General features: G+C 34.4%; 4 protein-coding genes across 6 annotated transcripts in view; 2 read left to right on the top strand and 2 right to left on the bottom strand.

The window, feature by feature from the left end:
* Positions 1-1,740, top strand: part of LOC147401768 (amino acid permease 8-like) — a 4,329-nt gene extending 2,589 nt beyond the window's left edge. The window contains exons 4-6 of the mRNA XM_086443170.1: positions 1-255; positions 381-602; positions 1,149-1,740. The exon at positions 1-255 is cut by the window's left edge and continues 91 nt beyond it. Of these exons, the coding sequence (XP_086299296.1) occupies positions 1-255; positions 381-602; positions 1,149-1,580 (909 nt within the window). The 3' untranslated portion in view covers positions 1,581-1,740. The remainder of the gene's footprint in view (positions 256-380; positions 603-1,148) is intronic.
* A 16,902-nt stretch (positions 1,741-18,642) lies between these two features.
* LOC147401767 (SET domain-containing protein) lies at positions 18,643-25,457 on the top strand. Its single transcript, XM_086443167.1, is given in 7 exon segments — positions 18,643-18,725; positions 18,822-19,197; positions 22,029-22,225; positions 23,357-23,556; positions 23,559-23,632; positions 24,436-25,133; positions 25,223-25,457. Coding segments are annotated over 6 exon segments (1,512 nt in total). The 5' UTR covers positions 18,643-18,717; the 3' UTR covers positions 25,093-25,133; positions 25,223-25,457.
* Positions 25,458-26,973: 1,516 nt separating this feature from the next.
* On the bottom strand, positions 26,974-31,601 carry LOC147401766 (uncharacterized). 3 transcript variants are annotated; one of them, XR_015178682.1, is made up of 6 exons: positions 31,452-31,601; positions 29,776-30,053; positions 28,650-29,134; positions 28,345-28,576; positions 27,246-27,800; positions 26,974-27,158 (listed from the first exon to the last, which is right to left on the bottom strand). XR_015178682.1 is itself a non-coding variant. In XM_086443169.1 (6 exons), the coding sequence occupies exons 3-6, from the start codon at positions 29,999-30,001 to the stop codon at positions 27,328-27,330; spliced, it is 1,416 nt and encodes a 471-aa protein (XP_086299295.1). In that variant the 5' UTR covers positions 30,002-30,040; positions 30,071-30,136; positions 31,452-31,597; the 3' UTR covers positions 26,974-27,327. The 3 variants fall into 3 exon arrangements, 2 of the variants coding, with proteins under 2 accessions (XP_086299295.1, XP_086299294.1); XM_086443169.1 differs by adding an exon at positions 30,071-30,136 and having other exon boundaries at positions 26,974-27,800; positions 29,776-30,040; positions 31,452-31,597; XM_086443168.1 differs by having other exon boundaries at positions 26,974-27,800.
* Positions 31,602-32,759: 1,158 nt separating this feature from the next.
* Positions 32,760-70,016, bottom strand: LOC147401765 (ATP-dependent protease La (LON) domain protein; the record flags this gene model as incomplete). Its single annotated transcript, XM_086443166.1, has 7 exons — positions 32,760-33,332; positions 52,138-52,279; positions 53,515-53,649; positions 55,440-55,514; positions 55,598-55,717; positions 58,227-58,295; positions 69,867-70,016. Coding segments are annotated over 7 exons (852 nt in total), but the record flags the coding sequence as incomplete, so codon positions are not given.
* Positions 70,017-72,089: the final 2,073 nt, after the last annotated feature.

The raw sequence follows: 72,089 nt of genomic DNA, 5'->3' as shown, positions 1-72,089 counted from the left end.
ATAGAAATTATATTATCCCAATTTCCGAACTTGGAGAAAGTAACATTTCTTTCGTTAATTGCGGCCGTGATGTCATTTTGTTACTCATTTATCGCAACATTTCTATGTGTCGTAAAATTTGCTTCTGACCTCGAATTTAGAGGGAGTTTGATGGGAAAGGGTATAACTTCATCAACCAATATTTGGCATGCCTTCCAGGCTCTAGGAAATATTGCTTTTGCCTACACTTATACCATGCTTCTAATCGAAATCCAGGTAATGTGGATGTAAATTTTTCTTTTAGATGAACGGTAATTTTGGAGTAATAATCTCACACATTCATGTTGTGATTTTTCCTCATGTAAGATCGTTTTTTGTTTGTTTTTTTTTTTTTCATGAAGGACACATTAAAATCACCTCCACCGGAAAATAAAACGATGAAGAGGGCAAGCTTTTATAGCATTGGTTCAACATCATTATTTTACATATCTATCGGTTGCATTGGATATACAGCTTTTGGAAATGATGCTCCAGGCAATATTCTCACCGGATTCTATGAACCTTTTTGGCTTGTTGACATTGCAAATCTTGCCGTGATTATACATTTAATTGGAGCTTATCAGGTATCTATTTGTTTCCATTGTACGTATAGGATACTGATATAGCGGAACTCTTAATTTTTTGGCTTATGGATTTCGTAGAAGACAAGATTCATGAAGAGAAAAAAAAAAAAAACACCGAGAAGCGTTTGTAGCTAGGGTTAACCTCATTCAGTTGTTTAAGGGGCATTATGGTCAATCCAACACACAATCTAAAATGCAGTAGTTGCTTCACGAAATCCCTACAACTTCTGGAAGTGCTTCTAAATCTCAAAAAACACGTTCTAAGCCCTATCACCACCTAAAATAAAATAAAAAACAAATGATGATGTTATCATGATCCTTATTTAAGTGATTCAAAGACAAATGATTCCATAAAAGCACTTCTATTGAAACAAAATTTACCCCAAATGGGCCCCTCTACTTTAGAATATTTCCATACATCAAAACCTATCATTACATTGAAGATGATTAGTGTATCTCATGCATCATATTATATGGTATCATTTTCCAACTTTGAAGCAACTAAACATTAAATTGATAAATTTGTTTCCCATTTTAATGTCTCAGGTATTCGTGCAACCTATTTTCGCTTTCTACGAGAAGTGGTTAGCTTCGAAATGGCCTAATGCAAGGTTCTTTAACAAAGTTTACACCTTGAGAACACCAAGCACCAAATCATACAACTTCCAATTCACACTTTGTAAGCTTCTCTTGCGCCCAATTTTCGTTCTCTTTACGACTTTAGTGGCTATGATGTTTCCTTTCTTCAATGCAATTGTGGGATTGCTGGGTTCGGTCTCCTTCTGGCCATTGACTGTCTACTTTCCGACGAGCATGCATATGGTGCAAGCAAAGATCAAAAGAGGATCCAGCAAATGGATGGTCTTGCAATGTCTAAGCTTGGTTTGCTTGATTGTGTCCTTTCTTGGTATCATAGGTTCCATCGCGGATATAATTGGAAGTCTCAGGTATGCTAAATTTTTCAAAATTGCACTTTAAGTTGCAAACAGTATTACTTGTTTCCTTTGTAATTAGTTAATAATAACTATTTGTACTGGATTATGCCAATTATATCCATCGAGATAGTGTTCATCTTATTAAAGTATATGGTTTATTGTAATAAGGTGCATAGTAATGCACCAAATCATCTTCTCCTAAATATTAAGAATTGTATTAGATCAATTCTAAATTAATTCTTAATTAGGAATATTTTCATTACTTTTTATATAAACTCTAAAAGAGTTCTTGTAATTAGGTATCCAATACTGAAAAAATATACAGTCGGGCACTGATATACCCTGTTTAGAAACAACTCTGTGTAAATTACACTTTGAACCCTTGTAGTTTGTCATCATTGGATTTTGACCCCTTAATGTTTTGATAATTATGCGTATCTCCCCTATCATTAATGGGTTTAAAATTCAAATGTTATTTTACTATTTTATTAAAAAAATTATTTTTAAAACAAAAACTAAAAAGGATAATGCTGAAGATTAGACCTCACATCGCATACCCTTGACATGAAAGTGTATGAGAACTATAGATTTTTTTTTCTCGAGATACAAGTGAAAAAACAAGCATATATGTTTCCTATCCACTTTCACGTCAAGATGTGTGATATGATATGAGGTCCAATCTTAAGGTCACTCTAGCATGACTCTTCATTGAACCCATTTTTTCACAGGTATAATTTTATTTATAAAAAAGACAAAATAGTCTTTATAAAAGGAACTTTAAGTGAATCCCTTAAGTAATTATAAGGGAGTTAAGTGCAATTGTCAAAACATTAAGGGGTCAAAGTGTAATTTACCCAAAAGCCTTTTAATATTGGATCCCAAATTACAAGACTCTATAATAGGCTTTTTATATCAACAAGAATGGAAATAACTCTAATTAAAAATATTTTTAATTGCTCTAATCAAATCTTAATTTAATTCAAACAAAGGAGAATTGATAACTAAGCAAAAGCTCTACTTCATTTGTCACTCAAACAAGGAAGCTGCGATAGTCATGCAAATATGAAACGAATGTACTATGAATTGATGTCTAAGATACCCTACTTTTCTAAGGTGGTGTTTGTTTGCGCTATTTTTCAGTGCTTATTGCTGAAAAAAATTAAATTCAGCACTTTTGTCAAAATAGCGCGTTTGTTTACTCGTGCTTATTGCTGAAAATAAGTGAAAAAAATTCAGCACTATTTTGATGCTGAAAAAAAGTGCTGAAGCGGTAAGCACTTCGCTTTTTCAACACGGACAAGTATGCCCTTTGTTTTTTTGAGCATGGACAACTATGCCCTTATTCTTAAAAGGATATTACCTCTTATATCCCATGGATAAGTATATAGACACCCCACAAATTAATAAATCCACACCATAGCTAAATTATTTTGTCTTATATGGGTTAAAAATTTTGGAATGAGTTGATTTTTGGTGAGGATGATCTCTACAATGAGGAGATCATTCTCACAAAAAATCAGCACATCTTGAAACTTTTAACCCTATCAAAACAAGTTCAAGAATCGTAAATTGTCCATTTTTTTTTTTTTTGAAAACTATTTTTAACGAGTTAGAAGTTTCAAAATAAACTGATTTTTGGTGAGGATGATCTCTAGACCATATAAATTATCCTCACTAAAAATTTGGTCATTCCAAAAATTTTAATCCATATAAAACAAAACAAAAAATGGCTATAGTGTGGGTTGCCCTTATTAATTCATAGGGTGCTTTTATAATTACACATCCTTCATTTCCATCGAAAATTATTCATAAAAAATTAAGTTCTTTTTAAAGTTGATTTCAAATTTTGGTGACTTGTATGACATTATTATTTTTAATTTGAAATTTGTGGGCTTTTATAAATAGAAATTATTATTTATAAATTGAAGATTTGAGTATTATTTATTATTTAAAAATAAATTATATTTTAATTTTATAAAAAATAATATATTTTATTGTGTTTGATAATAAATAAGCATTTAAAACATGCAAACAATGTATAATATGATTGTAAGGGTAACAAAGACAATTTATCAGTTTCAGCAATGTGTAACAAACATGATTCAGCATCTAAACAAACAACTTTTTTAGCACTTAAATTCAGCGCTTATAAGTTTCAGCGCTTAATGCTATTCAGCACTTATTTTTTTCAGTTTAACAAACGGCACCTAAGGCAGTTACAAGTGGGTATCAAAATCAGACATGTTCTGTTGTGAGCTTTGTCACGTAGCAGATCTTTTCCTCCAATTAGTTAAAAAAAATTAAAAATTCGTTAAATTAACACAATCTCTCAATGGATTGGATCCAACCCGAAATTTTATCCTCTTCGATTCGATAACTTTGGATAGAACAGAAGATTTGGATTTCGATAAGGATTGGATCTGATCCACTCTTAAGAAGTTATTGGATCAACAGTATCCCAATCCAATAAGACCTGATCTGATAGAATGTGAGAAAGCATATAAACTATATTGTATATTTTGTTTTATAGATGAAGTTTATACATATTTTGAATTTCAAATTGGGTTTGATGATTGTTATTGGATTGTATTTGGATCTTGATACTGAAATCCAATAAAATCTAATATGTGGTTATGAGGAGTGAATGAGATGAAACCCTAAAATATGAGAGGCGTTTATCTATTATATGTGTGATAAATAAATAACTTGGGTTCAGACAAGGGTTGATTCGAAACCAATCCAAAAAAAAAACAAAAAAATTGGATCTCTAATTTTCAATCCAAATCCGATCCGAACATTCTAATATTCAATCCAAATTTTGGATCTCTAATTTTCAATCCAAACCTTGTTTTCTCGGATTGGATCAGGCCAGCCCTATTGGTCACTGCGTCTGATATTACTTTTGTAACTTTTGTAAAATCACTTTGGTGATAATAACTTCAATGATATTGCTTTTCAACAACAAAAGTTTGTTTGGTAATTTTGATTACGAAAGTACTTGATCAACTAAAAGCACTTAAAACTAAAACTAGAAGCTTGGCAATATTAAGTTAAAGAAAAAGTACCATTTTATGAGTCTAACGACGGATAACTAAAAAATGATGTAAGAGTGATAATAACGAATGGTGATAACATTTTACGAAATTTTTTATTTCGTAGATTGCAGTTCTTAGAACATGTCTGATTTTGATACGAGCATACCTACGAAATAAAAAATTTATTAGCAATTTCATCTCTAAGAATTGCAATCTCTGAAATTTGGTTCGAATGTACATTTTTATCACCAAATTCCCATTATCAACTATCATATCCTCATCTTCTCTCATACTCCCTAAAAATGATCTCTCTCGCATAGCTACTTTCCTTATAAAATTATGCAAGGTCATGGTAGAAGAAACGATAAAAATTTACTAATTGTCTTTCTTTCATTTGGCTTCGAGGTAGTGGTGGTTGTATTATTCATATTTCCTCTCTGAACTTCACGTGAGACTCAACCATCTGTCCGATGAATGACATTAGTTATGATATCCGATCAGTGGTTTGATCCAGAACTTGTCTCGTCTCTGTTGTGTTTCGGCCTCTGTCTCGTCTACTACTCTCGCTTATTTTTATCCGTAACAAGGCATGTATCAGAATAAGGTCAAAATCGCTCTTACGTAACTATGAATTACTATTGTAACCTGAAACTTAGTAATGGACTTCATTTCCATTACTAACATAACAAACCTAGAATCATATCCTGGACTTACTAGGCTCTATAGACTTTTAGACATGGAATAACTTGTAATTCCAATACAGAATTACTGATGAACTCGGATACCGAATTCATAATGACACTATGATTATCAGTCTAATATCTATGGTATCAGCCAATTTTCCAGAGCACAGCAGATCTGTATCCCATACGGATCAATGCTATGCTCTGATACCATCTGTGACGCCCCGCCAAACGCTAATACAAATCCCCATGTCAGATCCCGAGATACTAAGTGGCACCTCAAAATTTCGGCATAGTCTCCTTTGTTTATGTTAGCATTTCAAGGTATTCAACCTACACCTAATAAACGACATACAATCCTACATATATATATATGTATATATATATGGGAGCGGTTCGGCAGCCCCAAAGTTTGCCAAGTTTTGTGCCAAACATTTTTTGTAAATCACTTTTGATGGGGTTAGAAGTTTTGGAATAGGCTGATTTTTGTGAGGATGATCTCTACGGTGAAGAGATCATCCTCACAAAAAATCAGCTCATTTTGAAAATTCTAACCCTAGTTTACAAGTTGAAGAATCGTGGATCGTCCAATTTTTGTAAATCACTTTTGATGGGGTTAGAAGTTTTGGAATAGGCTAATTTTTGGTAAGGATGATCTCCTCATCATAAAGATCATCCTCACAAAAAATCAGCTCATTACAAAGCTTCTAACCCATATTTTGAAAAATGTTTGGCACCAAACTTGGCAAACTTTAAGGCTGCTGAACCGTCCCCTATATATATATATATATATATATATATATATATATATATATATATATATATATATATATATATATATATATATATATATACAAAATATAACAATAACGGAAGCCTACATACATCTAATAACGTACGATAGATCAGAGTGCGGAAGGATAAAAAAATACGTAATTATACAATTATTTCCTCACTCTAACAAAAGTCCTAACGCTCAATATAAAAAATTATAATACTTATAGACGAATCTGACACCATTAGGGGTATAGCCCCAATACTCACCAAGTGACGGACTTTGACTGTCTATCTGACCCACCAAATGATTCTCACTCGTTTTCTGCCTCACCAAGCTTTGGATCTGAATCTAAAAAATTAGAGAAGGAAAGAGTGAGTAACAACTGTTACCCAGTAAGGACGCAAACAATTTATGTCAATAACCTCTCCTAACATGAACGAATAAACATACTACATCATTTTAACATATGTAAAGTTTTACAGAAGAAACTACGATTAACTAGTACATATAGTTAGGGATGAGCAACTAAATATTTTAAAACTCACATTACATCGATCAGCAGTACTCACTATAATATTTTCTTTTTATACAAGACTAATTGATCAAGTGAAAATATTAAGCATGCATTTTATTTTATATATCAAAATAAAACAACAAATACATAATATACATGGTGGAGTAATGGAATTAGAGAGTTGGGATTCACGACTAGATCGCTTACAGTCGGGACATGATGTTACAATTCTTTACTGGCTTTTAGTTCCTGATTTTGTGGTCTGTCGCTGCATTTACCACGTTTGGTTGACCATTTATCCGGCTCAGGCTGGCCGTTTGACGTGACCGTAAGCAATGGATCTCTTTTTGATGTGTCAGAACATTCAACTACTATAGATTGTTAGTGATCACTGACTAATCATCTTCATCTATGCCTATCAGGCATACATGTGATTCTCAAATATACAAACCATTCGTATACGACCACATTTACATTACAAGTTCACTGGTAAATATAGAGAGGAATAAACCCAGATTCCAGTTGTGACTCCACTCTCATACGTGTCCCATACCACGTATGAGCTTGGTGGTCCCTACCGTACATCACAAGATAGTACACAACTCCGGATGATATAACGCACTATCCATTTAGACATTCACAAACTCTTTAACAACTCACAAAATAACTACATATATATATATATATATATATATATATATATATATATATATATATATATATATGTGTGTGTGTGTAGTTATTTTGTATATATATATTATTTTCATTTGAAAACAAAAGAGAAATTAACAATACAAGATTGAGAATGAATATCCAGTTTCCAACCATGCAAGTGTGGCCACACGGCCTAAAATAAATAACAGAACGGAAAAATAAATAGTGCCTCGTGCAAACAGTAAGAAAATAAACATGCAACTATTAACATTATCCCTGGATATCCGTTCACCAACCTACACACAACACAACAATGTAAAATGCAGACATCACCCCTCGGGTGTGACTCTGACATTTTACTGTCTCATACCCTTTTTCCCTTTTTTCAATTTTGTACTATTTTCAATCTTTCAAATTAAATATCCATTTTCTGATATTCATCAACTCAATTTGAGTTCATTGAATATTAAAACCATTTTTTTCAATTATGAAATTCATTTTCATCAATAATATTGAAAAGGTACAACACTTAGATCAAAATGGGGTCCGAACGGTGAACAGGATCTAACTGACAGAAATAGTCCGTTGAAATATCCTACCCACGTATAATTTGTTAAAAAATACAGTTATCAAACATGCAAGTTCTGATGTGAATTTAAAATAACCGATTAAATTCTATATTTTTGGAAACTCGCCAGAAATTTTTAATAAAAATCTAAATACAATTTCCACAATTTACGATTACTAATAGAAATTGAGAGTTCCTTACAATCTCTAGGAGACGGAATTGAAGTCCGTGCGCGAAAATCGAGATGGGTCGAATTTCGAGACGGATGATTTTCGATTCTAACCTGGTGATTTCGAAGATCTCGACGCGGTCGTCCTTTCTCCCTTCTGCGACAGAAGACAATTTAATCTCGAAACGGATGAAATCCGATGTTGAAGTTGTGAAATCCCCGTATATATACGGCTGATTTTTGACGATACGGGGTGCAAAAAACGAGAAAACGGAAGGAACTTGGGTGAGTTTTGTAGAGAACGAGGCTACGGACGTTTCTCCCTTCTGCGTCGGACGTCGACGGCAAACTGATTGTAATGAATCTGAGGTGAAATGTTGATTAAAAAATAAAATTTTCTTTTTTTTTTGTCGCAACTGTTTGGACAATTTGGGGAAGATGAGAGAAAAAAAAATAAAAAGATTTTATTTATATAACTTTTTGGACGAAATCGGTATTTTGCCTATTGTTTCGATCGACTATAACTTGACCATCCGGACTCCAAAACTAAAAAATGAATATTCTATTTTATCTAATTTTTCATTCCGGATCTAATGATATGATCAATTTATACAATTTTGTCTCTAACAAAAATTTATATTTTTGGCCTGAGGTGACCCCTAAAATTGACGTTATTTTCGTTTCTAATGATAATTCGACTTTTTGTGCTTCAAAAATGACAAATAAATAGTCCATATTCAATCATTTTTCGTTACGAACCCAATGGTATAATCAAATCTTAATAATTTTTGTTCTAACAAAAAGTTACTATTTTAACCTAATCCGACTGGGTAATCGAGGATTTTGTTATTTTTCTGTTCGAATTCGCATTTGAGCGTGCTTATAGGCTAAAATATATTTTTTGATAATTTTAAATCCAATGGTGAGATCAGATTTCATTAAAAATGATCAGAACAAGGTCCTACAGTTTTACCTTAAGTCCCACTTTCAAGATTTTCTCAAAATTTCACTATTTATTTTTCCTCGAGATACGAATTGAAAACTCGAGTTTTTACAATCTAATGTTCAATATAATGTTATTTTAGTTTATTTCATTTACTTACACTTAAAATTCCTAATTGTTGTATTTTATTTTAATGGCTTAAGAGTTATAGAGTAAACCTTTTATGAGGTAATCTTCTCTTTGTAAGTTTGTTCATGCATACACTACACTTCTAAAAGATTATGAACTAAGTTGTGGATCTTCATAGACACATATTTAAACTTCTAGGCTAACAAAAATAGCCCCAAAAAAGATACGAAGCTTGTATAAAAAGTCCTTAGTTTTATTATGATGGTGTTTAAACCATGGATGCTTCCTAATGACTAAACCAACAAAAAGAAGTTCCCAAATGAGCACATATTTGTCTAAAAGAGCTTTGGGACCCATTTCTAACTTAAACTTGCTCATCATTTCTTTTTCTTCATGGAAGTGAAATCCCTGTGAATTTTCACTCAAGTCCCAAGCTCATAAAAAAAAAAAAACCAACAAGCACGCATTTCTAACTTAAGTTTGCTCATCATTTCTTTTTATCAAATCAAAATTATAGTTTTTTTTTTTTTTTTTTTGTAAAATTTCTTTGTAATCCCCTTTATTTTCAAAACCTCAAAAATAGTTTTCATACTTCATATATGGCCAATTTATGGTAACCACCATATGATGGGTGGGACAAGGTGCTTAACACTTTCCTTGTCCCTTAACTGAACCCCCTTACCTACCTCTTTAAGTAGACCTTCCCCTTATTCTTTGGATATGTGAATTACCATAAGACAAAAAATAAAATTTTAAAAAATCCTTTTGTGGTGTCCATTCACACCTAAACTCTTTGAATAATAATAATTTATTAATTCATGTAGATGAGATCAAAACTCTGAAAAGTTTTGAACCTCACGTATGTACAACTTGAGTTTTTACATTTTCGAATGAGGCTAATCCTAATAAAATAACATTAGGATTTTTTCTCCACCCCCTACTCAAAAAAAAAAAAAGACTACAAATGTCATATATAATATGTGTTTTATCTTCTATCTCCTTCAAAAGTAACTTCTTTTTCTTACATTTTTTGTTATAAAAAATTAATTAAAAATATCAAAAAATAATTTTTTGTTAACAAATTAATGAAGACGTCTTTACCAATTGAGTCGGGATGACATTTTTATTGGACTTCAAGCACATCGAGTTGCATGCACGGTTGGATTAAGAGCCTTAGGTGTTTTAAACTCCTACAAAAACTTTCATTCATGACTCCTCAAGTATTTTTCATAATAAAATTTAATTAAAAATAATTTTTAAATAAAAAATAACACACTAAAACTATTTGCCCACGTATCTGTAATATTTTTATTACAGAATAACACACTAAATTTATTTGCATAATTATTTTTAATTAATTTTTGGTTTATTATTTGGATTTTTTAATTACGAAAAAACATAGTAATATTTTTATTATTTTCTGCTTACATAATTATAATTTTAGTGATAAATCAATATAATAACTAAAGAAAGTATTATTTGGATTATTAATAGGATTATTATTTTTAATTAATTTATGGCTTATTATTTGGATTTTTTATTACAAAAAATGTAGTAATATTTGTATTATTTTTGGCTTATATAATTATAGTTTTAGTGATAAAATAGTATAATGACAAAAGAAAGTATTGTTTTGATTGTTAATAGGATTATTATTTTTAATTAATTGCCGGCTTATTATTTAGATTTTTATGACGTAAAATGTAGTAATATTTTTATTATTTTTGGCTTACATAATTATAGTTTTAGTTATAAAATATTATATTGACAAAAGAAAGTATTAATATGATTATTAATAAAATAAGTATTATTTGGATTATTAATAAAATAGTATTATTGATAAACTATTATCAACTCCACAATTTTAAGAGTGCTCTAAGAGTAGATCTCCTTAAGTTAGTTGATCATTTTAAATAGAAAAAGCTCAAAATAAAAATTAGAGTTTGCGTATTTTTAAATATTACTAATAAATATTTGATTTTAAAGATATAACACATAAGTTGTGGGTCAGACTAGACTACCCGATGGGCCTACCGTGCAAGCACTAGCCAAGAGCTTTAAACATCAGTTGGGCCTAATCTAGCCCGACCTCATCTCTAAATACATTTAATTACACCACCAAAACCCGAGCCATTAAATCGTAGCGTGCAATCATACAAACTAGGACTGCAACTTGGGGGGGCTAACTCGAATTCAACCAGATTGATAGGTGAGCTTAGGCTGAGATTTATAAAAATGAGTTGAACCAGAGCTAGGAAATCTCAACCCCAATTAAATTCGTGTTGAGGCTCCGGGCAACCCAACTCAACCCGAGCCCGATGCTACATATTTACATATAGATATTTTTTTTATTTATAAAAAAAATTAGTTTTCTCTTCCTAAATATATTTATAAAATCCAGGAAAAAAAATTTATTGATTTTTTTTTTTTTACATTTAAATCTATTGTTATATATGTTTAAGCATAGTATTTTACAGTGGGTCGTCTAAATATTATTTAAATGATGGATTTGTAGGTTGTGTGCAAATTTATTATTTAGTGATTTTGTTTTTTGTTTTTTATTTTTTATTTTATTTTATGTTGTATTAATTTTTTAAGATATAAAATAAAATTTATGTGTTGATCAAAATGAAATTCGGCTTGCTCAACCCTCCCAAAATTACTTAACTTGGGTTAACACTAGATCAATCCGATTTTAGAAGCTCAAACTCGGGTTGAGCTTAGGTAAATGAGCTCTAACCTAATAGTCGGGTTGAGGATTCTACAACTTGGGTTGAGTTTGGATTGAACCTCCAACTCACCCAGGTTGCATCCCTAATACAAACCCATGGATTATAATTTGACATCCTCATAATTTTTGTCTAACCAGACAAGTTTTTGCTTAATCAATCTTTGTCATTGTCAAAAAGATGATTGTCTCCAAGTGGCCAAACTTCATATTCATCCACAAAGTCCACAACATAAGAGTACCATTCACCCAAACAATATCCTTACGCTTCACGCTTTCAAAATTGATCTCGAGATTGATTTTGATCATTTTTACGACGTTAATGTCAATGTTATTCTTATTCTTCAATGCTATAATGGGTTTGTTAGGTGCAGCAGCGTTCTGGCCATTGACAATATATTTTCCAATTAATATGTTCATGGTTTAGAGGAAGATAAAGAGAGGGACAAAGAAGTGGGTTGTGTTACAAGGGTTGTGCTTGGTTGGTTTAATTGTTTCAGTTGTTGCTACCATTGGTTCACTTGCAGGGATTTTAAACAGTCTCAAGAGTGCTAAACCATTCCACATTGAATAAGAGAGGTTATTTGTACTTATCTCATTTATAGGATTGTAAGGATGATAGTAAGAATAAATTTATTTAGGCTTATTAAGGACTTTTTCCTATCAAATATGGTATGTTTTTAATACAATTTTATATTCATATAACCACAAATTTAAATAAGACCATCCCATTAAATCAACTTTTAAAAGCATAGTTTTAGAACTTGACTTGAGTCAAATCAAGTTAAAAACTAGCATAGCGATATAACTTGGACATGTTAAGTAAAATATTAAAATATTCTAAATATATATCTTATAATATTTTTAAATGAAAAAAATATATTATTTTTTATGCAATTTTTGGTTGAATTGGTCATTTGACAAGTTGACTCAATGATTTTCCAAGTTGAAATCTTGTTGATTAAGTTTTGATAATTTTTAGAGTCAATTTCATGTGAATTTTAGTTTTGAATGTGTGCACGTCCTATACCCATTGCCACTATTTAGCATGGTAGTGTGTTGGCCACCAATAATTATTTAAAAAAATTACATAAATAATCTTCACGAAAGAACATCTTTCTAAATAATTTCTAAAGGCCCATGTAGATATGAGAGTCAGAAATACTTAAAACATAAGTAATATTAGAAGTACTATCAGAAGTACTTCTAATAAAGTTTTGTTTTCGAAAATTATTCTGGATTTTATTAAAATGTCAAAAATACCCTTATTATAACAATTATTGTTTTTAACATTCTAACATTCTAACTCAACAAATTATGCTCCAAAAAAGTAACAGTTACTATTTTTATTAAATAAAAACATTATAATATTATTTTAAACTCAAAATATACTTCTTCTTTTAAATAAAAAAAATCGATAGAACCTCCCCTAAATATTGGACATATGAAAAATAAAACTTGTATAAAAACATAACAGTTATCATATAATAAAACATGTATTATCATATATAAAATATATATATATATATATATATATATATAATAAATTTGCATTCATACTTGATCATTGCCTATTGTATTTCATAGTCAACTATATTCTAGTAAAAATAACATATTTTATAATACATATAATTACCTAATAAAAAATATTATATCAAAAATAACAAACTAATATCACTATAAACTATAATATATTGTATCATATTGATGCATATAAGACCTCGTCCCATGTCCAAAGATTTATTTTTGTCTTTTTCTTCGCATATTTATTATCGTCATGATCAATCTTCTCGACTTCATCAAATCATATGAAATCATTTTTATGATCCTATAAAATAAAAATATATATACATTTTATTTAAATATAAATGTCATATCATATTTATAACTGATACAAATTAATGCAAATTATTCAGTACCCTTCATATGGGCACTTATAGAATTGTCTACCTATGTTACTTTTTGTGTTGGAAGTATGTAATCACACCTCTCGTCCAAAAGAGCAATAAAAAACCATAATAAATTGTAATAATCACACTAACAAATATAAAATGAAAAGAAAACATTTATTAACAAAATATACATGTGATCGTCATACCAATAAATAAAGATGTTCATATAGTAGAAATATACTGTATTCACACAAATACAAAAATTATTCAGTTAATAGTAACTTCTAAATCATAAAATTATATAACTATATCACGTTGATCATAAAAATTTTAACCATGACTTCTCTCATACATTTCATTTCTCTATGTTCTTCCTTTTGTAAACGTCTCGATGGTCTAAGTTCATCCATACTCCTAGGGACAGCTTTATCTATGTAATCTACTTCGTTGTATAAGGCAAAATTAATATTTATCAAAACTTCTTTTCAAATGAAATTATGCAATTTCATATAAACAATGACGATGTCCCTCTATGTATCAATAGAGTATGTGTGTATGTCCCTAAGAATTGCCCATCTTACCTTTAACACTCCAAAACATCTCTCTATAACATTGCGTAATAAGGATTGAATTTGGTTAAATAACTCATTTTTCTTCTGCCATGTACTCCGTCGGAAGTCTTATAATAGTAACAAACATTCTTATATGGTGTCATATACCCATCAATAGATAGCAAAAGTCAATCAAGTACTATTTTTCTACAAATGAATATTATTTTTATTATTTTAAATACATAATGTATAATTGAATATACTTATAAGTAAAATTTTGAATACCAACCTAATGGAGGCTAAAGAAATCCCGAATTGGGATTATTTATAGTTTTCAAGAATACGTTTGTGTTATTTTCTTGTCCCTCCCAACCAACAACTACATATGTGAAGAACATGTCGAAAGAGTATACAATCATTACATTTTATGTTATATCCTTTCAACCTAAATATTAAAGTTGATCCGTTGTTGAAACACATGCCCCAATGTGAGTTCTATTAATCACTCCCACACAATCTTTCATATTGTGTAAATTTTTTGATGAAAAATTAAACATTATAAATTTTTATAAATTTAATTTTAAGATTATCTTAAAGAAATGTTAGAATATTTGATTTATGCCAATTTGATAAGGGATCTCATCCAAAGAATGAGATATAATAAGAGTTTTGCACAATTTAATGATAACTTTTAAGATTCTATGAAAGTGCTTACTTACGGTTTCTTCAGAACCTTGAAATCAATCATCAACATTTCTCATGCCCTCGTTTTGTCTCAATATCTTTAAGATTTCTAAAAATACTTTCAAAGAAATGTTCATTTTGCTTTCAAGACCCACCTTTTCATGTAGAGTTTTGTACAATTTCTCAAATACATATTTTTTCATACGATAATTATTTATGATATATTGCATTATTCTCAAACAAAACATAATTCATATAATTTTATCCAGTAAAATTACAATTAGTCTTGGGTTGTTGAACTAATTTATTTTTATAAGTAGTACGATAATGATTAGTTGCAGCAAGTACAGTCATACATATAATCTCATCATTTGAATTTGAATAATCCATATTATTTTTTGTTTACATTATTAATAAAAAAATATCATTCAATATTTTATATAAACAATCACATAAATATAATCAATCTATATATAATCACATAAAATATCAAAACAAATATTTTTAACAATGAAATCATAATCCATAATTCATAAGACATAATCGATAATTCACAAAGTACATGCAAATACAGACATAATCCATAGAATAAATCAAAATCATAATCTATGAAATAAATATTTTTTTACTAACCACATAGTTCACAAAAAAAGGTACATAAAATACCAATCCATAAAAAAACTACATCACCCTATACTGATTATCACGATAACGACGATATTCAAAATCAAGGTACGATATGTGAGCATCATTTGTTGGCATGTTATAGAAGACATTCCTAAAATCTATACTTTTTACGAATTTAGATATCATATGATAATATCTATCGCTACCTAAAGGAATTTCATCCACTAATTCATTAAGATGTATCATGCATTCATCAAGAATAAACTTTTTTTACTCGTTTGGAAGTTCATCTCGATGAATCTTTGATTAGAAAAGATCCACCAAACAACTGAATTCAACCTCGAAGAACTCAGATTTTCCTTCATTTTTGTGTTTTAATCTAGAATCATCACTTATTGATGATATTTTTGTGGTGGTCTTGAATTTAGTGACTTATCAATATCATTATCGGGATGAGTTGGGAGTATATTTTCTTATGTCGTTGGAATATATTTAGGGGTATCAACATTGATATCATCAACAATTGACTCATTTATCATGTATGTCATTGTAGAAGATCGAACACAAGATCTGATAGTTGTGGTACTACCAAATAACTTGTCCAACTCATCTCTATGTTTCAATACCTTATAACAAAACTTATTATCTCCAAGATATTGCTATAAAAAATAATGAATACTATTAATAAATATTTGTTGATATCTTTATAAATAAGTAAAATTAAATATATTAAAAAAATATTTATTACCATTTGTTGGTCAATCAATCATTCATTACTCATGATGATGGAATAGTTGTTCCAATCGATTCCAGTTATACTTATTAGATTGGACCAAACCTTCCAATCTAATTTTATTTTGTTCTAATGATTTTTGAATTATTTTTATTCGAATTGTAATTTTTTTTTCTTGAGAAATTTATTTCGAACAAACTTTCATCCTAACTTGTCTAAAGTTGACCTATTCCTATGACCTTGTGTGACTGCTTCGACACATACTTCAATAAAGGACTTATGTAAATACGGGCTCCAGCTTACTTTACCCTTGTCATTTTATGTTGTAACTTGTTTGCCCTTATTCATATTTGTTGTTTCATAAGACATATTGAAATGAAAAAAAAAATAAATAAAAAATGAAAATGTGAAAAAAAAAAACCTAAATAAATAAATAAGCACGTATTAATCACGTGTTAGAGAAAAATAAAAATATATCAATAAGAAACATATTACCAAATTTATAATTATGATTTTTGTAATCACTTTTTCTTGATGTTTTGTATTATGTGGCATCCCACATTCTTTTATAATAATAACCTCAAAAAAAAAAAAAAAAATTTACAAGTCCTACATAGAATCTATCTAAAATCTTTATATATGTTATCTAACCATGTATTATTGTCCATTAAAGTATAAGAACATCAAAAATCTATTTATTGGTACTACATGCTATACCCTTTTGAACCCACTGATCATCTGAATGTTTGATCCATCATGTACTAGACTTTCATGCCAAAAATCAATCCAATTGACAACACCACTATTGGATTTATGGGTAAAAACCATTTAGTTTATATTTCATAGTTTTGTTTATGTTGATGTTTATATGATTTAAAACATTTCTAATGTAAAAGATCTTATTTTGTTTGATTTGTGTAGGTTGCACATTGGAAATGGAAGGGAGAGGTTGATATTTGTCAGTGCCCGAGAGCAAAGCTTGGACAACAAAAATGATAAAAAAAGGTTTTCCTCTATGTTTAAAAAAAAACTCACAAAAGGCTTATTATAAAACTAAATACAACACCCATTAAGCATAAGAGAAAAATACAACAGTTCATATTTCCAACAATGAAGTTGTCTTATTAATTTTCCAATGATTAAAATACATTATAAGTAATAAGTTTACATTTACCTCTAACCCTTTTCCAACTAGGACGAAGATTGGACCCTATTTTTTTTTATTTTTTTTGGGATAATGACTTTGAATGATTCTTTATTGAGAGTATGTACTACATAGTCCCCTAGTAAAAAATACGGACCATTTGAGTCCCACTTAATAAAAACTAAGTTTATGAAAGATATTTTGAAGATTTTTTTAAGAAAAATACCTGAAATACCCTTTTAACAATTTTACAAAGAGTTTGATCTATAAATATAGTAAGTCAATTAAAAAACTTAATCAATTTATTTAGTTATTAATATTTCTGTGAAAAATAAAAAATAAATATTTTATTTCTTAAAAGTTAAATTCAATATAATTTTATTTGACACATTTGTGTCGACTTGCTAATTTTTGAGTTGAATCAATTTGATGAATATTTAAGTCGAGTTTTAAAATTATGTTTTAATTATTTAAAATTAATTATATATAAAATAAATCTAATATTCATAGACCAAATCAGTTTGATGATGATCATCCTCATTTCCATCATCATCATCGGTGTAGTCATCATCATCTATGTGTTTTAAAGATTATTAGTTTTGGTAAGAGAAACAATTTTTTTTTTGTTTGTTTAATTTATCTATAAGAGATGACAATAGTTAAAAGGCATGTCATCATTTATAAAACATAAGAGTAATTCAAATATTCTCAAATAAATATGTTTCTTTAAATTTCAAAAATCATTGAAAGGGTAATTATAGTATTTCGTTTCAAAAGTTCTTTTTAGACTAATATTTGATAAATTGGGTACTAAAGAGTCCATATTTTTTAAGAATGAACATAAGTCTTTGTGTAATTATCCCTTTTTTTTTTTTTTTCTTTTAATGAATTTTTTCGTACAACCCAAAACCTAGCGACGTCAATAGGTGGATTTGGACTGGGCTTAGTTGAACCTGATTACCTTGACTAGCCCTATAACATTATTGGGCCTCAGTCCAACCCTGATAGACTTAATGACGATTTGAACCAATTACAATGACTAAATTCAACATTTTCAATGAAAAATGTATTTTTTCGAATTATTTGTGTATTTGAATATTTTCAATTGAAATTATTGTCTTATTTCAAAAACCATGATCCGAGTACAACCTGATGACATTAGTGTCGGACTCGGGTTTTACAGACTTTGTTTAGGGCCGGGTTAGACTGCTTCCAAGCCCAACTTCAAAACCACATATTGAGATTTGAGAGCCCACCGTGTCCTCCTCTTCTATTCTATTTGCCCTAAACTAAACACTCTTCTTCTTCTTCTTCTTCTCCATAGCAAACAGAAAGAGTTTCTCAAAAAATGAGCAGGTACGTAAATATTATATAGCCGTTAGGTTTCCCGATTGCAGAAGTTCACCGCCATCACACTCTACTAATTCCTGCTAATTGCAAATTTTTGCGCAGGAGATTAAGAGCTTTCAACCGTTGGATGAGATCCCAAGGCATAGAATACAGCGATGGTCTCTTAATAACGGACGGTGGAGATGAAGAAGGGATTGCAGTGAAAGCCAAATACGATTTACATGTAGGAGATCTTGTGGCGAAGATACCTAAGCAAGCTTGCCTAACCATCAAGACTTGTGCAGCGCGGGAGATGATTGAAGGTGCAGGATTGGCGGGATCACTAGGGATTTCGGTGGCCCTGATGTACGAGAAAAGCTTAGGAGAGGCGTCAACGTGGGCTGGGTATCTACAGATCTTACCAGATAGAGAATGTGTGCCCTTGGTTTGGACTTTGGACGAAGTTGATTTGTTTCTAGCAGGGACTGAACTTCACAAGGTATTAAAACTTAAAAGTAATAACTTCACAAGGGTCTGTTTGGAATTTGGAATTTGGATGCACAACCCTACATGGAAACTGTTTTAATTTTAATTTCGTTTATATTTATATATGCTTATATTTCAGATAATTATAATTTTTTTCAAAAATCTCACACATTCAAAATTCGACATTTGAAAAAAAAAAGAAAGGGACACAGAATCTGAATCCCATGGTTTCAAAACTCGGTTTCTACTAAGTGGTCTCGAGTGAGTCAATTCGTCTCGGACGGGATAAACCCTATAACTTAGTTTAGAATGATTTATTCTTATATATTTAAATGAAAATAATTATAATTTTTCAAGAAAAGAAGGTGGATTGGAAGATGCTTATTAATAAAATCATGTTTTATTTATAGAATAATAAATATTTATGAAAACTTGACTAACTTTTGATGAATTTAAGATTCTGGTTCACTGTTCATTTTAATTATCAAAACGTGAATGGTAATAACGATATCGGAGGTTTTAAAGTGACAATTTGCAGGTTTAAAGTGACAATCTTGCAGGTTTCACTACTTTTAGTGAGATAATCACTATACAAACCAGCAAGATTGTCACTTTGAGGGGAAAAACGAGCGAGTTTGTCACTTTTAAACCTGTGATCTTGTCTATTGAAAAATCTGCGATTGCACACATTCACGTTTTGGTAATTAAAATGAACAATTAGCCGGAATCGTAAATTCGTCAAATTTGGATCACGAAATGGTAATTTATCCTATTTAAATTCTTAAAAAATTATTTAAAATATACAAAACCTGGTTGACTCGGCCAAGATTTTCAATATAGCGTCCGCGATATCTCGCAAGACATTGTGAAATACGAGATGCATTTCAAATCCGTCTCATTCCTTAATGATACCGAGATGACTTGGGCGACTCATCTCGGTCTCGGATTAGATTTAAAACCATGCTGAAGACATCCTAATCCCAACAATCAATGGACATCTAAGCTTTATGAAGACATCCCAATCCAACCCAATTTTCAGATTAAAATCATGGATTTTTCCCCTGTTGAGTCCATGAAAGTTGTCCACATGCTTTGAGATTGATTTTGCCAATATTTGAGAGATCTTAGAGCCTCAAATCCAATTTTTTGTTTCTAAACCACACAAATCTTTAAATCCAATTTTACCAGTATTTGTGAGATATTGTGAAGTCTGAGACACAATGTAAATTCGTGTCATTCATGTGCGATACCAAGGTGACTCAGGTGAGTCAACTCAGTCTCGGACGAGATTTGATACCATGGTTGGATTAGATTTGATGGCTTTAAAAATAAGTTAGATAGAAGATGCTCAGTGACAAGATCATATTTTTACTTTTATAATTATTTACAACATTAGGAATTAATTATTTATAAAAATACAAAAAACGTGCTCAGTGACAAGATCATATTTTTATTTATATAATTATATACAACATTAGGAATTAATTATTTTATAAAAGTGCACAAACATGGTTGACTTGGTCGAGTTTCATCGACTCAGTCGATATTTTCAAAATTTTAGATGGGTCATTTGATCTTGGATGAGTCTATGTGAAGGGCAATTTACATCGAAAATCCTGCTTGTTCACAAATGATACTGAAATCATAATGACAAAAAATGCGTTTAAAACACATCTTGTACCTCAAACGATTAAAACAAAAAATAAAAAAAATCCAACTTTTTGAAAATGTCTTTTTTGTTTAAGTCGTGTTTTTTATGTTTTAAACTTTCACGTTTTTTTAAATAAAAAATAAAATAAAATAAATTTTTTTTTTTTTAATGTGGGATTTTATACATAATAAAATTTGGTGATTCATAAATGTAGGAATGTAAGATCCGATGATAATATCTTGATGTTATGATTTTTCATTTTCTAATAGTTTATTATTTTGAATAAAACCTATGTCAACGAGTGAACTTTTTTTTTGGCATCATAACTTGGATAATTATGTTTGAGAACTTGTTATATTGTAAACATATGATAAATTAAAAGAAATGTTTTATGTATCATTAGATATATGTACATTTTTCATAATTTTTTATATTTCGTCATTTTTTTATTTTTTTTTTAATTTTCTAGGTTTATTTCTGAAGTTTTCTCTTACAGTTTTAAACCCTTTCTCCGACTTTGTGACTGACTGAAATGACTCGGCCGTATCATCTTGATCTCAAGCTATTTTTAAAACCATGTCGCCCAATGAAAGCAGTTGGTTTTTTTTTTCCCTTATGAAATACTGTTTATTTTACTTGAAATTAGCCGACTTTTAAATGTCGTCCAAGGCAAGAAAGTTATTCAAAAAAGAGGAAGACTGAAGAAGAAGAAGAAGAAGAAGAAGAAAGAGATGAAGATTTGTGTAAGAATATATAAGGGAGTAGAAACTCGAAAGTATAGAATGAGAATTAGAGATTTTCAAATTTCAACTTGTGATGACATTTTGCAAGACTAAGAATATGGAAAATATACGGAGGGTGGGACTGCCTTAATTATGGCTAAACGAGAGGTTTAAAGGCAAAAAAGAAAATTTAAGTGTCTAACTGTCAAATATCTGACCGTTGGACACTATATGATTGCATACTACATGTGTATATGAGCCTAACAGTATGTTTTTTTTTTTAATAGCATATGCAGTTAAATCATTTCAATCTTATTTTCTTTGTGACATCCTACTTTGGATCCATTCTTCTCTCATTATATGCAATACATTTCAGTTTACAACCTTTTATGTATTCATTTCGATTTCGATCATAAATCATTCTCTTATAAATTTCCTTTTGTCTATTTGCTATGGTGCATTTTTAGGCAGATCATAAAAGAAGACAAGACTCTTATTTATGAGGACTGGAAAGAGTGTATTCTACCCCTCTTGGCTTCTGGACCATTAAAGCTCAACCAAAGTAGTTTTGGTGTTGAACAATACTTTGCCGCGAGAAGTCTTGTTGCTTCTCGATCCTTTGAGATAGATGACTATCACGGATATGGGATGGTGCCATTGGCAGATCTGTAAGTAAGGCCTTCTATTTGCTGATTCTTGTCTTGAATTACTACTAGGGAGATCTTGTGGATTATCTTTAGAAGATTCAAAATGTGGCCAATCCACCTGAATCTTTAGAAGATTCATATGGCCTACTATTGATTGATGTACACTCAGCATCATAGTTTCAAGCCGTGTATGCATTTATATGTGCAGTTTTTAGAGGAACCCCTTCCATAAATATTAACTTTGGTTTAAATTTTCCTGCATTTGGTTATATTGGATGGATACTTAGATTAGGGTGTCAGAATTACTATAAGCACAAGTTATTCTTACCTGATGATTGTTATTCAAGATGTATCTGACTGATAAGATTTTTCATTGTCAAATTGTTGCTAGTTATTTAATTTGGCTTTTGGTGTTTCTATCGTCAGTTCATGCCTTGTTTTCAGAGTCCTGCATGAGACTCTGCAAGGTGTTTTATTTCATATTTGGAGGTTAATTTAGCTGGATAAAATATAATATGAGCCTCATTTACTTTTAAGGTTGTTATGTATTGAAGAACTAGAACCGAAGTTGCTTGAAGCAATTATGACTTGCTCGATAAAATTTTACTTAAATTGGCTGACACATTGCATATGGGCCTTTTGGTCTTGTCATCATGACTCATTATATTCAGGTCTGTGAAATATCTATATCTCACAATCTCGTCAATTTTTAGAAAAATAAATAAATAAAGGCTAAAAGTTCTCAAGAAAGCTATGACGCTAGAAACCTTTCTTTTTTATAAAAAAATTCTTGCAAAAGTGTCGTGTGATTTGATGCTTATAATTTTTTAAACAATGTTTAGTCTTTACAATTTAGGACAGTGATTTCATAGATTCTAAGTTGATACTGTAACATCATTCACTTTTTATGATATCAACACTTGTTGTGATGATGGTGATAAATAATATATAAAAAATTCACTCTTTGTTCTACTTGTACTTCAATTTCATTTATTTGTATGTCAGGTATGCTTTTTTTTTTCAAATAAGCTTTTAAAACTACTACATGCCAACCATTTCTATTTCTATTTTAATTGCATAGTGCCCTTGTTGCTGAGCACATGCCAATTTCAGAGGCAGCTTTGGCTTAACAATATTTTCTATCAAATCCAGATTTAATCACAAGACAGGAGCTGAGAATGTTCACTTCACTTCTGTATCTTCTCATTCCGACTCTGACAATGACAGCAGTTTTGAGGACAGTGATAACGAGGATTATAATGGTTATGAGAAATCATCAACTGAAGATTTTCGGATGAAAGAATCTCCAACGGGTGTTGCTGAAAAGTACTCTTTGGATGTTAACAATGTGGATTGTATTCAAAATTAGAGGACAATCCTTTGGCTCTAGAAATGATAATTGTTAAAGATGCGAAAGCTGGGAATGAGGTTAGCATTCAGCCTGAACTTGTTCACTTCTTGCCTTCATAGTGATTATCAGCCCATTATTGTTGTTAGTTTGTTTATCTAGATGAATTTTGCAAGCTAATTTAAGTAATCCAACGAGGAAGGTAGAATTTGAGGTGCACTAGCGTGGTTGCATGTCAAGAAGGGACTTTGTAGTGTGGAATATCGATTTCAATTAATCTTCATATGCTATTGATGAACGACTGTCCGTACGATGTGAAGTTTTATACCTGTGGTCTAAACAGAGCATAGAGTTCGCGGGGATATCTTTTGATGACTTTGTTTTTAGATGGCACTCTTTATGTAATCATTAATGTTGTAGTTTTCTTTTTTTGATGCTCTTCTTGAGGCTTCCTTGGCCTCCTTGTATTTTGCCTGCCTTTTTTCAATATATTATACTTTTCAACAAAAACAAAAGTGTCAACTGTCAAACACGTTGACCCTTACAAAGCTAACACGCCGACATGTCCATACGATTTTTTGTTTGTTTGTTGATAAATATAGATTTTATTGAAAGGAGGACAAGATGTCCTCAAAGCAAACGGAACAATACAAAAGTGAAACTGCTTTCTCCCCTTACACATCAGGCCCCACCTAAAACAAAAGTCCTCAGAGAAAGAGGCATCTAAACTGTTTGCACTACAAAAATAAAATACCAACTATAGCAATAACTATGGTTATAACCTTTTTTCCTTTCCCAGCTTCTGGAGTGAAACAGATCTCCTACAAGATGTAAGCAATGTGAAAATAAGTTGGTTACTTATAGCAGTTTCTTTCTTTTTCAGGTTTTTAATACTTATGGGTCTATGGGGAATGCTGCGTTACTTCACAGATATGGATTCACTGAGCTTGATAACCCTTTCGACATTGTGAATATCGATCTAAAACTTGTTCTTGAATGCTGTTCATCGTTATTCTCCAGTCGTTATGGTAGAGCAAGGCTGTCACTATGGAGGAGATTAGAATGCTCGGGTTGTGTCAGCCAGGATTCTGAGTATTTCGAAATCTCGTCAGATGGGGAACCTCAGCTTGAGCTCCTAATTTTGCTTTACATCATTTTCCTACCTGAGGAAGTATATCACAAGCTGAACCATACAGTATCTTCAGTCGGGAATATCGACAAAGCCATATGCATTCTTTTGTCGAACAAAGAAAATAGAAGAATTTCATCGGAAACTCCAGAAATGGCCAAGGATTATTTGCTTACGGATGTAGTTTGTGGTGCGCTTGTATCACTTGCTGATATTCGGGAGAGTTTTTACGGTATAAATTCATTGGAAGACGATATAGAGGCTCTTAGGAGTTGTTCCTCGCGGGAGAGGAAATTATACCATTCTTTGGTGTTACGTGTGAGCGAGAGGAGGATCCTCAAGAAGTTCAGGACTTATGCTTCTTCGAGATCACATAGACCTAAGAAGAGACCATTTGTGAGGAAAAGCTGAAGAAAGCTTGTAATGAACCACTCAACATCAACAATCTAGTGGTATACACTGCACTTATGTTCTGTGGTTATACCATATCTTCTACTCTTAAAATTGTTCCAATTTGATGATCATACACCTCTGTTTGCAGATCCTGTCACATTTCAGATAACTTCACCATCCTTTTCCAACCATCCAGAAGAATGCAACAGAAAGGATGCACAAGGTTGATTATAAAGTGCTTTCCTAACGACTCAATGCAAGAGAACAGTGATCGATTTTACATCATTGGGTGCATTGGATTTTTTCAAACTAAAAAGGTTGAGAGTAATGAAAACAGATTGATTTTTGAGAACTTATATTATCACCCCAAATTTTTATTATTACCCACTAATGGCTTAACCATGCATACTCTCTCATTAGGATAGAAGATGGGCTTAGGATTGAAATCTAAGTGGTGGTGGCAGTAGAAGAGAAGTGGAAACAGTGGCAATGCTACGGTGGACTCTGTGGTCTTGCTGGCCCTGCTCTTTCCCAATTTTTTCCTTAAAAAAAAAGGGTCGCCATTCAGAACAATGTCCCATTCCTATAGCAAAATATGATGTCTACATTGCACGTTTTTATTGGGCTTTTAAGAAGAACGGCTTGGTTAAGAGCCCAATGTGTCTTTCTTAATTTCTAACACATCAATCTGTCTCAAATGTAACATGGTAATTTAAATCGCAACAACTCTTGCAACAAATTTTCTAGAATTTCAATTCAAATGAAAGCCTATATCATCAAAACAGAAGGCAATAACATCACTTGAGCCTCAGATCCGTGTTACTCACTTAGTCCATTGTAATACAATAACCTATGGGATTGTGTCAATAAGTCGAGCATTTTTATCTAACTCGGTCCCTATTGGTTCTGGGTTCCGATCCAGTAAACAATATGCATAATCCAACATGATTAAATAACAATTGGATTAGGTTTGGATCTGGGTCTGCATCAAAACAAATCCAATTAGATAAACAATAGGTCTGAAATATATAGATATACATATTATCAAATTGCAAATTCCCAATGTGGAAAATCCAATCCATTTGGCAGTTGTGTCTCACTGTAAAAATTCAAACTTTCGCAGGCAAAAAAAACACATGAAGAAACCTAATGCTTAACTGCCAAAAACCTGAAGTTCCTAGCATTCCTAAACATCCACATAGGAGACATTTTTCTTAGGATCTTACATGATTGCAAGGAATTCGTTTCTTTACTCAGGGAACTGGTAAGTGGTAAAATGAATTTCGCAACCTAGAAAAACGTCAAAAGAACTGAGAATAACATTCAGAGGTGCGGATACCTGCATTTTGGAGACCCCATATTCCTATTGGTCCATATGTATTGAAAAAGCATCCCAAGGTGATCGTATACGTGGGTATTCTGGTAAAATTCAGTATGTCCTTCAATACACTGGATCAATGGGAACGTGGGGTTCTCCAAAAATACACCCGTATCATTTTGGCTTGGAAAACAAATTACAAGCAAAATGCAAATCATACACCTGAAAATCACATTTTCTACGCAGATCATTTTCCCACCCATTTTACATGGGCAATCATACAAATTACAGTCCTGATTTTGACTCAAAAATTCACTTGGTCTGTACACGGCTGACATGGCAAGGGCACGGGGAACCAAAGATCTTTTTCTTCGAGATACACAAGGAAAAGATCAACGGTTCTGTGCCCTTGCCAATCAGCCGAGTACAGACCGGGTGAAAAATTTTGAGTCAGAAATCATTAGCGACTTACAAGCCCTTAAGAGAGACATTCAAAACAATGAATGCTGTATACCAAGAAGTATATTAATGTTTTCTAACGGGAAAAAAATGCAGGAAGGGAATGTTAAAACTAGAGAACATGTACAAAACAAAAAATTTATCCTCCATACACCAACAAACATCCTCTAGGCAAAAAATTCCCAACCATTTTACATCGGCAATCATACAGATCCTTAGAGAGATTCAAAACTATGAATGTTGTACATACCATGTAGTATATTAATGGCTTCAATATGGGAAAATAGGCAGGAAGAGAATGTTAAACCTAAAGAAAAGATGAGTATAAGAAAATGTACAAAACAAAAATAAAACCAATAATCATCCTCTAGCCAACATGTAATAAAAACCTAACCTTCAAAAACCAATGATCATCATCTTATCCAACATGTACAATGCTCCCAACGAGTGCCTTGTAAAACACTGACAAAATCTGATCACCAAGTTTCCCATTCATTCATGAAGTTATTCCACATTGCTGCAGTGATGGTGTGTCGTAGCATATAAGCATCCTGATCTTGCACCATTGAATTGCACTGTGTCTCAGGTTGATCATCAAGCTCATGCAATTCTTCTAAGGCACTTGTTTCAGAAGCCTTAAATAACCAATCATTTCTTTCCTCACGTCGAATATGATTGTGTATTACACATGCAGCAATAATCAAATCCCTCTGAGTAGGAAATGCATAAGGAGGAGCTAACTTGAGTATGGGGAATCGTGCTTTCAGAACATCAAAACATCGCTGGATTGCATTTCTTAGTGATGCGTGTCGGTGATTGAATAACTCTTGTGCATTTGTTGGTTGCTGATTAGCACCTCTAAATTCATCGATATGGTAACGAAATCCTTGAAATGGGGAAATAAATCCTCTGACATTGGCATACCCACCATCAACAAGGTAGTACTTACCTGTAAAAAATTGACCCATTCTGGATTTGTGAACATGCAAACCATGAAAACAATAAAAATAAGAGAAAAAGAACAAAATGGGTGTGGACTTGAATGAATTTGTATCTAACTAAGAGGAAATTAACATTTAACAAAACAAAAAAAAAAAGCTGCTATTGGCACCCCCAACTTTTACTTATACACGCCAATTAAAAAATAATAATAATAAGTGAACAGTTGAAAATAAGTAAAAGTTGGGGTGCCAAGAGAAGCTCTCTCATTTGTTTGTGTTAGATTTCTATTTTTTCGAGTTTAGGATTTTATATGAGCCTAATCATAATTGTGTAACCAGCTACTGAAATTGTTTGAACGAGTGTAATAATGTTTTGTAATGTTGAGATTATAATTTGAGCCAAACCTTTGTAATGTTTTCTAGAGTGTATTTTAATCTTTAATATGGGGTGTGATAAATAATTTAAGACATTGTGGTGTAATAAGTAAAAGTTGTGGTGCCAATAACAGTGTCCAAAATAAATTTCATGTGTAATGATGATAGTAAGAAAACCTTCAGGAATTTGAGGGAAATTCTGAACTGGATCATCGAGGACTGCTTGTAACACATGTGAATCTGCAGCAGAGCCCTCCCAACCGGGGTAGACAAAGATAAACTGCAGGTCAAATGTGCACGCTGCCAATACATTTTGTGTCAGGACACCCTTACTATTACGGAACCGAGATTGATCTTTAGCAGGGACATGTACAGGGATGTGCATGCCATCTATTGCTCCAATACAATCCTGAGACAAAAGTGTAAAGTTAACAAAATGAAAAGAATCTAGAACAATAAAAATGTATTTCTAAGAAATAAACCTTAAAATATGGGTAGAATCTAGAATTGTTGAGGACTTCAGGCGGAGTTGCATCCTCTGACGGCTGTAGAAATTCACGTGATAGAGACTTGATTGCCTTCAAGGTGTTGTTAAAATACCGACTGATGGTTTCTCCAGAGTGATGAAATCGTTCTTGGATGACTCGATTACGTTCATTGTGACCAACAATATTCAAGAATATTGCCACTTGCTCCTCTATCTTGACACCAGATGTATCACGTAATAGGTCTCTTTGTCGAAGAATGTCACATAACTTGTGAAAAACGTGTTTATCCATCCGGAACATTTCACGACATCGATCATCATCACCAGTTAGTACTTCGTTCATAAATTCTGATCTAGTATGAGATGAATTATGACAAGGTTGCTTATTAATATGACTATAATAGTAATAGCCGGAAGCAGCTGCAACTAATTCCATCTCATCCAGTTCCAGGTCATAGTCATCCATGTCAGCTAACTCATCTGTAGAAATAAAAAATACCATAACAAAACAAATACTTCATAATTGATACACACAACTCAACTACCCAGATTTTGAGCAGGAAATGTAGTACAAAAAGAAGTGAGCTTCTACTGCCTTGCCAACTTTTGCAAATGCCACTCCAAGATGCGTGCTAATTCTTTGGTGATTTGCATATGAATTGGGGTGGCATTGGAAAAAGTTGGTGTGGCAATAGAATCACTAAAAAGGAAATACTACAGAGCTGGAGTTAATCATAAACAACGATAAGCAATCAAATAAAGTTGGTATTCTCAACAACGATGTATTACCAGTTAAGATCATCCAACCATAATAGCAATATCACAACCATTAACCATAAAGTCAAATTAAACATACAAATAAGGCAGTTCACCAGGAGCCTAACTTAGTCATACAGCTCATGAGCAACAAGTGTAGAACCCCAAACACTAGTCCAATAAGTTTCTCAAACCAAGGAACTAGAGGGAGCACTACATATGCCTAACAAACATGCCAATCATCCTTCTCTTTTGAGATAAAGGTTTCCCTTGCATTGGGTTTCTCAAATTGATCAATAAAACAACAAGGTAGAGGCATTGATCTAATATTTTAATACAGTTTCTTAAAGAAAAACAATCATCACCTTTCATCATTGCAGTTGTCTTCAACTTTGAAGCAGCCGCTATCCGTAACATAGCTTCCACTATAGCATCATCGATTCCTTTACGGTTTCTCTTACGACGATTCGAACTCAGTGACACCAAAGACCTACGTTTGTTGCGACCATTTGGTACGTTCACATCCACCCCTGAGCTTGAAGGGTCATCGTCTTGCACAAGCATCGATCGTGCACCAGGATTAACAGACATGCTTGCAGTTTTTGGACATTACAACAAACCCAAACTCTGGATTTGAACTCTCCTACTCAAAATAAAAGGAGCCATACAGCCCATATCATTCCAGCTCTTATCAACACAAAAATCCCTCCTGAATATAAGAGCACACTATACGAAATAGGAAAAGATCCATTAAGCTTATGATAACCATTCACACTCTATATCAACACAATACTTATCAATTATAAATATATATGGGTCAGGATCCATTGACTCCTAAGAATGACTCAAAAAAAACAGATGATCCCAACCCTTTAAATGCAAAATCCAATGGTTGAGATTTATGAGTATCATATCTTCTATCCTAAGAGGCCCATTGGAACTTGGAAATTGAAACAAAACCAGGTGGAAATCAGGAAGTTCAAAGTTGTACAAGGTTTAGTACCAACATTAAGTATCTTGACTCAAGCACATGGTTTTAAAACTCATCCAAAACTAAGCCACCGAGATGATTGGGCCAAGTCATTTCAATCTCAGATGCGACAAGGCAAGATCGTCCATGTGAATTGTTCATCATATTGACTAATCTGAGATCTGAGATGACTCGTCAAAATATTGGACAAGTTAATAAGAATTTGGCCTAGTCAACCAGGTATTATAATTTTTTATGAAACATCACTAAATTGTTTTTAGTTATTTAAATGCTTGTTATATAGGAAATGTAAGATTTTGTGACTGAACATCTACTAACCTACCTTTATTTATTTTTTTTTTGCTAAGCAAGCAAAGGATTAGTGATTTAGGGAGGTGAAGGTGGGTTCAACAAGATTTGAACCTAGGTCATGGGGTCAACTGTCGTCGAGCCTTTACCACTTAGCTAAGTGGCACCTTCATCTACTAATTAACCTTATAATAAGGTAAAAATTATAAATATTATATATATTAATAAATTATTTTTAAAAATTTAAATGATTTCACTCCTTCAAGACAAGAATCGAGATGACTTGGACAAATCAACTTGATATCATTTGGGGGCTACCATGCTCGGGTAGTATTCATTTTTCACATATAGTAGTTTCTTGGATGTTGGTATTATTTTTTCTTGGTTCACAATAATAAGGAAAAGGGAAGCAATGTAATATAGTTCACATTGTCTCATAACTGATGTATATTCATCTCCATTGAATATACTCTTACATTACAATTAGTGATTTCTAATAGGGTTTATCTTATTTTAGGGTTTATTCTCTTTTTTTTTTTTTTTTTTGCTTATTGTGATTTCCCATATAAACCCACTTAGGTTTCTTGTAATTGCATCCAATTCAATAAAGCTAATTCCTTTACAAATTAAACTATATCTTAAGCTCCTCACATACTAAAAGATGATCAAAAACTTATATAAAGAGTCACAGTCAAGTAGAATTTTTATTCAAACAGAAAACCAGAGAAAGAAATTTAGTAAAAATAGGGTTTATGAACGAACCTTCTATGCGATGGAGGCGTTCAGGACCGTACAAGAAATGTGACTCGCCATCTCCATGCCCGTCCGCTTCATAAAACACTTTTGAGAATCCCTAGAAATTCTGAATGAGGAGGGAGTGAGAGCTGCTTTTTCCTCCTTGAAAACAAATAACGAGAGCGATTCACGTTGTTCTAAAACTCAGAAGAGTACGATTCGACTCAGTAGGACTGAGCGGACTCGCAGTGTCCATTTGTGAACTGACATTCTAAATCGGTTTCCTATTTGGCTCGTTCAAAATCCGATTCGACTCTTTCCTTTTCTAGAAATATTTGGAGATGGGAGTATATTCGTATTAAGAGCCAGGAGCAAAACTTCGGTTGAATTGTCGGTCCGGTTTTAAAACACTGGGATAAAGTAAAAATAAATAAATATAATTTTTTTTAAGTAAAAAAAAAAACACATATTTTATATATTAAGTTATAAAATATCATTAAAAATTAAAATTAACATTAAAAATAATCTGTAACTTATCATATAAAAAATAAAAATTTGTCGATTAAATCATGCTTAATCGTGAGTTTTTGAAAAAAAATCAAATGTTGTTCAAAAAACTGGGAGATTTTTTGAAAAAATCATGATATAATCATCAACTATTCTAACTACACTTCTATAAGTTTTATAATTTTTTTTTTTTTGTTGTTGTTGAAAATATATGAGGTCTATAATAGCCGAAAAATCCATCTTTAGAGTACTATCATCATTTTTCTTAAAATATTTAAGCGAAAAAAATCTGTCGATATAAAATTTGTTGTTTTTCTATACAACTGAAGTTCAATATATATTTTTTTTCGAAAATTCAGTGGGGCAATAGCGTTCACTTGGCCCTATTGTAGCTCTTCCCTTACTTTTACATCAACTGAAAGAACTTTAGAAAGTAAATAAGTCAATGGATACCGATCAAAAAAACAGTTGATGGATGTATACATATACTGAAAATCTCAATCATACCATAATGATTATTATAAAATTCATAAAAATAAAATAAAATCAATGAATCTTGACCTAATTCATCCCACCTAGATATAATTCATAGAGTTTTACACATTTTAGTAATCCGAAGTCTGAGATTAATAGACTAAAGGATGTTGGTAATCTCCACAATCATTGTGTTCTCTATAAATATAATTATGATTTTTTTTTTTTTTTGTAAGGTAGCCCAACAACTAATTATTATTTTGTCTCTTAATAATAATAATAAAAAGATTAAGAGTATTATTATCATTGTGTTAAGGCATTTCTTCCGTAAATTTCACAAAATCTACCAAATCATTGACAAAATGACATTTCATATAGTACAAGCAAAATCTTGATTTATGTGCACTAAAAGATAAAATAAATCCTCGATTCATTCCATGTTTTCTCCTGAAAATGCTGACTACTCAGCTCTTCAAAGAAAACCTCATAAAGTACGAGTGTCGCTGCAGACACTTGAGCATGTAATATGCTATGCAGTATTACAGAATGTAACAATAGATATCGAGTAAGCAAATAAAATACATAAACGAATCGTTTGCAAGGGCACCCAAAACTAAAACTACGAGGAAACTTCCATTTTCTGATTTTGTTCCTCGTTACATTGTTATTTACAAGAGCACCTGATTTGCATTGCCACATCTACACCAGCAATCCCATGTAAGCAAGTCCACCAGCATGGCATTGCACCTAAGGAGTTCCCCATAGCCTACTTCACTTCCAATGATTGAATAGCTAGCTTAGCTGCAACCATGGAAATGTTTCGCTTTGTCCAATTTATTGAATCCTCAAGCCTTCTCAATGTGTCTTTAATTTCCATCGCTTGTAACTTCTCTTTCTGCAAATCTAGCAATTCCGATTGGCTGGATCCTGTTGAAATAACATCAGCTTAACCTATATGAATGGTTAGCAAATCCAAAACACATTGAATTTGTATGGCACGGGTATAGTTCGGTTTGGGACTCAAATGGTAAAATATTTGGTCAGTAGCTGAATAGCATACTCAAATTGTAATCAAACTGTATTTTCTAGTGCTAGGGGTGGTTTCATAATCATAGGTAGTTATTTGGATTTTAGGAGAGCAAAAGTATGTGAAGCAAATAATACAATTTTATTCAAAACTACACACATCAAACTATCATTGGAGAGTGATGGCCAAATTATTATTTATTTTTTTTTTTGAAGATCAGTAAATTCGTATATATAAATGTATAATACGTGAATTAGGTAATCAGGACATAAGAAACTGTTGAATTTAGAATGTGCAATTAGAAGAAATCTCATATTGTATTTCCGTATTTAGCAGATTTTGTTAGTTTCCAAATAAAGAGATGAGGATAATTAGTATCCAAATCTCCAAGATTTATGGCTTAATTGATTTATGTTTTACTTCCTAGAATCAAGGAGTTGAGTTACCTAATTGTGTTGGTATCCTCTCCTATTAATTCATGGGGCCTATCCAAAAATAACAATGTGAGAATAATTTTCTCATATTTTCTATATGGTATCAGAGCAACCTCTGAACCTAAGAATTCTAATGATGGTCAAATACGGAATGGCCACTGATAAGAGCAGCACCTCCGACGCCTCTTCTGGCCCTGAACAGATTTCTCACAGCGGTCATGGCGGGTCTGAAAGTCTCACGCTTCCAATAACTGGACACAAACTGAACGGACATAATTACCTTCAATGGGCTCAATCGGTGATAATGTTCATATCAGGGAAAGGGAAAGATGACTACCTCACAGGCGCTGCTGTAACCCCACGGAAGGAAGACCCAAAATTTCGAACCTAGAGATCTGAAAATAACATGGTAATATCGTGGTTGATTAATACCATGGACAATGAAATTGGGCAGAATTTCATGTTCTATGGAACCGCAAAAGAAGTCTGGGATGCAGCGAAGGAAACGTACTCCGACAATGACAATACGGCAGAACAACTGGAGATTAAAAGTAGCCTCCATGATTTGATCTCTTCGTCACCCAATACTATAATACTCTTACCCGATTTTGGCAACAATTGGATGTCTTCGAAGAACTTGACTGGGATTGCATGGGAGATGCAGCCAAATACAGGAAAATAGTCGAGAAGGAGAGAGTATCAAAATTCTTACTTAGACTAAACAAAAACCTTGATGAAATCAGGGAGAGAGTGTTCGGGATGAGGCTTTCGCCTTCAATCCGAGAAGCTTTTTCAGAAGTGCGTTGAGAAGAAAGCAGGAAGAAGATCATGATGGGAAATCAAAGCACTCCAAACGTTGCAAATATTCTAGAAAGTTCGGCGCTTGCAACACATGGAATAAATCCAACCAATGATAATCGAACCCGCAAAGGCAGGCCTTAGTTTGATCACTATCGAAAGCCTGGACATACCAAAGAGACATGCTGGAAAATTCATGGGAAGCCAGCAGATTGGAAACCAAATAAACCATCTTAGGACAGAGAAGGTCGTGGTTTTGCAGCCACTACAAATGACCAACCAACAACCGAAACTGCACCCTTCAGCAAAGAACAGATTGAGATGTTGCAGAAGATGTTCAGCCAACTTCAGCTCAGGACAGAGAAGGTCGTGGTTTTGCAGCCACTACAAATGACCAACCAACAACCGAAACTGCACCCTTCAGCAAAGAACAGATTGAGATGTTGCAGAAGATGTTCAGCCAACTTCAGCTCAGGACAGAGAAGGTCGTGGTTTTGCAGCCACTACAAATGACCAACCAACAACCGAAACTGCACCCTTCAGCAAAGAGCAGATTGAGATGTTGCAGAAGATGTTCAACCAACTTCAATCAAGCCCTGCAGCACCAATCATCAGCACAGTTTCAGTAACACAAAAGGTACATTCCTAAGTGCTCTAGGAGCCAAAACTGAGAATCTAACTTCATGGATTATTGACTCTGGAGCTGCTGATCACATGACTGGAGATACTTCTTTATTCCAAAAATGCAACCCGATTTTTGAAAAATACAAAGTGAGAATAGCAGATGGTTCCCTATCCACTATGGCTGGTATTGGGCAAATTAGCATCTCAAAGACTTTAGTTTTAAATTCGGTGTTGTTGGTTCCGAATCTGACCTGTAACCTTTTATCCATTAGCAAACTTACTAGAGATATGAATTGTGTTGCTAAATTCTTTCCCACTCATTGTGAATTTCAAGACTTGGATTCGAGGAGGACGATTGGCAATGCTAAGGAAAGTGAAGGGCTCTACCTCATAAAGAGTGATAATCAACTTGGAAAACAATCTCTAAGTGCTCATTGTGGAGAGAGTTAGTCTGTTAGAAATTCTAACTCTGTTTCAGCTTCCAATAATGAAAGTGAAATTATGTTGTAGCATTTTCGATTAGGTCACCCAAGTTTCATTTATCTTGAAAAGTTGTTTCCTTCTTTATTTATTAATAAAAATTTGAGGTCTTTCCAGTGTGAAATTTGTCAATTGTCCAAACATACTCGAAATACTCATCCAATTCAACCATACAAGGAATCAGAACCTTTCTCAGTTATACATAGCGACATTTGGGGACCCTCTCCAGTCAATACTATTACAGGAAACCGATGGTTTATCTCTTTTGCTGATGATCATTCTAGAGTTACCTGGATATTCCTTATGAGAGAAAAATCTGAGGCAGGACCAATCTTTAAAAATTTTCACTCAATGATCCAAACTCAATTCCAAGCCAAAGTTCAGATTTTCATAACGGACAATGCCAAGGAATATTTTCATTCTATTCTTGGGGATTACCTCTTTGAGCGTGGGATAGTTCATCAGAGCTCCTGAATAAACACCCCACAGCAAAATGGGATAGCCGAGAGGAAAAATCGACACCTGTTAAAAGTTGCTCGTTCTGTCATGTTCACAAGTCATGTCCCAAAACATTTTTGGGGGGAAATTGTCCTTACCGCTGCCTATCTCATAAATCGTATGCTTTCTAGAGTCTTGAAATTCCAAACTCCATGCCAGGTTCTCACTCAAGTCTATCCTCAATCCAGACTCATCTCGTCCCTTGCCACTAAAAGTCTTCGGTTGCTCAGCGTTTGTCCACATACCTCCAAATCAAAGAAGCAAAATAGATCCCAAAGCCAAAAAATGTCTATTCCTTGAATACTCTCCTCACCAAAAAGGTTACAAATGTTACTCTCCCACTACTCGGAAGTTCTATAACACCATGGATGTTACCTTCTTTGATAGTCAGTCGTTTTACTCCAAAACTCATATTCAGGGGGAGAATTCCATAGTGCAAGAAGAATATCAGTTTTGGCAAGATGTGGATGTCCCATCTGTGCCTTCCAACAGCTCAAGTTCATCCACTCCGAGTAACTCCACCACCCGTCCAAATGTACCTATTCTAATCGAGCTAACACCCGAACCATCTGTTCATTCTGAACCCACTCCACACAATCCTCAGGTCCTGACTCAATAAGAAAAATCAAGGATATTTAAAGGGATTGTTTATTCAAGAAAGCAGATCACCGTTCAAAGGGAGGTAAATCAACTCACTTTGAGAGTTAGTCGTTTTACTCCAAAACTCATATTCAGGGGGTGAATTCCATAGTGCAAGAAGAATATCAGTTTTGGCAAGATGTGGATGTCCCATCCGTGCCTTCCAACAGCTCAAGTTCATCCGCTTCGAGTAACTCCACCACCCGTCCAAATGTACCTATTCTAATCGAGCAAACACCCGAACCATCCGTTCATTCTGAACCCACTCCACACAATCCTTAGGTCCTAACTCAACAAGAAAAATGAAGGATATTTAAAGGGATTGTTTATTCAAGAAAGCAAATCACCGCTCAAAGGGAGGTAGATCAACTCACTTTTCCTGAACAGAACCAAGCGTCCGCTCCAAATCCAACCACTTCTACTCATGGTAACACAAATTCTTATCTTAGTAATGATCTTGATATTCCTATAGCTCAAAGGAAAGGTGTTAGGTCATGCACTCAGCATCCGATCTCAAACTTTGTGACATATGAGAAACTGTCTCACTACTACCATGTTTTTACATCAAATCTGCCCAGCATAGATATGCCTAGCTGCATACAAGAGGCTCCAAAGCACTCTGAATGGAAGGAAGCAGTTGATGAAGAAATTCGGTCTCTTGAGAAAAATGGTACTTGGGAACTCACAGAACTTCCCGAAGGCAAACAACCTGTGGGATGCAAGTGGATATTCAATGTTAAGCACAAGGCAGATGGAAGTGTTGATCAATACAAGGTGAGACTGGTAGCCAAGGGATTCACTCAAACCTACGGGATTGATTATTAGGAAACATTTGCTCCTGTTACTAAGTTAAATACAATGCGGGTACTTCTATCCTTGGCAACCAATTTGGATTGGCCTCTACACCAACTTGACGTCAAGAATGCATTCCTTAATGAAGAATTGGAAGATGAAGTCTACATGGAGATCCCTCCTGGTTTTGAGGACTTTAGCAATACCAACCGTGTTTGTAGACTAAGGAAATTTCTTTATGGCCTTAAATAGTCACCAAGGGCTTGGTTTGAGAGATTTACTATAGCAGTCAAGAAGCATGGATACACTCAAGGCCAGTCAGATCACACCTTATTCATCAAGAAATCTCCTGAAGGATTACGATCCTCATTGTTGAATAATTCTTATTTAATTAGGTTTTTAGTCAATTGTCCTTTTTAGTCTTTTCCTTTGCTGGTCTTTGTAATACTAAGTTAAAACCCAATTAGGGTGTGTTAATCAACAACTTTCAATCTATCATTTTTTAACTTGGTATCAGAGCACACGATTCTCTGCAACCTGCGGCAACAGCCCTGTGGCTGTTTGACATCCACGACAACAGCCCACTATTCTCTGCAACCTGCGACAACAGCCCTGTGGATGTCTGACATCCACGACAATAGCAGAGGTGTTGTTTGTCATCAACGACAGCAGCAGAAGTGTTGTTTGATATCCATGATAGCAGCAGAAGGGTTGTTTGACTTCAACGACAACAGCAGAGGTGTTGTTTGTCATCCAAGACAACAGCAGGAGTGCTGTTTGATACCCACGACAGCAGCAGAAGTGTTGTTCGACTTCCACGACAATTGCAGAGGTGCAGTTTGTCATCCAAGACAACAGCAGGACTGCTGTTTGATACCCACGACAACAGCAGAAGTGTTGTTCGACTTCCACGACAACTGCAGAGGTGCAGTTGGGACTTGCGACCATTGCAGACAAGAGGTTGGGTGGCTACGGTCCCTGCAGAGGTGCAGTTGAGGCTCGAGACCACTGCAGAAGTGCAGTTTGGGTAGTTAAGATCACTGCAGAGGTGCAGTTGAGGCTCGAAACCACTGCAAAAGTGTAGTTTGGGTAGTTATGATCACTGCAGAAGTGTAGTTGGAAGGCTGCGATCACAGCAACCTTACTGGTTGAAGGCTACAGTTGAAGGCTACAACAACACTTCAAACCAAACCACATAAATTCTCTTGATGGCCTCCGAGACATCTTTTTCCTCGATCACCAATAATAGTGATGGATTGGGAGGTCCTCCCTCTCATACAACCGACTTTCCAGGAATCCAAATTACTACCGTAAATTTAGATGGTCCTAATTACCTTCTTTAGGCTCGATCGGTTGAAATGTTTATTGGTGGAAAAGGAAAGATCGGCTACCTCACAGGGGCGGAAAAGCAACCGATACCAACAGACACTACCTATCCCCAATGGTTTGCTAATGACTCTATGGTCCGTTCTTGGCTAGTTACATCTTTGCAACCACACATTGTAGCTGGGTTTATGTTCTCCAAGACAGCTAAACAAATATGAGATTCTGCAAAGAATATCTACTCGCAACGTCAAAACAATGTCCAGATCTTTAACCTGGAGCGTGAGATTTCCCGTCTTTCGCAAGGTGACTCTTTAGTTACCTCCTATATATCCCAGCTCCGTGCTTGATGGGAAGAGTTGACTTTCTACTCCTCATCCTATGCTTGAAAAGATTCCGGTGATGAGGCATTATATGCGTCGATTCTTGATAAGAATCGAGTCTTTCAATTTCTAGCCGGGCTCCGGGATGAGTTTGAGTATGCGAGAGTTCACTTATTGGGTATGGATCCCTTTCCATCCCTACAGACTGCGTATTCCTATGTCTTGGCTGATGAGAGTGTCGCGCCGCTGTCCTACCTCAATCTGTAAGCGACCACTCAGCTATGCTTGCTCGCCTACCTTCTCCACAGCCTCCTAGTGGGTCTCTGCCTACCCGTCAACAACATAAGTGTGATCATTGTGGAAAGTTGGGTCACGTGAAGGCTCGTTGTTATGCACTTCATGGTCGTCCTAATCAGTAACGTCAACAGTCTCAACGATCTTCAACTCATGTGGCCTCTCAGCCGACTACTGATTTAGCACCTCCTTCAGCTACTACTTCCTCTTCGAATTCGATATCACTATCCCAAGCCGAGCTTGACAAGTTCAGAAAATTCTTTAATCAGATGGAGGCTTCATCTCAGCCAGTCTCTACTTTCGCTCACTCAGGTACTTTTGCATCTGCAAACAGTGTTTCCACCATTTCTTCACTATGGATCATTGATTCTGGTTCCTCCGATAACATGACCGGTATGTCCTTCCTGTTCGAATCCTATAATACTTGTTATGGTCATCGCAAGCTTCGCCTAGCTGATGGTTCTTTGTCTTCTATAGCTGGTCAAGGTCATTTTCCTGTTACATCTTCTTTATCTTTAACCAACACACTGCATGTTCCTCAACACACTACTAATCTTATATATGTTAGTAGCATTACAAAAAATTTGAATTGCAGTGTAATTTTTTATCTCTCTCATTGTGTCTTTCAAGATCTAGAGTCGAAGAGGACGATTGGCACTAGACGTGAAGTGAATGGACTGTATCTCTTGGACATAGCCAATTTACCTAGCACCTATTCAATTTCCCAAATTAGTAGTAGTAGTCAGTCTAATAAGGCTCTTGTAATGCGTTGGCACTTACGCTTAGGCTATATTTCTTTTGGATATTTGAAACACATGTTCCCTGCTTTATTTGATAATAACAATTGCTTGATTTTTCTTGTGAAACTTGTCAATTAGCTAAACATGTGCGTTCCTCTTATCCTATTAGTATGAATACTACAACCCCTGCTATGTTTGACCTAATCCATTCGGATGTGTGGGGTCCTTCCCTTGGGTTATTCCTCTACTCAGAAAGGATACCGTTGTTACCATCCTCCTTCTCGACGGCGTTTCATTTCTCAGGATGTTTCATTCTTTGAGCATACCCCATATTATAATGGGTCCATTGGCACTCAATCTGAGTGGTTTCCCTTAGACTCCCCGGATGATCCCCTCCCTGTTTCCTTTCCTCTTCCTTTCCCAGTTCCACCCTCTCCACCACCTGTCAGTTCGTCATCCCCTCCTCTGCAAGTTTACTCTCGGCGTCCACGCGATACTACCATCACTTCTATGACAGACCAGCTCACCTCCTTGCCTCCAGATCTGCCTCCTTCTGTTCCCTGTGATGATCGTCCTATTGTCACTCGTAAGGGTAAGCGCACTTGTACTTATCCTATTTCTAATTATATATCTGATTCTACACTCTCACCCTCCTATCGGAGTTTTCTAGCCTCTGTTTCTACTGTTTCTCTTCGTACAACTGTTGCAGATGCTATTACCCATTCTGAGTGGCGAACAGCTATGATTGAAGAGTTGAATGCTCTTGAAAAGACTCAGACTTGGGAACTTGTTCCTCTCCCGCCTGGAAGGAAAGCTGTGGGATGTCGCTAGGTTTTCACACTTAAGCATAATCCGGATGGTTCTATTGCTCGTTATAAGGCCCGTTTGGTGGCCAAAGGTTATGCTCAGACTTATGGGATTGATTATCAGGAGACTTTTGCTCCGATTGCCAAAATGACCACCATTCGCATTTTTATGTCTATTGCCGCTATCAGAAGCTGGTCTTTCTATCAGTTAGATGTCAAGAATGCGTTTCTCAATGGTGATCTTCAAGAAGAGGTTTATATGGTCCAACCTCATGGGTTTCTTACATCTACTTCTCCTACACATGTTTGTCGTCTTTGCCGTTCTCTTTATGGCTTGAAGCAGTCTCCTCGCGCATGGTCTGAACACTTTACTAAGGCCATGCATCAGTTTGGTTTCCATCAGAGTTCTACTGATCACACCCTTTTCTTACGTCACTCCTAGGGTAAAACTGTTGCTTTGATTGTTTATGTTGATGATATTGTTATTACTGGAGATGATAGTGCTGGCATTACCGAGGTCAAATCCTACTTAGGACGTCAATTTGAGATTAAGGACCTTGGTCATCTTCGCTATTTTTTGGGCATTGAGGTTGCACGATCCCACTCTCGTATATTTATCTCTCAGCGTAAATATGTCCTTGATTTGCTCCATGATTCTGGTCAACTTGGTTCTCGTCCAGCTGATACACCTATTGAGCAGAATCACAGGTTGGCTAATTCTAAGAGGGAATGTTTATCAGATATTGGCCAGTATTAGCGTCTTGTAGGAAAATTGATCTACTTATCTATGACTCGCCCCGACATTGCCTATGTTGTTAGTGTCGTAAGTCAGTTTATGCACTCGCCTCGAACATCTCATCTTACTGCTGTTTATCGCATTCTTAGATATCTTAAGGGATGTCCTGGTCAAGGTATTTTGTTTAGTAATCAATGCCATCTTCGCATTGAGGCGTGGACAGATACAGATTATGCTGGGTCAGTGACTGATAGACAATCTACTTCGGGGTACTGTACTAAAGTTGGTGGCAACTTGGTAACTTGGCATAGTAATAAGCAGGATGTGGTCTCTCGGTCTAGTGCGGAATCAAAGTACAAAGCTATGGCACTTGGAGTGTGTGAATTGTTGTGGCTCAAGATCTTACTAGCTGACTTGTGTCTTCCAGTAACAGCCCATTTTCACTATATTATGATAATAAATCAGCCATTAACATAGCAGCTAATCCGGTTCAGCATGACAGAACGAAGCATATCGAAGTTTATCGACATTTTATTAGAGAGAAGATTGTTTCTGGGCAGATTTGTACTCCGTTTGTTCCAACATCTCAACAACTCACCGATATTCTTACTAAAGGTGTTAGTAAAACCGCCTTTGAAGGTGTCTTGTCCAAGTTGGGCATTATTGATATCCATGCACCAACTGGAGGGGGAGTGTAGGTTTTTAGTCAGTTGTCCTTTTTAGTCTTTTCCATTGCTGGTCTTTGTAATACTAAGTTAAAACCCAATTAGGGTGTGTTAATCAACAACTTTCAATCTATCATTTTTTAACTCTCATTGTATACGTAGATGATATTATCCTGACAAGTGATCATGAAGAAGAGATAAGACAGTTAAAGAATACTCTTACAAAGGAATTTGAAATCAAGGATCTTGGTGCACTAAGATATTTTCTTGGCATGGAAGTAGCTCGTTCCAGCAAAGGCATTTTTGTTTCTCAACAGAAGTATATGCTTGATTTACTCAAAGAAACAGGTATGCTCGGTTGTAAGCCTTCAGATACCCCTATGGACCCTTCTAACAAACGTGACTTAATGGAAAGCCCTGCTCTAGTTGACAAAGGAAGGTACCAAAGACTAGTAGGTAAACTGATTTACCTGTCCCACACAAGACCAGATATCAGTTTTCCTGTTAGTGTGGTAAGTCAATTTATGAACAAACCCACTAATGAGCACCTTGAAGTTGTTTACAGAATTCTCAGATATCTCAAAAAGACCTAGGGAAAGGTTTGTTCTTCAAAAAGGGGACAAACCGTAACATGGAAATCTTCTCAGATGCAGACTGGGCTGGATCCCTGATTGACTGAAGATCTACCTTAGGTTACTGTTCCTATGTGTGGGGAAACCTCGTTACATGGAAAAGCAAGAAGCAGTCAGTAGTTGCTCGAAGTAGCGTCGAGGCTGAATTCAGTGCTATGGCTCATGGAATATGTGAAGGAATGTGGCTCAAAAGACTCCTAGATGAACTGACAATTCCTGCTGAAAGTCCAATAAAAATGTTGTGTGACAATCAGGCTGCTATCAGTATTGCGAAAAATCCAGTTCACCATGACAGAACTAAACATGTTGAAATTGATCGACAACACTTTCATCAAAGAAAAGATTGATCAGGGAGTTATCAAGATGATATATACTCCTTCAAGTCTCCAAACCGCAGATATCCTCACCAAGGCTCTCAACCAAGATCACTTTGAAGTTCTTCTTTCCAAGCTGGGAATGATTGACATTTATTGCCCAGCTTGAGGGGGAGTGTTGAATTTAGAATGTGCAATTAGAAGAAATCTCAGATTGAATTTCCGTATTTAGCAGATTTTGTTAGTTTCCAAATAAAGAGATGAGGATAATTAGTATCCAAATCTCCAAGATTTATGGCTTAATTGGTTTCTGCTTTACTTCCTAGAATCAAGGAGTTGAGTTACCTAATTGTGTTGGTATCCTCTCCTATTAATTCATGTATCCTTACCTATCCAAAAATAACAATGTGAAAAGAATTTTCTCTCATATTTTCTATAGAAACAAAGCAATATGAACAATTAAAGCCCTCTTGCAATTTTACAAACAATGGAGCATATAATTCTTAAGCCCCTGAAGAGATGAGGGATCAACTTTCTATGTCGTTAACACCTAGGTGACTTTAGTGTATTGGTTCTTATCAAAGCCAGCACCATGTCTTGGGTCAATGATGCCAGAATGAAAGCCACTCGCAGAGTAAGGGAAACTTAGGATCCTAAAAGTGTACTCTATACTAGAGTGAAAATCGCCAAATATGGGCCACCTTGGACGTGGATTGTGAAGGGTGGTGTGTTACAACACAAAAGAGATAAGGGTTTAACTTCTCGCAACATTAATGCCAAAGTGCTTTTGGTGCATTGATTAGGTTCTTTCAGTAATCGTTATTTAGCTTCTGAGGTTGACCCATTCATTGTGAGGGAAGATCTCGAGTCATTACTCCCTTCTGAATCAATATATAGGGAGAGGAGTAGGTCTTTGACCACTTGAGAACTGCAATGCTCCAAACCCCTACCCTTTAATCATTCAAGCGGTGGGGCAGGAGTAGGTCTTTGACCACTTGAGAACTGCAATGCTCCAAACCCCTACCCTTTAATCATTCAAGCGGTGGGGCATTGGGTTCACTGGGGGGTCACCAGTTCAACTGGGTTTTATGAGTTTTTAAGCAAATAAAGAATAAATTAAAAAATTCAGATCAATGCTACCCCAGAACGTTTTGGGAAACGGGTTCAGCAGCTGTTCCTGATTGGGTTTTTGAAAAAACTAAGAAGAGCTATTGGAACCATAAAACCAAAAATCATATTTACATGAGAGAAGTCCAACTCTAAAAAATAAAATCAAGTTGGTCATGGTAAAAAGCAAGACATTTTTTTTTCAGGAGTTGATGCTTATTCAAGACTTGTGTAGGTAATCAAATGCAGGTATAGAATTATCCCGGCTCTTCATGTTTGTCTAAATGAATGAGGTCTTAAGGCTTCAGTAAGTCAAGCGAATCAAAGATTAGGACAAAACTTGAAAAATATCAGTTTTATTTATCCATAAGACCTAGAGAAACAATGCTTAAACAATTGATGCTAAAGCTCATCTTTCTTGTCCATTTTGATGCTTGCAATTAACATGATGAGGAAATAAAATGACCCAATAAAGTATACTCTACTCGGGTCTAAAAATTATCCATAAATGGGCATAACAGAAAATAGTAAAAACAACTAAACAAGAAAAAAGGAATAACTCACCTATGCTTGAAATTATTCTAAGCAAAAAATAAAAAAACTTTTACCCCCATTATTCTAAGCAAAAAATTATTTCCCACATAAAATTTTTATTAAACTTTCAAAAATAAAATATATTATAATTTCAAAGAATCTAATCTAAATTGGATACCATACAATAGAATGAGCATCTTTCCTACACAATTGAACCAAATAGTGAGAAACAATTATAGAATGGTAAGATTTATACCAAAACTCTTTCGTACTAAAGCTTGCATTTTTAATAAGGGTTATCAGCACACTTAAGGTTTCATTTTATGTGGGAGTAGCAGCAGTTCATACAGTTGCCATTTTTCTTTGAATATCGAAGACCAAAGTGTGGTGTGAGGATTCTTGTTTGATGTATCGCCTATTTGTTATTTCCAACTTACCTGTTCTTGTAGCATAACAAAATAACAATTTTTGCACGAGGCCATTGCCTATTATAACTTTTTATATAATCATTTTCAGCTCCATAGTTGACTTACTGGGGTAGAAAGCGTGGCTTTTAAGTCTCTCATCTTCCAAAGGCAATATTCAGCCCCCTCTCTCTGCATGACCTCATCAACCCGGTCATATTTCTTTTGAAGCTTCTTCTTTGATACCGTTCAACATTGTTGTTACCCTCCATGATCGCTTCTTTCTTTTTAGAATCACCCTTCTTTTGAAGCTCCTTCTTTAATGTTGTTTCATGAATCAAGCTCCAAATTTTTTATCTTTTTTTAAAATTGAGTTTTTCCATGAAATCAAGTAGGTTGTGGTGTTGGATTGCCAATGGGATAATCCACGTGGGTCCAACGACCATTAGTAAGATTTGAAATCTTACTAAGTTTATCAGGTTAGGCTGATTCATAAGTAAGGTTCGCTGAGTCACAAACTTGATAAAATGCATCTTCAACCAGTTCAAAGTTCAAACTTCATAAGTTAAAGATGATGATTACTCTGATATTCGAGAAACTAAAGGGGATGGGACTAGGGTTTGTCAACAGATATCGATCAAATCGATATGCCTATATCTGAATTCGACTCTAAAAACAATAACTGGTATCCGAATTTGAATCTAAAATTCGACGGATACTATATATCAATATTTGAGATCGAATCCGATTGAATTATGGATATATGATAATATTCGATTCAAATTCGAATTTCAAATTTCCACACAATCAAACAAGCCCTAATTTGATTTTAGATTTGGAAGATTTTTTAAGTGATCCATCGTGTTATAAGCAAACAGACTCTCAAGTAAAAAGCCTCGTGAGCCAAAAACATATGTTTTGTAAATTTTCTTTGTTTCATTATGGGACATCTTTCGTTGTATGGGTATCAAAGAGATTTTCTCAAACAAACACTTTCCCACAATGATAAGTTAAAAAATAATTTCACTTTAATCTAAATGACAGAATATCATGAAACCTGTTGAGTACTCTGCATCCTTTACTCTCGACTTCACATCTCCAGACATCACTAATATCCCATCAACAGTTTCAATGTGGACTGATCAAACAAACCTCCTACCGTTGATATGACCCACTCTTTCTCAACTCTACAAGTTCAATGAGGAAAGAATTTGAGCAAGTAAACAGTTAATTGTTACATTACTAGCCAAAAGGGGTAACAAGATGGTTTTGAAAATCAAAACCGAAAGCCTAATCAAGAAATACACAATATATAAAACATCAATAAAAAGCTGAAAATGGAAGTAGGTGTAAATTTGACTCATCTTTGTAGCGTCCCCCAATAATGGTACTATTTTAAGTCATTCAAGAGAAAATTATTATGTTTTTGTAACATTAAAGACAATTGATGGATTAGGTCCCTCATCAAATGAGATTCCAAAAGGAAGAATTTGGTAAAAATATTCTTAAAGAATCGGTTATCAACATATATGGGCAATGACATTTTAGAGGCCCAGTGAATGTTAGTTGTTGTAATATGGCAAGTCACAAAAGGTATTAAGTTAAAAGTTGTGAAAAATCGTGGACCGTCCAATTTTTACCATTAATTTGTAAACTACTTTTTATGGGATTAGAAGTTTTGGAATGGGCTGATTTTTTGTGAGGATGACATTCACTTGGCCTTTGAAATGCCATTGCCAATACATGTTAATAACCTATGCTTTAAGAATATTTTTACCAAATCTTTCAATTATCTTCAATATTACGAAAACATATATAATTTTCTCTTCAATGACTTAAAATGGTACCCGTATTGGGGGAATGATACAAAAATTAGTCAAATCTACCTACTTGCATGTCCAATTTTATTGATGTTTTATATACTGTATTTTTTGATCAAGTCTTAGTTTTAGTTTCCAAAACCATCTTGTTACTCATTTTTTATAGTAATAATGTAACAAATAACCGTTTACCTGCACAAATTCTTTTTTAGTTGAACTTACAGAGTTGAGAAAGAGGTGGGTCCTGCCCATGATTGAAGCTTTTTCTGTTCAGTCCACATTGAAACTGCTGATGGGATATTAGTGAAGTCTAGAAACATGAAACAGAAAGTAAAGGATGCAGAGAACTCAGCAACTTCCATGATACTACACCATTTAGATTAAAGGAAAATCACTTTTTCTAATTTATCATTATGGAAAAGTGCATGTTCAAAGAAATATCTTTAATACCCATGCAACCAAAGATGTCCCACAATGAATCAAAGAAAATTTACAAAACAGGTGTTTTTTGATTAAGACTCTTTGCTTGAGAATAATATGTCTAGCTTGTAAGGTAGACATACTATTTACAAAACAGGTGTTTTTTGATTAAGACTTTTGCTTGAGAATAGTATGTCTAACTTGTAAGGTGTTGGATCAATTCAAAAATCTTTCAAATCTAAAATCATCTAAGCATCCAACCAACCACCATCCCAAAATTCAAGAAGGCCTTCTGGATCTTAAGCTACAACGGAAAACTTACTTTCTACAGTAACTTAGTATCAAGAAGACATTCATGAATTCCAATTTTAGTAATGAAATTAATTCTAAGCTATTGTGAAAAGTTGGTTAATGTTGAGTGAATTCAATATTAACTTACTTTTTACAGAAACTTAGCATCAAAAGACATTCATGAATTTCAATCTCCAAACCATGGTCTTACTAAAACATCACCATCGCCTACAATATTCTCAAGATTCATTTAATCAGCTTTCTAAGTAGATTTCTAACTACAAAACCCTACAGAAGTTCAAAAGCAACAACTACTTCTCTATGAACTTTATAAACCCTAAACCTAATAGCCAGCTTCTAATTTATATACTTCTGTCTTTTGATACCAAAAAAAAATTATAAACCCTTAACAGCAAAACCAAATTTTGAGTATCTATCATCTGGAGGGTCTTATGAGTGTATATTGACTTTACCTCCTAATGTGGTATTTAAAAAAATAGTGCCCTTATTACTAAAAGTATTCACTATTGAAGCAACATTAATATTTGAAAGCATGTAAGAAACTACATGAATTGGGAGCTTTGACAATCACGTTCATCCTTTAAAATCTTTAGAAATTCTAAAGACTATTTATTTAAAGGAAAACATGATCATCAAAAATCTCCAATTTATGCAGTTTCTTATAGGCCTTTAAGCATTAAAACTGCTTCAATAAATGAATAGGGCTCACTATTTTTTTAAATACCGCATTAGGAGGTAAAATCTATATGCACTCATAACACCCTCTATAGGATGGAACACTTAAAACCCAATTTCATTGTCAAGTACCTAATGAAAATGTTGATTAATTAGGTCCTCAAAGTACCAGACAAAAAAGTCTAACAACAAAAAATATATATATGAGTTGACAGAAGTAACTATAAACTAAAAGGTTGACATTGAAAAAATCTAAGATTATGCTTCTGGTGAAGGTACAAGTCTTTATAGTTAGATGCCCCTTTTGTAACCCTATCAAATCGATTTTGAAGAGTTAGGGCTATTTTCTTGGGCATTATGGCTATTTTCTAGTAAGGATTTGAAACGAAAAAACAACTATTTTCTTGGGCATTATGGCTATTTTCTAGTGAGGATTTGAAACGAAAAAACAAAGATGGGTCTCAAAACCATGTAAAGGTAATTCATTTGAGGCCATTTTGTAAAAGTGACAAAGCAAGGCTTTCACAAGTAAGAAATTAACAATGAGGGTGACACTAATCGCACAAACGATAGTAGTGTATTGTAAAGTTTTAACCAAATGAGTGTTTGGTTATCTATTTTGTTTGTCTATGCTTTTAAAACAATACAAGAAGATTGCTATGAAGTTAATCCTCGGTCTCTCTGCCACATGTAGAAGAAAAAGGGCTCATTATTAAAAAGGGCTTTCAACAAGATAGTAAAGGTATTTTGAAGATAATTGAAACAAATAGCAGCAGTGTGACTGTAATTCTATTCACTTTGTTATGTAGGACATCTATAATTTTAGTTAGACTCTTAAGTAGTTTCTTAATTCTAGTAGGATTTTTTTCTATTTTTTAGTTCTAGTAAGATTTCAATTTCATAGTTACTTTAGGAGTTTTATTCCTTGTAAGTTTCTAATTTATTTTTAGGTTTCTATTTTTTCTAAATTTGTTTTTATTCCTTAGGCTATAATTAGAAGTTTTTTTAAGTATTCAAATTGATTTATAATAGGATTACGAAGTTAGTATTATCTTATAGAAACATTCGAAAGTTCATTTTTAATATTTTAAAAGGTTTATAAGTTGTTATGATGAAGTTATCTATATAAGGAGCTTCAAAAACGAAATTCAATCAATTAAAAACACATCAATTCAATTCTCCTTTCTCTCTTAATAATAATTTCTTTCTAGCCTTTTTCTTTATTTTCTTTCAAGTTATTACTTGTTTATCTATTGAATCTATTGATTTACACGCTTCTGCTATGTCAAGTGGTTTCAGAGCTCTTGCTAAGATCCACAAAAGATGGTTGGTGAAGGTGATTTTGTCAAAAAATCTTATCTAGAAGCTCAAATTTAAACTTGATTTGAGAGGCTTGAGGACAAAATTACGGTTAAGTTGGAATCCATTTCCAGACATAGTTCTCAACATCCTTGAGAAGGAGAAATGTAAGAAAACCGTTGGAGATACCCTAAGGATTCCCACCATCCCTATCAATTTTCAAAACCATGTCCAGAATTTTAATCATACCTAAATCGCACCCTCCCAAATTGCATCCCATGTTACCTTAAACCCTCAAACCTATCCACAACCCCATCAAAACAATCCTCTTCCCCAACCCCTCCCTGGTGATCTATCAATTAGAATGTTTGTTATGAAAGAAATTCTACCACTTGCTAATTTTATCTCGAGTGTTAATTTTCCTAATTATCCACCTCATCAAACAAAACCATAAAGCAAATGTGGACAAGTTCTACCTTGAAGAAATTGTTAAGGAAAGTATGATTGCATACATTATGCCAAGTTTGTTAAAGTTTACGAAAAATGGAATTTGGTGCTTGTGCATTAACAGTTGTGCTATTAACGAAAGTTTAAATATTGGACATCACTAGAAGTGGATTAGAACGAGGCCTGAATGAAAACAAGAAAAAAAAAGGGCCTTCAGAAATAACTCGAGAGCGAGTTTTATCAAAGAAAGGAGGCTTGATGCAGGACATCAACATGATGAAAGTCATCTATAATTTTAGTTAGAGAGTCTTTAGTAGTTTATTAATTCTTGTAGAATTTATTTCTCTTTTTTAGTTTTAGTAGGGGATTTCTATTTCATAGTTACTTTAGGAGTTATATTCCTTGTTAGTTTCTAATTTATTTTTAGGTTTCAATTTTTTTTTCAAAATTCGTTTTTATTCTTTGGGCTATAATTAGAAGTATTTTTTTAAGTGTTCAAATGGAGTTATAATAGGATTAGAAAATTAGTAATATGTCTTAGATAGATTAGAAAGTTACTTTTTAATATTTTAAAAGGCTCCTATGTTGCTATGATGAAGTTGTCTATATAAGGATCTTGAAAAACGAAATTCAATCAATTAAAAACATATCAATTCAATTCTCTTTTCTCTCTTAGGGCTAAATGCTAATATTGGGACAATTTTTGTCTTCCAAATTTTGGTAAACCACTTTAATCCACCTTCTCTCATTATAATAATAAAGATAAGCGTCCTATTTAAACCTACAATTATTTTTTATTTTTTTTATGAAATAATAGTCCTATTGAAATGTGATGTTATTTTCTATTTTTTAAATTAGGTAAATTGTTAACTGAACAAAATAAATATGGACCAAGGTGATAAGGATTGGACATATACCATATCATTAACTTAACCGAACAATAGGTTTAACCCATTGAAGCATCTCACAAGAATACGATAAGGAATTCCTTCTGTCATCACATAAGGTAGGTAAATATGTGTAAGCTGTTGTTCATATAAAACAAAAGTCAAAATCGAGCACTTTCCTCTAGTACTTTGATCGGAAAATAATATTTGATTGTTTTTAAATGATTTGATGTGCTTACATAAAGTTAAAACTTAATGCACGCACTTCTTTACTTAGGCCATTGAATTATTTAAAGCACTCAGCTTCATCAGTTTCTATTAAATCTTCTTTCTTTCTGATTTATATTGTACCCAAATAATTATGTGATGACACATAAGAAAAAAAGCATCCAGAAAAACCAAAGATAGTGAAGCATTTTTAGTGATGTGTTTAAATATCTTATCATGCAAAGCTTTGTACTAAACACATCCAAATAATGTCCACCACAGATTAAAGATACACAAACAGTAGAAATGAAGCAAACAGCAGTTACTCAAAGAAAACCATGAAAAAAATTGAGGAATATATGAGGAAGCAGTTATAGTTAAACCTATCCTATCTAGTCTACAAGTAATGTGGAAAAGAAAACATAACAAAATCTAAGCAAGCCTTTATTCATTAAATTCTATCAGTAAGGTGATAACAGGAAAGTGGACACGTACCAGAAACAGGTTGGAGTCCTGCAAAGGATAAACGCTCAGCTAAACTTGGAATAAAAGATTCATCACAATCTATAGAGGGTTCTCTCTTGGCCCATCTTAGGGAGTTTGTAATACGAGTCTGCAATGGTTCATCCTTGGCATCCTGATAATATAAGATGTATGCACTTAAATTTGTATTCCATTGCACACAACAGGAAAATGTGAAAATCCATATGATCCAATTACAGTATTGTTATACCACCACTATCATAAATCCCTTTTGTTAAAATTTTCAAAATTTTGACATATTTTTTCAAGTTTTATAGCATGACTTATAACCGAAACTTTAAACATATGAGAAGTACTTCAAAAACAACCATACCTAAGGGATCTCGAGTTTAAAATAACTTGTAACATCAAAATGCTCCTCAGATTTGTATTTAGAAGCTGTTCTTGAAAAAACCATTTTCCCTAAATCTGCATATTTGTTCCATACCCACACTTTATTTGTTATCTTTTGGATTTTTATACCGTCACTATCATAAAATGTGATAAATTTGTATTCCATTGCACAACAGGAAAATGTGAAAATCCATATGATCCAATTACAGTATCGTTATACCACCACTATCATAAATCCCTTTTGTTAAAATTTTCAAAATTTTGACATATTTTGTGAAGTTTTATAGCTATACAAACTGGTGAAGTGAAGTCTCCAAATATAGCATGACTTAGAACCGAAACATTAAACATATGAGAAGTGCTTCAAAAACAACCATACCTAAGGGATCTCGAGTTAAAAATAACTTGTAACATCGAAATGCTCCTCAGATTTGTATTTAGAAGCTGTTCATGAAAAAACCATTTTCCCTAAATCTGCATATTTGTTCCATACCCACACTTTATTTGTTATCTTTTGGATTTTTTAAAGTAAAAAAAAAAAAATGGAGAAAATTCCCGTATCCCGCCTTTTCACCCTACACCGTCACATTTAGACTTTCAGGTTAGGCTATGAAAAACCATTGATGTAGTTGAACTTTAGTCATTCAAATGGCATTACCCTTATTGGTAAATGAAATTTTTTGGCTTCTAGGTTCTTAGTCCTTCAGATATTTTTGTCAATGTGGGTACTATGTTCATCTTGCATATGTTGGTCCGTTTTTCATGACATTGAGTCGTGTACCCCAACATTTTCAACAACATCAGTGTGTTGGCAATTATTCTCCAAACTCGTAAGATTGCAATTTCCGCAAAATTTCTTCATTCTGATTTAACTTCAATTAATTTTGAAATTAAAATGAACAAAGCTTAGGGCAAAGTTAAATTTAGCACATTAAGCATTACTACAACATACTAAAACAATAAAATAATGCCACAACATCTAAAAACAATGTGTACCTTTAATTTGATTTGCAAGCTATTCAAACTGTAAAGAACTTCCTTCAGCTCTTCAATTTTAGAGTTTATTGCACTCACACACTCGGGAGTGTTATCTTGCACTGGCACGACAACTCCTTTCAAGTAAGGATCTGCCTGAGGTAACCAAAATTTCAATCACAATTAAGAATCATAACCAAGATATTAGATGAGTATCAAACAGTCTGTGCACACAGAAACTTAAATACCCCAATTTCTGGTTACACCAAGGCAAAATATGTTCAAAGGGCATGAGCAAAGTCATGGGTACAGATGATAGGCTGATTGTGATGCTATCTATCACTTAAATTTATTGCAACCCCACTATTGGGGTCAAGCATAGATGATTGGAATCTTTTTCGTCTTCTTGCAAAATTTAATTTATTTACATGTCCCAAAACTAGTTCAGATGCTCTTACTTTTAGATTTATTGACATCTGACAACACTGTTCCTATAATTCTTGAGCCTTATTTATGAGCTTTCTTAAGGCTTGTGCACAACTACGGTCACTCTCATTGGAAAAGAAAAAATAATAATAATGCCATGACATCATTTTCATTTTGCTAAGATACAAGAATTTTATGATCCTTCTGTTGAGTTTTGTGGGGCTGCAAAGATAAGATGGTGAACGTCTATGGAATTTTGCTGTCAGCTCCCTCCAAAATGTACCCCATAGAAACTAAAATTAAAATTAAGACTTACATTTGATTTAAAGTTTCTTATTTTGTGATACTAAGATTCAACAAAACCACAAGATTTTTTTTGGGTTTCATAGCACAACAGCATTTTTGTTGAGGTAAATGGGGGTTGCGGACAATAATGTCCATCATAGAAAAAATCCCTACAAGTGCAACTCATTGTTACATAGGTTGTCAGAAGGCTCTGACGATGTTGTTGTGCTCATGCAAGGCATCCCTAACAATTCCACTACAAATAGGGGATTCTCTATGTTCCCTTGTTCTCCAACCATTCCCTTCAATCCTTTTTATGTACAATTGCACTTTAACTGTCACAAGGATCTGTTGGGTTTCCACTGATTTCTAGATCTTCATATAACTTCTAATGGAGATTGGAAGTTCATCTTTTTTTCACCTCTCAGCATGCACCACCACCTTCCAACACCATTTCTTTTGACACGGTTGACATCCATGCCCTAGCATACTAACTAAATCATGATTAGAGATTTCAAGTCAACTGAGTCATTCTGCCAAGGCCAAGTCCCAATTTCAGTATAGACACCGTTGAAGTCCATGCACTAGCATACTGACTTTATCACTATTTGAGATTTTGACTCAACCGAGTCATTCCGACGAGGCCAAGTTCCAATTCAGTATAATAGACTAACAATAAGCTTCTATTATCAAACTTAAGGTAACCTTGTTAGTGCCCTTCATTACAAGATTTACTTGGGTAGATATCTCTCAAATAATAGCAGTGAATATTGTCTCCCAGCTAAAGGCACTACCACAGTCTTAGTTTACAGACGCGAAATGTATACATTGGCATGACGAACAACACTATGCATCATTGCCTACCAGTGGTGATGTCAGTCTTCACTCACACCCTCAGCATTATTGGCTGACCTAATAAATCTTCCAAGCATGCATAAGAACTCCACCACGCATCATAGAGATAACTGACCTCTATATACACACACATATATAGTACATAGAAATTGAAGGTTGGGAAAATTTAAGCTTATTATAAATTGTTATGTATATCAAATAATTTTTTAGGTTCTCACTGCATATTCATGAACGATAATGACTTGGATATACATGGCCAACTTACATACTTTAGGAAAGTATGTACAAATTTCATATGAGTTATGCACAAGAATGACTGTTAGAACAAAAATTGTCAATTCAGAGTGGAAACTTCATCAACTAATTCATTATTAACTTACATGTACAAATTTCACGACCCTGACACGACCAATGCCCCTTATAGAAATTAATGCTCCAATTTCTAATCGTTCAACCTGAACCATAATTAAGGAAAACAATGAGCCACACAGTCCTGTGATATTTAATATTTGAATTTTGTATGAGTATAGAAGCTTACATTTTCTATTAGAACCAAACAACCATATCGAGCAGCAAAAGATGATCCATCTGATGACGTACTTGTAAGAACGGGGTCCAACACAAAGTGCACAAAAAGCTTTTTCTTTCTAATCAATGACTGCAACGAATAGAATCAAGAAAACAATGATTCACACATATTGAACTATAGCTAGAACAAGTTTTTATCCTTTGTCATCAACATCAATGCCTCTCACATGAAACTAAAATGTCCAATATGCTTCTCAGTTTACCTTGAACAAAATGGGATTTTGCATAAAACTGTGTGTATCCATATTTTGCAACAAGATATGGAGTTGTTTAGAAGAAAAATAGACAATCTTTTTTGGTTTCTCATTAAAGAGCTTCAAAATTGAATTTAGAAAGATCAATGGCGAAATTCTTCTTATTCAACAGTCTCGCGGCTAATGTCGTATCAACCCCATAAGACAATGGTGAATGCTACTCAAAAGGGTGGTGGTACTGGTATACATACAACCACCCTCTTCGTATGAGATCACAAGGTCTTTGTTGGGTGCAGAGGTCGAGAAACTGAATATGACCTTGAAATCATTAAGAAGAATTGGAAGACAAATGGTGAGACCTTGATGTGGATGGATATGACCAACCAGATTGAGCATGTAAATTTCTTCCATAAGATCTCCATGTAAAAATGCGTTTTTTGACGTCCATTTGGTAAAGAGGCCATGATTTAGATGCAACAATAACAAGAAGAGATTGAATAGAGTCATTTTTGCTACAGGAGCAAAGGTCTTGTCATAATCGATTCCATACTCATGTGTATAACCAATAGCAACAATAGCAAGAACAGATCGAATAGAGTCATTTTTGCTACAGGAGCAAAGGTCTGTTCATAATCAATTCCATACTCATGTCTATTGCCAATAGCGACGATGCACGTCTTATATCTATCCAACAATCCATCAGGTTTCAATTTGACCAAATAAACTATTTACTGCCAATGGGTTTAGCTGTGGCTGGACATGGAACAAGCTCCCATGCATTGTTGTCGTGAAGAGCATCTAATTCCTCCTGAATAGCCTTTTTCCAAAAATCATGCTTCACAGCCTGAGAGTAAGAGTTAGGGATAGTAATAGAGGATAATGTAGCAGGTAAGGAGGTATGAGGAAAACCATATCACTCAGGTGGATGGGGGTAAGGCGAGTGGATCATCGAAGGGAAGGAAGTGAACCAGGATCAGGTGCCAGATATTGTTCAGGAGCAGGCAATGATGTTTGGAGGTCTGTTTTTCTTCATCTTTCATACACAAGATGGGGTTTAAACCTTGTTGGAGATGAAGAAGAAGAATCAATAGAAAAGGATGGCAAAGATGTAGCTAACTCATATGAAGGGTCAATGTAGTGAGAAAAAAAAATATTGGTTCTCAAAGAAAACATCATTTCAAGAAATGCGAATGCGTTTGATTATTGGATCATCGAAAAGAAAACCATTTTTATGAGAAGCATATCCTAGAAAGCACATCTATCTAGCTGATTGAGCTGTCAACTTGGTGCGTTCAGATGAAGGAAGATGAACGAAACAAAGACAACCAAAAGTGTGAAGGTGTGTGTATGCAAGTTGTGTTTTGTAGTGGCGGAAATATGGAGTTTGATTTTGGAGCTTGGGAGAAGGAAGCCGGTTGATTAAATGAATATGGTTGTGGACGAGCTTCAGACCAAAAACGAGTTGGAACAGATGATTGAAGAAGAAGAGACCATATCCAGGAGGTGTCTATTTTTACGCTCAGCGACACCATTCTGTTGGAGGGTATAATGGGCAACTTCTTTGAGATATAATCCCTTTTTGTTGTAAAAAAATTCTGAAATTGGTGTGAAACATACTCTCACCCGGAATCAGCTCTAAGAATTTCAATGCAAGCAGAGAACTGACATTCAACGTAAGCCAAAAAGCTTTTTGAAAACAACAACAACTTCAGATTTGGAGCGGAAAAAATAAACCCAAGTGAAACCACTATGATCGTCAATGAAAGTTACAAAATACTTAGAATACGAATAAGACATTGCAGGGCTAATACCCCAAACATCACTGTGAACTAAATCAAAACAATGTGAAGCTAATGAATCATTTATGGAGAAGGGAAGAGTTTTACTTTTTCCCATTGTTGTCAATTACAAAGAGTTCAATTCATGTTGGCATCCATGAAACTTAAATCCAAACTTGAGGGAAAGTGTCAAGTGTTAATATTAATGATGTTATACAGAAAAAGTATGGTAGTATTGATGATAAAGTCTTCAACATCGCTTATAAGGCTTTGTTGTTGTAAGGTTCCGTATATCATTGAGAACACATACCTTTTCTCTCACTTGTTCCCATATCTTCTTCCTCCTCTTTCCTTGTGAGCCAAAGAAACTATGCCCGTTTTAAATAACTTGAACATATATATAGTGGTTGTTACCATGATATAAGAAAACCTATGCATAAATATTAGCATTTCATCAAACTGAAATGAGAAATTGTTGTCCTAACTCAACAAATTTACACTTATTAAAAAAACACTTAATAATGGGAATAAATAGCATCACAAAATCCAAGATAATCAAGAAATTACATCCAAATGCATGCAAAAGAATATGAGAAAACAATGGCACCTCCTCTAGCAATGCAAGAAACCTTGCTTCATATAAATGTAGTGTCTTAGTCTCTGATGGAACAAGAGTCTGTAATCACACAAAAAAATAGAGGTCAAAAACCATTCAAGTTTATTAAAAAAAATAACCTTCCAAAATTGTCAAAAAGTATAATCCACTATATAACAATGAAAAATGCAAGTCATTTCCACAACCAAAAAGTGAAAAAAATTATAATGTATGCGAGGCAAGGCTTACACCTTGAAGCTCGCCTTAGATAACAAAAGTATAAAAGCCCATGTGGCATATGGCACATTCATTGAAGCTTTGGAAAAGATGTGTTGTGCCTCCTATACTTATTCGAGTCCCTTGTGCCATATTCTGAGTATTGTTAGCCAGCTTCATAGCTTGAAGTTCCCCAATTAAATTGATTCAAGAGAAACCAACAAACAATTCCCCAAAATGTCAAAAGATAATTAACCTTGTGGTTTGTTCTAAACCAAGAATCAATCCACAAGAGGAAAAGAAGAGAAGAAACAAGGAGAGAGAGGGTCGAACTTGAATACATTTGACCTTTCCTCCTCTTCTCTATTTATATTATAAAAGCATGTGGGGCCCACATGCAGGAGCATACATATCATAGATGCCCAAGCTTAGAACAAAAGAAGAAAAAAGTACACGAGATAACTTAGTAAGAAAATCAGTCAATTGATCACTAGACTTCACAAAGGATGTGATTATCTATTTATGCATGAGTAAATCCCAAACAAAGTGACAATCAATTTCGATGTGCTTTGTGCGCTCATGAAATACAGGGTTGCTAGTAATAAAGATGGCCGCCTGATTGTCACAATACATTTGCATCGGTAATGGAGCATCAACACCCCTGTCGCGAAGAAGATAATGAACCCACAACATCTCAGAAGCATTGTGGGCCACCACATTTTGCTTCTTAATACGCCAAGTAACAAAATTTGAAACCAAGAAACGTGCAATAACCAAAGGTGGACCAGCGATTAGAACGACTGCCAACCCAATCAGCATCATAGTATCCAAAAATAGTCAAGAAAGAGGAAGGACGGTACAAGAGACCCTTTCCAAGAGCACCCTTTAGATAGTAGAATACAATAGACAGCTTTCCAATAAGGCTGTCGAGGGCATGTATAAACTAACTGACCACTCCCACAATATAAGTAATGTCAAGACGAATAACTGTAAGATAAATGAGTTTGCCAACCAAATGTCTATACCTCCCAGTGTCCTCAAAAACTTCCCCATATTCAACATCAAACTTGATAGAAGGATCCATGGGAGTATCAACTGAACAAGATCCCAGAGTGCCTGCAGCATATAAAAAGTCCAACACGAACTTGCTTTGGCACAAAGTGAAACCTTCCTTAAAATGTGCAACCTCAATCCCAAGGAAGTAACGAAGAATGCCTAAGTCTTTTGTGTGGAATTAAGTACTCAAATGAGCCTTCAACTGATCAATACCCACAAAGCCACTGCCAATGAGAATGATGTCATTCACAAAGACAATAAGAATAATAGTACTTGAGGTGAAACGACGAGTAATTACAGAATGATAACAGGTAAAACGTTGAAATTATACCAAAGCACCACAAAGCTAAATTTTTCAAACCAAGTGCCAAACCAGTCGAGAGAGCCTTAGTTAGATAAATAGCAACAGAGCAAGATTCGCACTTCAATTTTTAGTCTCATTCATAGATTTCTGTAATTGATCGATGCAAGTTTTGACACAATCTGCTCCGTTTTCGCTCATCACAGAGACTGTTTCAACCCATACAATGTTTTCTTCAACCTACGCACTATATGTTCTTTCTCTCCAACAACATAACCTGGGGGTTGATCCATAAACACTTCCTCCTATAAATCATAATGAAGAAATACATTTTTTATATCTAGTTAGTATAGTGGCCAATTAAAATTTAATGCGATCGACAGAAGAAATCTAGCGGAGGAGAGGAGTTGAGTCGAGCAACGGGTGAAAAAGTCCCACAATAATGCACACCATAAATCTGAGTGTACCCTTTAGCCACCAATTGAATCTTAAGTCAATCAACAGATCCATCCGGTTGATACTTTACTATGTAAACCCAACGACAACCAACAGTGGCTTTCCCATAAGGAAGATGAGTAAATGCCCATGCCTGATTCTGATAAAGTGCATGTATCTCATCATCCTTCGCAAGTTTCCATCCAAAAGAAGTCAGAGCGCCTGGCGATAAGGACTAAGGACAGAAACAGTGGATAACGAAAATGCAAATGAGGAAAAAACATATTAAAGGCGATGGAAAGACACCTTCCGCAATGCAATAGGTATCATAGAGGATGACAAAGCTGTGGGAGGAGGTGGGAGGTCCTCAGGAAAGTTGGGTGATGGTGCAGGAAAGTCCTCAGGAAAGGTTGATGCAAGACGATGAAGAAAAAAAAGAAAATATGGGGTTTTAAGGAATTTGGTTTAGGTTTTGAACGACACAATAGGAAAAGGTTTCCAAAATCCCTTGGCTATATGTTGAAATGTAAAACACAGTTTTTCAATTACAACATTTTGAAATTACGATTAGAAGAAGGTTTTAAGGGTATTTAATTATGAACTTTTGTAAGTATGACCACAATCCAAATGAAAATGGTTTATAGGGTAAGGAAAGGATTATGGCTTAAAGATTTGGAAAAGAGAGTAATAAAATAAGGGTTACAAAAAACGGGGAAAGGATTAAGAGTTGAGGTTTGTAGGTTTCAAGAATCAATAACAAAAATCAAGAATCAAGAAAAAGATTTCAAGAATCAAGAATTCTAGAAAATCAAGAACAAGAAAAACAAAAGAATAATAGAAAAGAAAAACAAAGATTACAAGAAAAGAATGTTACATTGGGCTCACTCCAAAATCACCTCACACCACACCCATTTTGTTGGAAAGATCAAGCTCAAGCTTTCTTTTTATTCATCATTAAAAAAAAAAACTTAATATATTCTATATAAAGAAAATAAATCTAAGAGTCATAATCAAACTAAAACACCAAATAAACAACCTAAATTTCATTATTTTCTCTCTACTAATTTTCAATCCTAATAAACTTAAATAAAAAACAAACTAAAATTACTAAATTACCCCTAAGAACATGGGACAAGAAAACATGAAAATAAACTCAAAAAACATAAAAATAAAATCCTAAAACAAAAATTAATAACTAATCTAAAATAATCCCGAACGATAAAACGATAAATCTCTACCGAAATAAGTGATAAATAATTACAATTTTTTTATCGGAACCCTTGGCTGTTAACTTGATTTGTATTCAGTATTACAAGTGATGGTGTGGCAGTAACTGGACCATATGATACAACTGGGCGATGCTGAGAGCGCCCATAAACATGTAAATGTAGATGATAGAACATTAGAAGAGGAATTGTAGGCAAAACTAACTCCCCCTAACGAGAAGAGATGAGATCATAATCAAACTAACGACCCAAAATAGATAAGGGAGTGGAATTAAAAAGTAACATCAGCACTAATATAATATCGATGTCCTATAGGATTATAGCAACGATAACATTTCTAAGCTCTAGAGTAACCCTTGACACACTTACCAGCATGACAAGACAACTTATCAAGACCAATCCCAAGAATGTGGACGAAGGAAACGCACCCAAAGACACGCGAAACAATAGAAAAGGCTTGACATTAGGATATAACAAGGTAAAAAGAGTTTGACTACCAAAGATAGGTGTAGGAACCCGATTAGTAACAAGTAGTAAGAATTGCATCTGCCCAAATAAGGTTAGGGAACTTACATGTTAAACAATAAGGTGTGAGTAACATCCAAAAGATGACGAAGCTTGCACTCAACAATACCATTTTGTTGGGAAGTGTACGGACAAATAGTCTAATGGATTATCCATCAGAAATCAGAATTCAGACATACAATTTTTGGTATATTCAAAGGCATTATTAGAATGAAAAATTTTAACACGTTCGAATTGAACAAATATTTCATTATAAAATGCTATAAATAAATAAATAAAACGGGTAGTTCAGAACGATCCTTCATTAAAAATAGCTAAGTCATTCGAGAATAATCATCCACAAAAATGACAAAAGAAGAAAAATCATAAGTACTAAAATCCTTGCAGGACCCCAAATGTTTGAATGGACTACATCAAAAAGACTCAACTAACAACTCTCTAAACTAGAGGAAACTACTATGGTCTTGGGAGCAGAGGGCTAAGTAACAAAGGCTTAAGACATATCAACAAATGCTTGGTGGGTATAATTAGGACGTCTCCATTTGTCTCAACAATAATCCTTTATATGCTTATGCCCAGTCTTTCAACAATAGTTGCACTTCCAACTAGATCTATCAGTATCACGGCTACCCTAATCACCACCCATGGGAACCCGAGCATCTATGGGAGCAACCATCAATGTGCACTAAAAGGCAAGTTCAGAAACTACTTACCAATTGAGAATAGCCAGCACCAATAATCTAAAAAAAAATTCCGCAGAAACGTGATAGAAAAAAAAACAACACATTCACTAAAAGTCGGAGAGCAAAGAGATTAGACAAAAGGAGTGAAGAAACAAGGAAAGGAGAGAGAGGGTTGAACTTGAATAGGTTCGACCCCTCTCCTCTTATGTTTATATTATAAAAGCATGTGGGGCCCACTTACACTTAATTAAAGATGTGGGCCCACCCAATAAAAAAATAACTCTAACATGGTTGAAGATGAAGTGAACTGGACAACTACCTTCATGTTGCAACCAATGAATAAGAACAAGATAACACAAAAATGAGACCTTTGTGCGTGATGATGATAACTATAGTGAAAGTTTGGTTGTTCAAAAATATCATATTAACAAAGAAAGACAAAGAAAATGAATAGTAGTGCAAAGATGTTTTCTAAATACGATGAATCGTGAGATGGAAGTGACCAATTGAAGGTGACAGCTTGCTAAGTTAGTTAAAGTTTGTAAGTGTTGTTGATCACTAACCTCACTTGCCTCGCAATAAGAAGAATAGTATGATCAACCAACGTGCACTTTGAATTTGGAAAAATGCTTCATAGGTTGAAGTTCCCCACTTAAATTGCTTCAAGAGAAACCATCGAACGATTCCCTAGAGTGCTAAAAGACTAACCTTGTGGTTGAAGATGAAGGAAATGAGAACTACATGCACATTGCAACCAATGACTAAGAACAAGATAACATGAAAATGAAAACGTTGTGCATGATGATAGCTAGAATGAAAGGTTGGTAAAAAATAACATGTTCACATAAAAAGCCGAAGAGAAGGAATAGTTGTGCAATGATGTTTTCCAAACACGATGAATCATGAGATGGAAGTATCCCATGTACCATCATACTTTTTAGTATAAAGCATAACCATATTGATGTGATTTAGCATTTATAATGTTATGTTTTACACTGCATGGATATATCTTTGTTATCATCCTTTTAGTATTGCAACGCAATAGTTTTTTTTTTTTTAGGTTGTGTGAAGATGGGTTTTGATTCTAGGTTTGTGGTATTACAACATGACTACTTTACCATCTTCATGCCATGACCAATGAATACAACCAAAGAAGGAATAGTTGTGCAATGATGTTTTCCAAGCACAATGTGCCATGAGAAAGAAGTTTCCCACATACCTTTGTACATTTTAGTATACAGCTTAACCATATTGACGTGATTGACCATATATGATGGTATGAGGCACACTACATGGATCTATCTATGTTGCACAGTAGTATTAAAAATTATAGGTTAGTTTAAAGATTGTTTTTTGGTCCTAGGTTTGTGGTATTGCAACACTCAAACTTTACCACCACACCGGGGTGGCACCTATTAGAGAAGTCAAGTCTTCCGATTCATTCTCATAAATTGTTGTAACTGCTTTAGTTTATTTTATTTTTGAATTTGTATCTTAAGTTACAGCTGTACACTTATCTGTAGGGATCTGTTACAGCTATACACTTATCTTTAGGGATCAGTTACAATTTTTTGTATTTATATCTGCTAATTGAATGAGAAGCCCGTGTGGCATATTTCCTCTCCTCTGTTTCCTTCATTTGTTATATGGTATCAGAGCATTTAATTGCTGCTGCTGCTATCTACTCCAGCCACCAGTACCATGACAACAACCAATAATTCCAACTCTTTGCCTGTCATTCAAAACACATCTCTCATCCCCATCAATATCTCAGCCCAAGCCCCACTCAAACTCACCACAACCAATTACATCTCTTGGAAACTTCAATTCCACACTCTCTTTGTTGGCTATGACCTCTTAGGATATATAGATGGATCCAAACCTTGTCCACCCTCCACTATTACTCAAAACAACACCACCGAATCAAATCCTGATCATAGTGTCTGGATTAGACAAGACCAACTGATCCTTAATGCTTTGGTTGGATCTCTTTCTCCCACAATTATCCCGTTCATTGCTAGAGCCAAAACATCAAAGGAAGCTTGGTTGATTCTAGCAAACACATATGCCAAGCCATGTCGAGGACGCATCAAGCAAGTAAAGAATCAAATAAAAAATCTAACCAAGGGGTCTCAAACTGTTACAAAATTTCTTCAATCGGTGAAGTGTTGGGCTGATGAACTTGCTATCCTAGGAGCACCAATGAATGAAGATGACCTCACAGACAAAATTCTTGATGGTCTTGGGGATGACTATAAAGAACTTATACGTGCAGTTCAAGCACGCGATACCATGATCATGTTTGATGAACTCCACGAAAAGCTTCTAAATTTTGAAGCGTCTCTTCAAGGTGCAAAGTCTAAACCCTCTCATTTTCCAGCCTCAGCAAATCCTGCAAATCGTAACACTACAAGTTGGCGTCCTTCTTTCAACTCTGGTAACACCAACAATAATTGGCGTCCATCAACACATTCTGGTAACAATAATACAGGTTGGCGTCCCTCACCCAATACCAACAATCGCTTCCCCGCATTTCCCAACGCTGGACAAAACTCATCTCGCAGCCAACGACCTCCTTCTCGACCTTATCTTGGTTATTGTCAGATATGTGGAATACAGGGGCACACTGCCAAGAGATGTCCCTCTTTTCGCCTAGTGCCAATTCAACCCAATACAACTCCAACTACACCAGTGAACAACACTATGACACAAGGCCAACCTCGGGCTCATTTTGCAGCCAACACTACACCGACCACTCCGCAATGGCTACTGGACAGTGGTGCTTCTCATCATGTCACTGCCGACCTGAGTAATCTATCTCTCCACACACCTTACAATGGTTCTGATGACATTATGATTGGCGATGGATCGGGTCTTCCTATAACTCACATTGGTTCTTCATCTTTTATCACTCATAACACATCATTTAAATTAGATAATGTTTTGTGTGTCCCTACCAAGAAAAAGAATCTAATTTCCATTTCTCAATTTTGTATATCTAACAATGTCTCTGTTGAATTCTTACCATCCTCTTTTCATGTGAAGGAACTTCGCACGGGGACAATCCTTTTGAAGGGTCATACGAAGGATAGGATGTATGAATGGCCGGTTTCCTCCTCCACAACATCTCCATTAGTAGCTTTTTCTAGTGTCAAAACTTCTTCAACAGAGTGGCATCATAGATTAGGCCATCCTGCATTTCCCATTTTAAAACACATTGTTTCACATTATCAGTTAGATTTGTCTTCCTCTTTGATCTCTGATTTTTTGTGTAATGCTTGTCACTGCAATAAAAGCCATAAATTACTTTTCTCTACATCTACTGTTGTCTCCTCTCAACCACTTGAAATTATTTTCTCTGATGTGTGGACTTCACCTGTTATCTCCCATGACAATTTTAAATATTATGTAATTTTTGTTGATCACTTCACTAAATATATTTGGTTTTATCCCCTTCAACAGAAATCTGAAGTTAAAGACGTGTTTATCAGATTTAAGGCCATTGTCGAAACACATTTTCAAATTAAAATTCATACACTTTATTCTGATAATGGTGGTGAATACTTGGCTCTTAGACCTTTTCTTGCTACCCATGGGATTACTCACTTTACTACTCCACCATACACTCCTGAACACAATGGGTACTCTGAAAGACGTCATCGTCACATTGTAGAAACAGGTCTTACTCTCCTCTCTCATGCATCACTTCCTTTAACGTTTTGGACTCATGCTTTTGCCACTGTTGTTTACCTAATAAATCGTATGCCCACTCTCACACTAAATCTATCATCTCCTTATGAAAACATTTTTGGCTCTCCCCCAAACTACTCCAAACTTAGAATTTTCGGTTGTTTGTGCTACCCATGGTTACGTCCTTATTCATCTCACAAACTTGAGTCTCATTCCAAGCCTTGTATTTTTCTAGGCTATTCTCTTACTCAAAGTGCTTATCTGTGCTATCATCCTCCCACATCTAGAATGTATGTCTCTCGTCATGTCAAATTTGTTGAGTCCGTCTTCCCATCTCTTACTTTATCCGTACAATTTGCTAGTCCACAACCTGACACCATCTCCACATGGATTCCTCCTATCATCACAGTTCCAACCAACCAAGCTTCCACCAGGACATTCAACACACCATCTGCAGTTCAACCTCAAGGACAGCCCTCATGTGATGCTTCATTCCCTACTACCAGCACCACCCCACACATACCACATGACTCTCCTATCCAACCAACCATCTCTATGCCTTCACCTGAAATTCAATCAACCACCTCTATACCTTCACCCGACAACCAACCAAACACATTTATCCCTGTCAATAACACAACTTCTCAGCCACCACCCATACATTCAATGACCACTAGAGCCAAAAACAACATTCGAAAACCAATCCAAAAACTTAATCTCTCCACACAACTCTCTCACCTTTCTAATGGAGAACCAACCACTGTGACCCAAGCCCTCAAAGATCCAAAATGGCGTCGGGCCATGTCTGAAGAATATGATGCTCTTGTTCGAAATGGGACATGGGAGCTTGTACCATCAGATTTAGTCACAATATAGTTGGATGTAAGTGGATATTTCGAACTAAACGTCACTCTGATGGTTCTATTGACAAGCACAAAGCACGCTTGGTTGCGAAAGGCTTTCATCAATGGCCAGGAATTGACTATAATGATACATTTAGTCCTGTGGTGAAGCCTACTACAATCCGTCTAGTACTTAGCCTTGCTGTGAGTCGTGGTTGGTCTCTACGACAATTGGATGTAAATAATGTCTTTTTGCAAGGTCATCTCTCTGAAGATGTTTATATGTCCCAACCTCCAGGTTTTGTTGATTTAGATAATCCAACTCATGTTTGCAAGCTTCGAAAAGCAATTTATGGGCTTAAACAAGCTCCACGAGCATGGTACCATGAGCTTCGCAAATTTCTTATTGCTTCGGGTTTTCACAATTCTCATGCCGATACATCTCTTTTTGTTCTAAACACTGGTGGTACCCTTCTCTATCTTCTGGTTTATGTGGATGACATTATTCTTACCGGTAATGATGATACTATGGTTCAGAAGTTTATGCAATTGCTTTCTCACAAGTTTTCTCTAAAAGATCTGGGACAATTATCATATTTTCTTGGAGTGGAAGTTATACCAAATGATCACGGTATCCTGCTTTCTCAACAACGTTATATTATTGATCTTCTTACCCGCACAAAAATGATGGATGCTAAACCAGTACATACTCCATTACCTACCAGTCCTCCCATTACATTGTACTCAGGTTCTCCTCTCAAGGATCCCACAGAGTATAGAACAATTGTTGGCAGCTTACAATACTTACTGATCACACGGCCAGACATTGCCTTTGCTGTTAACAAGCTTTCTCAATACATGCATCAGCCGACTACAGAACATTGGATTCTTGTGAAACGTCTCCTGCGTTATCTGTGTGGTTCCTCTCGTGATGGCATTCAGCTTTACCATGATTCACCACTCTCATTACATACCTTTGCTGATGCAGACCCACTCTCTCTACATGCCTTTTCCGATTCTGACTGGGCTAGAAACAAGGATGATTTCACATCTACTAGTGCCTATGTTGTTTACATTGGTCGTAATCCTATCTCAAAGAAGCAAATAACAGTTGCTAGATCCTCTACGGAAGCTGAATATAGGTCAGTAGCTGCCACAGCTGCAGAGCTTAACTGGGTTTGTTCTCTCTTGACAGAACTTGGAGTTGTTCTTCCTCAATCTCCTGTGATTTATTGTGACAATATCGGGGCAACCAACTTGTGCTCAAACCCAATTTTTCACTCCAGGATGAAGCATGTTGCCATTGATTTTCACTTTATTTGTGAGCAAGTTCAAAATGGCACTTTACGTGTTTCTCATGTTTCAAGTAATGATCAGCTTGCTGATGCCCTTACAAAACCGCTTCCCAAGTCTCGGTTTCTTTCACTTAAATCCAAGATTGGTCTCCTCACCGGACCCCAATCTTGAGGGGGCATATTAGTGAAGTCAAGTCTTCCGATTCATTCTCATAAATTGTTGTAACTGCTTTAGTTTATTTTGTTTTTGAATTTGTATTTTAAGTTACAGCTGTACACTTATCTGTAGGGATCTGTTACAGCTATACACTTATCTTTAAGGATCAGTTACAATTTTTTGTATTTATATCTGCTAATTGAATTAGAAGCCCGTGTGGCATATTTCCTCTCCTCTGTTTCCTTCATTTGTTATAGCACCTTCACATGGTATTGTTATTTAAATCAACTAGATACTTCTATATTACATACCACAATGGCACGGAGTTTTATATTAGCGACAGTATTGACATATGATATATACTTATAATACACTTCCAAGACCATTCAAGCTGTCTGGACATTGCACAACCATCATCCACAAAGTCAGACTTGAGTTAGCTATGTTACCACCCTGATGAAGAATAGTTTGACACAACATACTGCTAAGGTTTTGAAATCCCTACGAGACTATTGTAAAAGGTCTTGAGAACCCAAGCAAGTGAACCGGTGACTTCCAAAGGCTGCTCTTCTCATTCAATAATCAAATTTCAAAATCTCCCTTTACATTGATTAATGGCAGTATTTTAAACATAAATGGAACATTAAAGTAACTTAAAGAGACCAAGGGGAAAAAAAATCAAGTAACAAGAATTAAAGACAAAAAAATTGAAAAACATAAATTACTAAACAACGAAGGAGTAATGAAGAAATTACTAAAAATAAACTTAATTTTAAATTTAACTTTCAGACACTTTTAAAACCAGAAAAAACCTTGGCAAGTCTTCAGAAATCAAACCCAAAATGGGGATCTAAGTGCAAAATTATGTCATTTGGATTTCACAGTATTTGTTGAATCTGAATGACATTCAATATTTTCTTTCTTTAACTCCATTTTTAATATATTTCCAACGAAAATAAAAGATTTTCTTGAAGAGATGATTGACGTTTGACGCTTAGTATATACTTTAGGTTTAAGATTAAAGATTTGAAACGAAGTAAGAGGCAGAGACAAGTGGTATCGAGTCAAAATTCGAGGTATTCAACAAATGATTGGAAATTGAACCCACATTCAAATTTTCAGAATTATATGGATACTAAATAAGTATTTCAAACAAAAATAAAGACGAAATGAACACAATTCTTGATTGAAAAACCGAAAGAGAGAGAGAAAAAAAAAAAACTTACTTGGTCCGCATCGAAGGGGAGAAGTGGAAACTCTGAAGAAGACAACGAATTTTGGGGAGAGAAATGATGAAGTGTACGGGAGATGAAGGTGAATTGAGGAAATTTGATCGAAAAAGGGGAAAGAAGAAAATGGAATTGTTTCTGAGAGTGGAATTAGGGTTAGGGGTTTTAGGAGGGGGAAGTGTTGAGAGATTTAGGGTTAGGGTTCTAAAGCTTATCATCTCTTCCCCTTTCTTCTTCTTCTTCTTATCCAAGAACTAAACGTTGGTTTAGAGAGCTCCAACGGTCACTCCTTAGTCCTCTCTCACGCTGAAACTTATCTAAAAACTAAAAACGTTCAGAAGTCCAACGGTCACTGACAGTGAAAGATGGTTTTATTTTGGATAATTTTGATATAACCCTCTTGGTTTCGCTGAATATTTGAGATACCCCTTCGTTTTCAAACTGGACTACATACTCCTTGATTGCAGCCTTACTAGCTAAAATGACGAAAATACCCTCAACTTTATAAATTTGCCAAAGATAAAACTTTGAAATTTTTATTTTTTTCTTATAAAATGCCATTGTCTTCCACCTCCGGTGAAAAATCTTTTCAAGCTCATCTTTAATCCATTATGGTCATCCTCTTGCCAAAAAGATGCTTTATTGAAGGAGAGAGAGGGTGAAAGCAATGGTTTTTGAAGTGAAGAAAAATTATCGGTAATTGTGAAGAAGTTGAAAAGCTGGTGGATTGTTTTGGCATTTGATTGTTAGTCTTACATCAATTGTGGCAAATTAATTTTTTTTATAGTTTTCCAACTATTAGGAATATCTCAAATATTCACCAAAGGATTGCCATCAATGTTTTAAAAATCAGATCAGTCATTGAGCCGTATGACTAATCGGGTGAGTTCAAAGCGGTCCAACCCAAGCTTTCCAAATTCGTTAAAAAGGTACCGAATCATGAATCGGTTCGATTAAACCAATTTGTGGTACAATTCCCTAGCGATATGTGAAAGTTAGTGAATCAACAAATTACATTATTTTTCCTTAATTTCTTCACACTCTCTCCACATGTTGATATATTAAAATATCCTTCTCAATATTTAAATTTGATAGAATGCTTATGTGACATTGATCTTTATTAATAAATTGGCGAAAAATGACAACATACATTCATCTTTTTTACCTTATTCGTCACTTCAATATTCAATTGTCCTCTGTAGATACAAGATGTTTATCACAAACCTCAATACTACGATAGTTTGGAGTCGTCACCATATTTTTTTTAGAAATGGGTGTGAATAAGCATCCGAATTAATTTTTTAGAAAAAAAATATTTTTGATTCCTTGTTAGCAATCTCCAGTTTAATTCTTGAAAAATTCACGAATTTTTATTTTTTTCAATAAAAGTATTATTCTCCGAATTATTGAACTACTAAGAATAATTCACATATTTTAAGTTACAAAGGAATAAAATACATTTATTTTATGAATTTTTATAAAATTTGGTGGAGAACAAACATGCTATTATAACTTGTTGTATGTTGCAAAGTGTAAACTTGTAAGTTGTGACGTACAACACTAGTCGACTTTGAAGCGGCTATGCTTCAAAATTTTGGAGGAATCTACCTTTTTAGGTGCAAATGCCCATTTTATCATTAAAAAAAATAATGACATGACCCTTTACATTTATTTGAGATTACACATTAATTTTTCAAATTGATGATTTGTCCCTTGACTTTGATCTTCTTTTATAAATCAATGGAACAATAACCTCAATGCCCTCATTATCATCACCATTAACATCACCAATTTCATCATCACTATGATATTATCGAATTTTTGAAATGAGACGGATAATACACGTATGAAGCATAAGCCGCATATTTTCCATTTATCAAATTTTTGACCAAATTTTGGATTAAATTTGTGCAATCCAAAATCGAATATAACTCAAATTTTTTACTTATCAAATTTTGGTTGTATTTAGAATTACTAACAAAAGTCCAGTTAGAGAATGAGGAAAGTGTTAGGCACCTCATTCTCTTTACCATAGGTAGTTACCTTTGAGACATAATCATTTTAAAAGATAGTTAAAGAAAATAAAAAAAAAGATGCATGAAGAGGTGTGAATGTGCATAGAGTGGAAATGTATCCTTTAAGAAAAGGGTTTGATGTTAATGTGAGACATAAAGGGATATCCTATAGAAAAGGATACTCCCATGGAGTCTATACTTTTTA

This window comes from Akebia trifoliata, chromosome 5 (genome assembly GCF_017979445.1).
Source record: "Akebia trifoliata isolate Shusen 1 chromosome 5, ASM1797944v1, whole genome shotgun sequence".
Taxonomy (NCBI): domain Eukaryota; kingdom Viridiplantae; phylum Streptophyta; class Magnoliopsida; order Ranunculales; family Lardizabalaceae; genus Akebia; species Akebia trifoliata.
This window is presented reverse-complemented; position numbering and strand designations above follow the sequence as displayed.

What these genes read in the sequence shown, in the direction of transcription:
- LOC147401766 (XM_086443168.1), bottom strand. Translation starts at nt 30,001, where the DNA reads ATGTCTGTTAATCCTGGTGCACGATCGATGCTTGTGCAAGACGATGAC. An exon ending in GATTCTACCCATATTTTAAG is followed by an intron (nt 28,577 to 28,649) that starts GTTTATTTCTTA and finishes CTTTTGTCTCAG; the next exon opens with GATTGTATTGGAGCAATAGA. An exon ending in TTTCCCTCAAATTCCTGAAG is followed by an intron (nt 27,801 to 28,344) that starts GTTTTCTTACTA and finishes AATTTTTTACAG; the next exon opens with GTAAGTACTACCTTGTTGAT.